The 72,089-nt window shown below is 44.3% G+C and overlaps 1 pseudogene; it reads right to left on the bottom strand.

Annotated features, from left to right (window-relative positions):
* Positions 1 to 18,940: 18,940 nt before the first annotated feature.
* Positions 18,941 to 26,163, bottom strand: LOC131378757 (solute carrier family 25 member 43-like; annotated as a pseudogene).
* Positions 26,164 to 72,089: the final 45,926 nt, after the last annotated feature.

A 72,089-nucleotide genomic window follows, 5' to 3' on the forward strand; every position in this document is an offset into this window, starting at 1 on the left:
TTTCTCACCCTAATCTAAAAGGGTATCTTCCATAATACCCCATTTCTTTTTTACTTAAGAAGACTCCCATATGGTTCTTTGCAGGCACTTACAAAAGCAAGACAATACAATCAACATAATTAATAATGATAAATAAAATAGACAATATTAAACTTAATTACTTAATTTCTATGAAATTAAAGCAAAACTAGAAATCAATTTAACAGAACTTAGGATTGGTAGAACTTCTAAGTTATTGAGATACATAAATTAGAAAATTAGCATTTAAAACCTTTGCTACTATAAAGTAAAATACAATATAGTGTAATTTCTTTGAAACTTAATGTGTTTAACAAAGATATACTTAAGCAAACTTAAGATTAATATTATTAAAATAAGCAATAACAAAATCGTCCATAGGTGTATACTGTGGAAGTATACCATCCATAAGTGATACCAAGTCTCTCATGCTTCGAAAACACTACCAGAACTTGATATCCATCTATAAGAAATACTAAGTCTTAAGACTTGGTATCTTAAGACTTGGTATTCATCCATAGGTGATAGCAAGTTTTCTAATGTCTTGAGGAACACTACCAAAACTTGTTATCCATCCATAAGTTTATATTCCTTTTCTAGGATTTTTTTCCTTTCTGTGGAATATTTATACTCGTCCATAAATAATACCAAATCTTCTCATGCCTTTAAAAATATTACCAAGGCTTGATATTCATCCATAGTGAGGTAACTTAAGGTAATAACGCTAAACAAAATAGTTATAACAGAAAATTAAAACTTCAACTCCACAAACTCACATAAAGATCTTGCAAACTTGTTCAGAAGGGAAAATTATCCAGACATTATTTAATTCTGCCTTAATTTTCCTATTCAGGCTTAGTTGGAAGCCAAGATGAAGGGAACCCTGATTGATAACCAATTCAAATGAAATGCTGTGTTTCTGCTGGGTATTTGGAGACAGGAGAAAACTACCAAGAGCTATCATAATTCTGTCAACAAAGCAGAAGTTACAGACAATGTTCAAGAGTTGCACTGTGCTGCAGCCAGCTTGGAGGATGAGAACCTCTCTGTATCCCTCTGTATAAGTGATACTCTGGGAATCAGTTTTAACCCCAATGGCACTGGAGACTTTGCTCAAACTGCAGTTCTCTACAGACCCACTGTTATGAGCAGGCTGTTCCAGGTAGAATATTTACTTTCAAGAAAATCTTTGCTGGGTGCCTTCCCAAGTTCACCTTTAGATACCTGTCTTTTTGTTTTGTAGTTTTCAAATGTGTTTCCTTGAATACATTAGAATGACGGGTAACTGTACAACAAATAAATCCTTACAAAAGTAAGCTCTATGCCTATTGTTCATTTTGCTATTTTGAATGTGTCCAAAAGGTGCAGCAGCCTGAGCCATGCCATTCCAGCACAGTCTGGAATGACTGGAATGCATGGCTCGGGCATGGTGCTGCTGCTCACCATGACCTGCCATAGGCAGTCAGCACAGTCTGGGCTGCAGCACTGCAGTCTCAGCTCCTGTTGAACATCACAAGGCTGCAGTTGTACAGAATTGCACTGTCACAACAGACACATACAAGAATATAAAATCCAAGCCTGTTTTAAACTACTGTAAATAAAAACTGCTACTAATGAGTTCAAATACATGGTTGGAAGATACTGATACAGTCAGTGATCATTAAAGAATACAGCTGCACATCTGAACTAGCCCATTGGGCAAAACAGTATTGGTGTTTGGAGTTGTGAAATGTGAAGAAAAAATTGCTTTGAATGTACTGACCACTAAGGACTTGGATAGACAATATTACACACCAGTTTTTTAAGTACGTTGTTTGGGTAATAGTACTTTGTGCCTCTTGCATGATGTAATAACAGTGCTTTCTAGCCCATGTCTTTGTTGCTCTATGTTGAATTAAATACCATGTTACAGATTTTAACTAAAATACCTCTCCTGAGATGCTCTTACTCTACCAAGTAAATGCATCATAAAATGCGAGCAATGAACAAGATGCTTCCATCTCCCACAATTATTATGGAAAACTTCTTATAATCAATAAAGGTTTTCCATCTGGCTTTATAACCCTGACTGGGTGTCCTAGGTTACAATGTAAGATGTGCCCAAAGTATTTATTCTATCACCATCTATATGAGCTGTTGAAACTAGGTTGGGCAGTGTTTCCCTTGCCCCCTCCCTCCAGACTATCTTCTGTTAATGGGACATCAATGTCTTGCTGCATGACTCATAGGTGACTCCCTCCAGGAGCTATCTCTGTTTAATGGGCAATCAAGGACCCATTGCAAGACGCATAGAATGAGATCATCCCATTGTGAGATGCTCCACCCAGGGGAAGGAGCCAAGCATTCCCACCTGGATATAATTTGAGATTTGGGACAGCACAGGTAGCCTTACCCTCTGGATTCCCAGAGGACAAGAGCTACCAGACCTTTCTGCGGATCACTGCTTCAACAAGACCACTTCATCTGGACTGCTACCACCACAGTTTCAGGTTGTATTCTGACTCTGTCAGTGATCTTTTGTACTATTGCATGTTTTGTTTTATTTTATTTTACCTTTTTTTTTTCTCTCCTATTAAATTGTTTTTTCTGACTTGGAGTCTCTCGCTGGTTTTGCTTTCAAGCCAGCACAGCATGCTTAATAGCCTTTTTGCCAATTAGCATATGAAGTGAGAAATGGGAGGTGACAGGGGTATGAATATGTATTTATATTTTGGGTATTCAACACTTTTGTAAATAAAAGGCTTTGTAATTACCTGTGAATTTCGCAGTGCGTATTAGGGAAATATCCTGTGTGCTGCCCAGCCGTAATAGACATACACTTTCTAACTTTAAACTGTTAGAGAGTTTTTGTCTGTCACAGTTGGGTATCGACACTAGATCAATACCCATATTTCTTTAATAAGTCAGCAGGAAGAGTTGGTCTCTTCTGATAAGGAAGTAATAAATTCTTTTTCTCTGAAAGATTTACGTTTTCCTGTGGCTGGTATATAAAAACTATTCCATACTATCAAAATATTAATACAACATTACTAATCAATACAACATAATACATATAGTAAATATCTTGTGTAGAGCCATATAATATGCACTTTTCACACATACTTAAATAATAGTATTCGTTTTGAAAGAGAGGCTTTTACTTTAAACAGGGTACCTCACAAAGGAAATGGCCGCTTAGTTTTCTTCACATTATTAACACATAGCATTTACATAACTTACAACAGATTTCACATTTGCAGAGCATCTTGTGTTCCAAAGAACAAAAAATCCAACAAAAACCCCAAAACACATTGCAGATTTATAGCCACCTGAGGCCAAACTAATTGAATTTGGAAAGAGGCTACATCCTGGGTGATGCATGGCAACAATCTACACTAGCCAAAAACAGTAAGTCTGTTTATTTGCAGGAGTGAAGCTGTGAGAGAGAGAGAGTGGGGACGGCAATGAGATCTCTGGAGTCCAGGGCAGCTGTTGAAACGTGGTTTATTGCATAGTTTGTTAGTACAAGAGCTTTGCTTCAGCTGCCAGCCACAGCTAAAAGCGTGCCCAAGCAAAGAGCACTCAGTTCTTGTAACAATACATTATATCTCTTTCTGTGTTGAATATTCTAGTTTACACTAACCAACCAGTACAAGACACAAATGCTACAGAATTTACCTACAGCCTATAGGAACTACTACATTACCATACTGTGCCACATTCCAAACCCTAAAAGCTAGTTTCTAGACTCCTTTTCCCTGCCACCTTGGCAAGGCCCCTCCCCCTTGGACCTTTGGCATCCTTTTGTCTGTTAGGGATATGCTCAATCAACAGGGCACTTGCCTTCACCTAACTCAATCACTGTCTTCTGGCTTGGCATCCTACATCTCAAAGCTTGCTTTCATTTCTATTTCACTCATAGGTTTCACGCTGTTAGAATCTTTTGCCAAGCAATCATATTTGTAAGGTTTTCTGTCACCCTGGTTTTTCTGAGTTTTTTAAAGCCTTTTGATTGTTCATAAGATGGAGTCAGACTTTTTAGCTACTGTACAATATTAGGAGCAGTTTCTACCTTTTCCCACACATGTAACATAAACAAATCCTTTGTTTTTCATTCCCTGTCCTTTGTTTGCATATTTCTAACCTGAAAACAATTGTAACTGACAGTTGGTCTAGCCATTTGGCTGGAAGGTGAAAACTCCAGAAGCCAATCCACAGCCAGACCCACAAATGTATAAAAAGTAAGAAATAAACAGGCAGAGGGGCTCTGGGCTTGGCTCAGCCTTGGGGCTCTCTCGGAGGAACACTGCCCTGCGAAATTTCTCGTCTCCGTGTGATTGCTTTGCGTATCCCGATCACAAGTGGTGACCCTGACGTGTGGGAGAAACGGTCTGGTGAGGTTTTCCTTTCCCTCTTTCCCTGTTGTGTGCCTGCCATGCAGGATGCTCTGGTATTGGAGCTTTGGGAGGACCTCTTGGAGCGGAAACACGCTGAGGTCTCTCGGGAGGGGCTTCAGCGTCTGCTCACATGGGGCAGATACCGTGGGCTCTTTCACATGCTGAATGCTGTGCTCAGTCGGCAGGTGTGGTTCCTCCTGGGGGAACGTCTGATGGATGCCCTTGAAATAGAATATGATGAGGAGATTGCAGACTTGTTGCTGCAGTGGAAGTTAGTTGAGTGGGCTGTGTTTAGGTCAACCCCCCCCAGCTCGCAGGCTGCCACCCCTGTTTCAAAGCACGATGGGGAGCTGGAGGGGGGCGGGGTCATTATATCAGACCCGGAAGTATTATCTGAGTCTGAGCTTGAGCTCCTTTGTGAGATGGACTCAGCCCCTCCCTCCCCAGTCGCTGCGCTGGGTGGTTTTTTCCCCTCAGGCTCCGGCGCTGATCTCTGAGCGGGGGGGCATGTCCTGACCCCGTCGGCGCTGCTCGGGCAGTGAGGGGGTGGGACCCCGCCGAGCCCAGGGCCGGTCCCGCCTGTCCCCGCACCATGGAGCCGCCGGAGCAGGGTGGGCCTGCCTCCCCTCCATGCCTTTCTGGCGTTGGTGGGGGGGGACGGCCCGGGGGTGCGGCCCCCACTGTCGTTTGACCAGGATTCGGTCACTGTGCACTGTCCGTACTGCCGCACGACCGTCACCTATCCGATGGAGTCGGGTGGAGCAGCGCTCCCCGCCCTGCCACCCGGGCCAGGCCCGGAGGGGGCTGTGTTGGCCGCTTCTGTCCCCGCGCCGCCTGCTGAGGGGGCGTGGGGCGGGGATGCTGCCGGAGGCAAGGTCCCGGTCAGTCCTTCGATGGATGCTGCCCCCATGGGCAGGCTGACGGCTCCGCCCCGCTCGGGGGTGGCGGTGCCTGCAGGCCTCTGCTCCCCCGCAGGGACTCTTCTCAGGGAGGTCCTGGACGCTCCGCTCCCCGCGTCAGCCCCGTGGGCTGCGGCTGGGGGCGGTGCTCGCGGGGTGGGGAGAGACTCTGGTACGGCCAGCTCTGATGGGCTGCCGGCGGGGGACGGTGCGACCCCTGGAGTGGCCGAGGTGCGGTCGCCGTCTCCGCCTCAATACAGCCCGAGCTCCCCAGCTGCACCGGGATGTGTGCCTGCCGCGGAGCCCTTTGACCCGTCTCTGGCAGCCGGTGCCGTGGCGCTGCTGGCGGGCTCCAGCCCCGCTGCGGATGCGGCGGGCCCGGCGCCAGCGGCTGGTCCGGCCCTGCTTCCGCTTCCCGCTGCGAGCGTTATGGCGGTGGCGGGCGCTGAGGTGTTTAAGTTTGGCGCGAACGGGGACACGGCCGGAATGCGGCCGGTCTTTGACAAGAGCAAGGGGCTCCGCGCCATTGGCTCTTTGTCCACAGCCTGGACGCTCCCCCCCATCAGGTGACCGTACGCCTGAATGACCGCGGGCGGTTCTGGGGGGAGGTAAAAGCTAAGGTTGAAGGACTGAGCGATGGTGCTGATGCTGGTGCTGGACCTGCGGTGTCTGGTGTTCAGCCGGTCCCCAGCCGAGTGCCTGCCTCTGACCCTGTGGGGTCCACAAGGCAGGATATGGCAGGTGCTGCTGCTTCATCTGAGGGTCTTCAGGCCTTCCCTGTCCTTCAGGGTGCTACTCATAACACCTATCAACCCTTGGCTTGGCAGGCCTTGACAGAACTGCGTGGTGCAGTCGGGAAGTATGGTCTGGGTTCAGCTGAGGTGATGCAGGTTCTCTGTTATTTTAATGCCAGTCTTTTGACGCCCTTTGACATTCGGAGCTTGGCTCAGGCCCTTTTCCCACTGGTTGAATATGACTTCTTTGAGCATAAATGGACTCAGTTGGCAGTCAGAGCAGTGGAACGGAATAGGACACTGGGTCCAGGGGATCCTAGGCGTATGGTTAATACCGATATGCTAATGGGAACAGGCAATTATACCAGGGCCGACGGGCAGGCTGGTTTTGACCCCTTGGTCCAGGAGCAGTGCCAGCAGACAGGCATGGCAGCCCTGGTTCAGACCTTGCAGCTGGCTACTCCACAGCAGCCCTATGCAACAATTGTCCAGGGAGTTGATGAGTCCTTCCTGTGCTTTGCAGGACGGCTGACTGCTGTGGTTGAAAAGCAGGTGAGTGATCCTGTGGCAAGGAAGCTCATGCTTCAGTCCCTTGCTCGAAGCAACTGCAATGCTGTTTGCAAGAGGATAATTGAGGCGCTTCCTGGGGAACCATCCATGTCAGAGATGGTTGAGGCCTGTGCGAGGGTAACCCCTTCCAGCCAACAGATGGTTGCCATGCCTACAGCTGTGCAGCCAGCTGTGGCTACGGTTGTCCAACCGATGGTGTCTACAGTGGTCCAGCCGGCCGTGCCTACAGCTGTGCAACCGGCTGTGGCTGCTGTTGTGCAGCCTGCCTGGAATGTTCCCCAGGGGGTGCACCAGCAGCAATGGGGTGCTCTGACCAGGAAGAAACAGGGCAGAAAGGCACAGAAGCCTACGGCTGTCTTGTTTCATTGTGCACGATGTGGAAGGCCGAACCACGCTGCGAATGCGTGTAAGGCAACAGTGCACATGACTGGTCATTTGTTGGGCAGTTCGGGAAACGCAACGCGGAGCGCGAAGGCGAGACGCGTGCCGACACAAATGTCTCTGCCTCAGCCCCAACCAATGGAGATCTGCTCAGCAGGCTTGCAGCCAGCACCCGCGGTTCAGAAGGTGTTGATGTCTGCACAGCCGAGTCTGTCGTGATTGATTCGGACAAAATACACAAGGTTCCCCTGGATGCCTTTGGTCCCTTGGGCAATGGCATGAGTGCTTTCCTGATGGGGAGGTCCAGTGCCACCATTCAGGGTATCATGGTGCACCTGGGACTGATTGATGTGGATTTTTCGGGACAGATTCACGCAATGGTCTCCACACCCACCCCCGCCCCCCCTCTGACTATCCCAAAAGGCACACGAATTGCTCAACTTGTTCCTTTTAAGTCTTCTGTTTCCAGAACCGAGGACCGGTCGGGAGGTGACGGTGGCTTCGGCTCTACTGGGCCGCCTCAAGTGTGCTGGACTGCTGTCCTGACCAAAGACCGTCCTGAGACGCTGTGTACCGTGTCCATGGCTGGTGCCATGCTGTTGGAGATTCACCTTCGTGGTCTCCTAGATACCGGGACCGACGTGAGCATTCCCTCCCTGGCTGCTTGGCCCCTGCAGTGGCCTTTGAGCCTGGCAAAGACATCCATCGCGGGCTTAGGAGGAGTGAAGCAATGCTACGTGAGCCAGAATCCTGTGGCCATTACGAACCCGGAGGGACAGACAGCCCTAATTTGGCCTCATGTTGCAGATATTGCTCAGAACCTCTGGGGGAGGGATGTTTTGGCCGCGTGGGGGGTGCGATTGGGAACGGATTTTTGATTGGGGCCACTGTGATGAAGGGCACAGAGTGTCTCACGCCTCCTTTACGGTGGCTGGTGGACAGACCCATCTGGGAGAACCAGTGGCCCCTCCCTCATGACAAACTAAACGCCCTTCGTGAACTTGTACAGGAGCAGTTGGATCAGGGGCATTTGGAACCATCTACCAGTCCCTGGAACACTCCTGTCTTTTGTATCAAAAATAAGTCTGGGAAATGGAGGTTGCTACAAGACCTCCGAAAGATCAATGCCGTGATGGAAGGCATGGGGACATTGCAGGCTGGTATGCCATCGCCTACCATGCTTCCTGCGGACTGGCTGGTCCTCATTGTGGATCTGAAGGATTGTTTTTTTACGATCCCTCTGCATCCCGATGACAGACCAAAATTTGCCTTCACGGTACCAACAATAAATAATGCCCGCACAGCGGTATCAATGGAAAGTTTTGCGTCAGGGAATGCGAAATTTCCCAGTGTTATGCCAATGGTATGTAGCCCGTGCCTTGTCTGGAGTTCACAAGCAGTTTCCTGATGCTCACATCTATCATTATATGGACGACATTTTGGTGGCTATGCCCACCCAGGATGAGCTGCTGAGTCTACAGCCTCAGTTGTTGAATGCTCTGCATTCACATGGACTGCAGGTGGCTCCAGAAAAGGTACAACAACAACCTCCCTGGAAATATTTGGGAGTCAAAATTCTGGAACGGACAATCCGTCACCAGGAGGTACAATTTGTGCAATCGGTGAAGACACTGAATGATGCTCAGAAGCTGGTAGGTGTTATCACTTGGTTACGTCCTTACTTGGGACTGACCACAGCACAGCTGTCTCCCTTGTTTGAATTGTTGAAAGGGAACACTTATTTAAAGTCACCTCGTGAATTGACCCCTGAGGCACGCAAAGTGCTGGAGGAGGTTCAGCAAGCTGTTTCGGCTTGCCAGGTATACCGCATTGAACCTTCCATTGATGTAACTGTGTTCATCACCACTCCTGATTTACATCCTACAGGTCTCATCGGCCAATGGAATGATGATTGGACTGATCCTCTGCACGTCTTGGAATGGGTCTTCCTGCCTCATCAGCCGCATAAGACGGCGACGGCGCTGTTTGAATTGATTGCGCGCTTGATAATCAAGTGCCGGCAACGCTGTTTGCAATTGATGGGTGCAGATCCCTCAAAGATCATACTCCCGCTTCAGAGGGAGGAATTTGATTGGAGCTATGCGAACAATGTTTCGCTGCAAAGTGCTCTCGAGGGTTTTTCAGGGCAGATCACTTATCATCTGCCTAGCCACAAGCTATTGCAAGTGGCAAAAAATACTCAATTTTCTCTACGACCCAAAAATAGCCAAGAGCCAGTGCAAGGACCCACCGTCTTCACTGATGGTTCGGGCAAAACAGGAAAAGCCATTGTTACCTGGCAGGATGGATCTGAGTGGCAGGTTTTGGAAAGCCATGAGGATGGGTCAGCCCAACTGGTTGAACTAAAGGCTGCTGTCATGGCATTTGAGAAATTTTCCCAGGAACCTTTCAATTTGATCACGGACTCCGCCTATGTTGCCGACATTGCACAGCGATTGGGTTGTTCAGTTTTGAAGGAGGTCAGTAACCCTGCCTTGTTTGATTTACTGAAGGCCCTGTGGTGTGCAATTCAGGCCAGAGTTCATCCATACTACATTCTGCATGTATGGAGTCACACTAACTTGCCAGGATTTGTAGCAGAATGTAATGCAAGGGCTGACAAGTTGGCTAACCCAGCGTGGGTAGCCCCTCAGCCTGACGTGCTCGCGCAGGCCGAGGCATCGCATGGGTTTTTCCACCAAAATGCGCATACGCTGCAGAAGCAGTTCCAACTGACGGCCACTGAGGCTCGTGAAATTGTCAAGTCGTGTGACGACTGTCACGCCCTTGGTGCGCCATTGCCGGCAGGGGTTAACCCCAGAGGCCTTAAAGCCTTGGAGCTTTGGCAGACCGATGTCACCCAGGTCACCGAGTTTGGCCGGCTCAAGTATGTGCATGTCACAGTGGACACGTTCTCCTCTGCGATATGGGCTTCTGCTCACACAGGAGAGAAAGCCCGTGATGTCATTGCCCACTGGAGGCAGGCCTTTGCTGTTCTTGGCATACCTTCTGCTGTGAAAACCGACAATGGTCCTGCTTATGTCTCGCCGGAGGTACGGCAGTTCCTACAGTCATGGGGTGTGTCACATAACTTTGGCATCCCTCATTCTCCGACGGGACAGGCGATTGTAGAATGCAATCACGGTACACTCAAGCGTGTTCTTCAAAAACAAAAATGGGGAATGCAGGGTGAAACCCCGCACAGTCGGTTGGCAAAGGCTTTGTACACCATCACTCACCTTACGGTGCCGCAGAACTCAAATAATCCTGTCATTTTGAACCATCATCTCTCGTTGCAGGCTTCGGACGGTGAGCAACAGCCTCGAGCGAAGGTACGGGTCCGAAATTTAGTCACCAAGCAATGGGAAGGAACCTATGACCTAATCGCTATGGGGCGAGGGTATGCGTGTGTGTCCACGGACACTGGGACACGCTGGCTACCTTCAAAGTGTGTCCATCCTGACCTGCGACCACAGAGGCAGAATTCAGCTGACAGGCAAGGTGGAAGCCGTGATCAACTTGAAAGTCACCAAGTGGATGAATCCTCGAGTGATCACTCTGATGATTCCTCCACAGACAGTGATTGAATTTGTATATATTCCCTTTGTAAATTTGTTCATTTTTCTTTTTCTGTGTTTTCTTTTTTTAAAGTTAAAAAGGTGAGATGTTACCCTGGTTTTTCTGAGCCTTTTGATTTTCTTAAATGGAGTCAGATCTTTTTAGTTATTGTACAATATTAAGAGCAGTTTTCTACCTTTCCCACAGATGTAACATAAACAAATCCTTTGTTTTTCATTCTCTGTCCTTTGTTTGCATATTTCTAACCTGAAAACAATTGTAACTGACAATTGGTCTGGCCACTGAGGCTGAGGGGTGGAAACCCCAAAAAGCCAATCTTCTGCTAGACCCACAAATGTATAAAAAGTAAAAAATAAACAAAGGGGCTCTCTTCTCTCCGCTCTCTTAGCTGGGAGCTGGTTCGGAAGGACCTCTGCCTTGCAAAATCTCTTGTCTGCGTGTGACTGCTTTGTGTGTCTCGGTGACAGTAACTGACAGTTGGTCTGGCCATTTGGCTGGAAGGTGAAAACTCCAGAAGCCAATCCACAGCCAGACCCACAAATGTATAAAAAGTAAGAAATAAACAGGCAGAGGGGCTCTGGGCTTGGCTCAGCCTTGGGGCTCTCTCGGAGGAACACTCTGCTGTTACCCTGGTTTTTCTGAGTTTTTTATAGCCTTTTGATTTTCATAAATGGAGTCAGATCTTTTTAGTTATTGTACAATATTAAAAGCGGTTCTACCTTTTTCCCACACATGTAACATAAACAAGTCCTTTGTTTTTCATTCTCTGTCCTTTGTTTGCATATTTCTAACCTGAAAACAATTGTAACTGACGGCTGGCCTGGCCAGTTGGCTTGAGAGGTGAAAACTCTAAAAGCCAATCTTCTGCTAGACTCACAAATGTATAAAAAGTAAGAAATAAACAGGCAAAGAGGCTCTCTCTCGGCTGGACTCAGCTTTTGAGCCGGATCGGAGGAACCTCTGCTCTGCGAAACCTCTTGTCTGCGTGTGGCTGCTTTGTGTGTCTCGGTGACACTCTGCCCTGAGAAGTTTCTCGTCTCCGTGTGATTGCTTTGCGTATCCCGATCACAGTTTTCCTGTTTCATCCTCTCCAACAGAAGCAAAGTCAAAGCCTTTGTGATATATGTTTTGAAATAAATTTGTGTTTCAAGTGTGTTATATGTTATAACATAAAAACTGTGTTACAAGCTAGGGTTTCCAAAAACTGTGGAGACATTTCTGGCTGCCGAAACTAATTTGCAACTGTAAGGATTCCAGACAATTGCAGGGCAAAGTCCTAATTTACAACAGAAAAGGACTGGCTGGACAGAAGATGCCTCATCCATCAAGTGAGGGTCTCCGGTGATCAACACATGATATAGATTGGTTCATTTGTGGCCGTCCCTGCATTCACCCAGCTTCTGTCGGAGTTGTCTTTTATTGTGGCTGTCCCAGATTGATTTTAAATGGCGAAATAAAAATACTTTATATTAAATTGGCTACGAATTCTCTATAACACCTTCATTTTGAAACAGAATGATCAGCACTGAACAATGCTTTCCCCACAGAGATGTCCTCACAGCTTGAGGATGCAGTGCAGTCAACACCAAAAATGAGCTGAATCCTGCACTTTACTAACAGTATGATTTATTTTATATTACAAAGGTTTGATGGCAAAGCTATACCTGAGTAGCATTTACTGGTCAAGGAGAGTTTAAGAAAGGTTTTAATCAAAGATATTAAAATATGGAGACAGGGCTGAGCTTCTGAAAACCATGCAAGGTTTGTTCATGCAAGCAGGTGAGGAATAATTGTGGAGTATCTATGAAGCTTTAAGGACATCTGTGCATTTTGCTTAAAAAACTATCAAGGTCACAGGTCAGTCTGGGACGGAGGCTGAGAAGTGCCACTCAAGGGTGTCTGAGCCCACCTCTGCACATCCTGAGCACAGAGGGAAGTGACAAACTTGGCTATTGGGTTTGCATTGACCATTTGCATGTTGGCATGTTTTCAGTTCCATACATAGCCTGGGATGGATGCCATTTTAATGATAATCTTATGTACAGCCTGTAACAGCTTTAAATTCATCTTCCCTTACTGAAATGTCACAGCTCAGTCCAATAGGCACTTATGAAGGTTATCATTGGCCAAAGGAAGATGTGGGAAAATAGAAACATTACCAGTCTTCCTTAGACCCAGCCATTCAAAGGAAATTTTCCCAGCTAAGGGTAAGAAAAAAAAAAATTGAAAAAGAAAAAATTGTTCTTGTATGCAAGTCTGCAAGGTAAAAAGGGCAGTACTTGAATATGGCTTAGAAACTGGATTTAACAAAGAAAACTATATTGTGAGGTAAGGAAGAAAAGCCAAGAATAACAGAATGATATAAAGATCAGTTTTTGTTCAGAAACTGATACATCATAAAAGTAAGTCAGGAAAACACTTAATATAGAACATAACACTCTCTTTCATTAATCCCCTTCTACAGGTGTACAACAAAAGCCATATTTCCATGCTGAAACACGCATACAGTACCTCTGAATTCTCTAACATGACAATCAGGAGCAAAGTGAAAAAAGGAAGACAAAGGAATAAAATTAGGATAAGCACATAGAGGACTCAATCAGTAAGACTCACTCATATTAATTAACATTTCTTTTAAGAAAAACATTCAGGTGTATATATGGTAAATACAGCATCTTTTTAAAAAAGTAAACTTGATAAAGCTAATTCTAACAGCAAAGGCAGAAGAAGCCATGGTTACAGAGTAAATCTGATATCATAAAGCATCACCAAAACACAATTCTTCCTCAAGAATTCTTCACTGACAGTCAGCTCCTACTCCCACATCTGTCAGTGTCAGAAGCAGCCAATGTCACAAGTGTAGGATTCAGATATGTAAAGTGAGAAAGGATGAAGCAAGATTATTACAATGGAGATCAAAAAAATAGCACCTATCCTTCCTCCCTCCTGTCACCCTAGTTTTTCTGAGTTTTTTAAAGCCTTTTGATTGTTCATAAAAATAGTCAGACCTTTTAGCTACTGTACAATATTAGGAGCAATTTCTACCTTTTTCCCACATATGTAACATAAACAAATCCTTTGTTTTTCATTCTCTGTCCTTTGTTTGCATATTTCTAACCTGAAAACAATTGTAACTGACAGTTGGTCTGGCCATTCGGCTAAGGGGTGATAACTCCAAAAGCCAATCCACTGCCAGACCCACAAATGTATAAAAAGTAAGAAATAAACAGGCAGAGGACTCTCCGCCTTGCTCTCGGCCTGGGCTCAGCCCTGAGCTCTCAGAAGAACTCTCTGCCCTGCAAAATTTCTCGTCTCTCGTGTGATTGCTTTGCGTATCACAGTCACACCCTCCCATAGCAGAATTAATTTCATAGTCTATGCAAACAATTCAAGCATTGTCCAGATGAGGAGATGAATGGAACTAACTCTTCTAAGACTGCCCAGCATATCAGGTAAAGATCTGAACTGGGTGTCCTGGTCTCATGTTTGTACTCCACCCCAGAATCAATGGAGATAGCCTTCTGTCCTAGTTTCTCAGTTTTTGAAGCTCCTGAGATTGTCTTACAACTCCCTGGCTCTCCATCACCAGCAGCTTCACTGGAAGAAAAAATCTTCTTTAGCAACATACTCCCTCTATCTGTCAGACTGGTGGAACAAAAGGGAGGGAAAAGGAATCTGATACTGACTTCCACAGTGTGCTGGGTTCTTCTTCATACACCATAAACCCAGCATTCACTGCTTAAAAAAAGCTCAGCAGGTCTCCATGTACACTGCAGAGCACACACGAGGCCCAGAGGTAGCTGAAGGCTTTGGTAGCCCCCTCTTTCTATCAGCCAGAAAGCTGAATCACTAAATAGAGGCTGCTCAGAATAAGATGTCTGAGAAAAACTGTGATCAGAAGTCTCTGCTTCGCCATTTTTTACAGAACTCTGAAATGTCTTGAAGTTTTTTCTTTATTCTCCGCCTTTCTAGGTCCATCCCTGCTCTCTCTCTCTCTCTCTCTCTCTCTCTGAGCCCCGGCTCCGTTTTTGCCTCGGCTAGCTTGAGAGAGAAACCACAGTTGGAAGGAATTTTTCCCCAGGCCCTTAAAGATCCCAGAGCAGCTGGAACCTTTTCCTTTAGAGAGAGCAGGCCCCCATCGATGGCAAAAGGAAAGAGTCTGCACTTGATTCAGGGGGAACTAGGGCTTTATTCTGTGGTCCTGCCCCCGCAGGGTCAGGAGCTCAGTCCCAGTCCCCGTCTCCCAAGCCAAGAGAGAGATCCACGTGCTTTCCTGGCTTTTATCCGGGGGGAAGGGGCTAGAGGCAGGGACAAGCCACTACCCAATCAGGGATAAGGTGGGAGTGGAACAGAGTTGGGTTACATTCCGGTGTGGGAGAATGGGTGGGGAAAAGGAGCAGGGACAAACCTCGTGATGATACATTTTCCAGGGGAACAGGGAGGTACAGAAGAAACCATTACAAAACCCAATATAAAAATGAAATACAATATAAACCCAAATAATGCACAACAACACATCACTTTGCATGATACCTTTCCTGGTACTGTACTAGGCATTTCTCTCTTCTGACCAGCAACCCTACAAACTGCACAGACCAGCAAGCACAAAGCAGAGCTGATCCCTGCAAAGCTGGGCCATACCTTGGTACTAACTGGAAAACCCCAACTTCTTAGATAACCTTGCAGGAGTTCCAGTGTGCTCTTGGTATCAATGTGGGTTGCAATTTTCAACAGGTCTCTTTTCTGGACAACTCTACATGAATTAAGTAATTTTCAGTATCCAACAAATTACAGGATTTTGCACCTAGGCAGCTCGTTGTTTTGAAATACCTTTGCCTTCTCCCATGACTTCAGAATAAATCACTGAACAGGTGTTTCTTTAAGCTCAGAAAATCACTATTCACTGTTGCAATGCACTTATGAGGAAGAAACCCTCTCTGTTGATGAGCCTTTTGTTTTCATGCAAAGTATTTTTAGCCTCTCCACGTCCTACATATTTAGGCAATAAATCCAGTTCCCGTATTGCTGGAAGCGCTGATCAGATGATTAAGCCTCCTTTGGTGGAAGAGCACGGTCTAGTGGCAGGAAAATGAAACACGGGCCTGTACCACTTCTTCACATGCCTTTCACGACACAGCCTGACACAAAACAGTTACAACCAAAACCTACTTTTGAACTGATCACAAAAGCTGAATGTTCAAGTAACTGTTGCATTGACAGAAAGTATTAAAAGGGAAATGTCGCTATTGTATTAGGGACGGCTAAATAACAACACATAGACTCTAGGTCTTCTCAGAAGGCGAGAGCCTTGTTTATTAAAAATCACATCTTTTTATAGATGGTTCCAAGAGAGCAGGACTGTTGCTATATTCTGTTAGCCTTCTGATGTTTACATTCCTGTAGTCGAGTCTTCTCATGCTTGTAACATAAACAAAGAGTTGTTTTTCGCATTCCTCTCTGATGAGGGACAACTGATTGACTTCTAGCCTGGCCAGTGGGATGGAGAGGTGGTAACCTTGTTCTCCAGTCCCTGGCCATTGTCCAGAATCTATATAAGTGAGGTAATCAAAATAAAGCTCTCTTCTTTGTTCTGGACGACTTAAGTGTGAGTATCATTTTCTCTTTGTGTCCTCTAGCGATACAGGACATGATTGGTCCTCAAACCAACACCCCTCACCATCATTGGCCAATTAGGAAAAACACCTTTTCATAAACATCTTGCAAGTAAACAAGTGGGAAAACAGCAGGTGCAAGGATTGTTTTAAATTCCTTCTCACAGCTACTCAGGCCAGTGTGGGAGTTATGTGACTTTCTTTCTCATAGGCTTTGCTGCTCCTCTCTGACCTGGCTGTCAGCATCCACAGGGAAACAGCACAGTAAATGCCTTTATTTTCTTTTATTCTTCAGCACAACAGTATTGCTGTGAGCCTAAGGATTTAAAGTAAAAGAAGGCTTGTAAGGAGTATTTGCTTTTCTTAGACCCACTGGTACAGCTGGATAAAATGATCAAGTTTTAGTGCTCAGAATCTCTTTCTTGTCTGAAATATTTTATAAGATACTTGATGAAAGCGCTCCATTTAAACCTTGACTTCTGGACACATAAGCTACATGAAATGGTCTGATAAAAGCCCTTACTCCTGCTGAGGTTCTCTGCTACAAGATGGAGAGGAGGCAGTGAAGGCTTCTGTGACACAGCATCTGAGCCCTGAAAAGGGGAACTCAGAGCAGGAGAGGGAAATTCACAGTTTCACTGACCTTTTGCTACCTTGTGTTAGGAAAATTAATCCACGAACACCAGAGGTTTATGTCCAAAAAGGAGACAGAGGAGTCCTTTTACTTTATTCGAATAAAGGGAGAGGCCATGGGGCATTTCCCCTGGGGTCTCTCAGTTTTTCAGAGGACACAGCCTCCTTTTTATCCTAATTTCCCGGCTGCATTTCCCTCTCTCTTTCCCCATTGGCTGAGGTACTTGAGAGGTACAGACTTCCTGAAATGCCTAAGACCTAAGATTCCCCTTTTAATGTATAATCCCCTTAATTTTTAATTCTTATGGGATTTATGGGGTTTTCCCCATTTTTGCTTTCATCTTTCAATATTCAATTTCATTTACAAACAAACCTACAGTTTGTTTGTAAAGGCAAGTATCTTCTTTTCCATTCATCAATCAGTAGAATCCTTCCCATTGTTTCTCTTATCTCTCAGTGCTAGTTTTATCTACCAGAAGACCCAGGGCTTGTTTGTAAAGACAAATCTTGTCATTCCTCTCACTTGTGACTTGCCAACCTGGCTACCACTTGATGAAGGGGGCAAGGACCTATATAAGGCTGCCACAATAAGTGACTGTTTTTCTAATAACATCACAAAAGCTTCCCTTTGTGATAAATAAATACTATATCTGCATTCCCAGGAACTAGGCTGAAAACCCAAACTCATCTGCCCCTGCCAGAGAATAGCCATATGATGAAACCTATTCACTGTCTCTCTACTGATGAATTTCTAATGAAAAGTCAACATCAGCAAGTGAATTATGTCAGTGAGATGGAAACTGTGGGATAGTGGTTGTTTTGTGGGGTTTGGGTCTTTTTTAGATCATTATTGTTAAAGTTCGGGAGAAAGGATCAGGAAGATATAGTAACTCTCATTTTGCTGATGCTCCAGGAAAACAGGAGCACCTGCAGCTGGTAAGTCACTTGTTAACCAGAGGAGAGAGAAATAAGAACAAGGACAGTTATGATCCTTCAGATTTAATACTGAGAAAGTTTGTTTTGTGGTGAGGCATAAAGGGCAGACACACAGATTCTGAAAATTACATGGATCTCATTCATCCTACCTACTGAAACGTTAATTTTGAGGAACTAAGGATTTTTAGGAAAGTTAAGATAATAAGTTGCTGAAATAGCTGAAGTAGATAGGTAATCTTTGTTCACAGAAGCCGGATTTTAGATAAGCTACCCCGGATCTTGTAACTCATTTCTTGTCAGGTTTATGTTTATGTAGTTGTGCTTGTAATGAAAAACAAACTGTGGTAAATAGGACATAAGATAGCTGCAGATTTCCTGCTTAAAGGACCCAATGAACACAGGAAACTGTAAGTTCTACCAAGGAATCATTTGTCATGAATGCATTGAAAAGGTAGAAAGGTCAGGACGAGGAAGACTCATCTTACTTCCTCATTTTGAGTGACCCCTCCCCAAAATAGACCCCCGACTCATTTTAGGAAACAAAGTACGCATGCTTAATAGCCTTTTTGCCAATTAGCATACGAAGCGAGGAATGGGAGGTGACAGGGGTATGAATATGTATTTGTATTTTGGGTATTCAACACTTTTGTAAATAAAAGGCTTTGTAATTACCTGTGAATTTCGCAGTGCGAATTAGGGAAATATCCCGCGTGCTGCCCAGCCGTAATAAACATACACTTTCTAACTTTAAACTGTTAGAGAGTTTTTGTCTGTCACAGTTGGGTATCGATACTAGATCAATACCCATATTTCTTTAATAAGTCACTACCACCAAGGGGACTGAATTTCTTCAGCTGGCAAACTTTCAGCCTGTATTTCACTGAAGGTTTGCCAATTCTGAATTTTGAGAATTTGATGAAACTGCTATGAAAAAGGAAAAAAATAAAGCTACAGAGATGGAGTCTGAGAGCATACACATATCCCATGATAGTACTTGAACTCACATTAAAGGTATAACACCCCATTTGTAGCAATGATTTCCAGACTTTAAAAATAAAATAACAAACAAACAAAACCCCACAAGCAAGCAAAAAATCCCCAAACAAAACAAAACCAAAGTCTCTGTAGCCTACTGGTAAGAGAAATAAAGTGGCACCCATGATCACCTGTTTAGTCTTGTCCCAAGCTCTTGCACCAAGCACCTACGACAAAGTACTGGTAACATGAATGTTCTGTACCTGCATCTTCCTCTTGACAGTCTCAAAGGGGAAAGAAAGTGTCTGTGTGTCTTGGTTTGAAAGACAGGTATCTGCTAGGGAGGGGCGGGGCCTCTCTAGGATTGGGGAATTCCAATCCCTTCTCTCCAAGTTATTATAATTTAGAAGATTAAAGAGGCTTTTTAGGCAGAGCTATGGGGAAAGGAATAACAGTTCTTTACTAGTGTGGTATATGTCCTAAAGTTAATTCATCTTTAAAAGATATAAAATGTAATGCAATCTTTATAAGGATAAGTTTCTGTTTTAATCCCGTATGTTAAGAGTTAACTCAGAGAAAAACAGCTCGGAAAAGGCACAGGAATTTCTCTTGCCTGAAAGACATGGGAGGGACACGAAAGAAAAATTATTGGAATTACCAGAAAGGGAGACCCAAAAATGCCTCTGCCGGGAAACGTTAGAAGGAGAACAATGACGACGGAAAAAGGAGATGAGAGCCCGGAGACCCAGATGATTACATCAGATTGATATCTAGACCGTCTCCTCCTGAAATTAACATTTCCACACCACACCTGGCCACAGCCATTAACGGCGTTGTCCTTCCCCTCCGCCCTATTCAAACTCTTAGAACTGGAACATGAATGTTTAATGAAGATGCCTCGGAGGAAGAACCGTCGAAATCCTGAGTTTCTCTCAGCGATCCAGTGTATAAAAGGAGGCTGCTGCAAGTCAGAAATGTGAACTTGGGGGATAACAGACTGGCAGAGTGTGTTATCGTTGTTCACCCGGCGCTGACCCCGGGCTCGACGCTGTCCTTTTAATTGTGGCTGTCCGAGACTGTCATTTTGTCTCTCAATAAAATTCCAAATTTTGATTTATCAAATTTGGTCTATCGTATTTATAACACTAGTAAGTATAACAAGGCAAACAAAAAACAACAAATACAGCATTGATAATAAACAGAACCAGGAACCTCAAGGGGCTTTGTTTCACAAAGCCCAGGGCAGTCTGATCTCTTGGGACTCTGAGAGCACCAAGCTGGAACAGTGGAAACTCCTGGGCTGGTGGCTGGAATGGTGGGGGTCCCCAGCAGGCAGGGGCGGGATGTCCCAGCAGGCAAGGGGCATGTCCCAGCAAAGTGAGCAGTGCTGAAGAAGCCGCGACGGCTGGACAGGGCTGGCCCAGCTCCAGCAGGGCAGGCAAAAGGGGCTCTGAATTCCTGGGCACGTGAGCAGATAATGGATGATGGAAGAATTCACTGGACTTTTCTGTTGACAGTGGACTCTTCCCGCAGCAAGCAGCAGCCTGACCATCCTTTCCGATGCTGAGAGCAGGAAGACCCTGCTCAGCCCCAGCCCTGTCCTTTTCCCTCCCCCAAACTTATGTGATCTTCCCCCTCCCTCGGCCACATCTTTTGTGTTACTCAAGTACCCTCTAAGTACCAGCCCTTTGTTTCCTAGTAACTTATGGGGAAAAATTCTTTAAGACAAAAAGGAACAAACCTAACCCCCAACTGTGCCACAGCAGCTGCTACACAGCCATTTTTGAAGTTCTGAACAGGAGTGAAACAAACTACGGGTTCTTGCCAGATTTTGTCCAGACTGATGTAAACAAAGAATGAGCCTGCAGAAAATGGGACAGCACCTAGAAAGGAAACCATACAGGATTATATCAACACACTGTACACTTAGAGAAGAGAGCTGCCCATCACATAACTAGAAAGATGGGAGGAGCCATTGCCAATTTATACTTCACATTCCACAAACCTAATCCAGATTTTGGAGAACTTTACTCTTTAGTCCCTGGTTTACTACCAAACACCCATATTGTATCATCTAGATATGCTGCTGGGGCATACATTTACCTATCAGAATGTGCACGTTGTCAAAATTATTAACTGCTATAGTCTCATGACAGGTCAGGTGTTTCTCCAGGTTCTCTCTTGTGACAAGCTCTTTCCCAGTCCAACCTTAACACCTGCACAGGTAACCAGAGCTATGTCTTCAGTCAGGCTGATGAGGGATACTTCTGGCCTCTTGCTTGTTTCATGCTTGTGGTGGTTTCAGGCAGATTTTGGGAGAAACCCTCCCACGGGGCCCCCCCTCCCCTCCCCCAACCGGTTCGGGAAAAGACTTCCTCAGAGAAAAGTGGAAAAAACCTGTTTATTAAACAGGCAAAGCACTCCCAGCACAATACCCGATGACAAGAGCTTCGTGCCGCTTATGGAGGAATAACAAACTTAAAGAAAGTCTCCTCTTGAAGATAGTCACTGTGCTCCACCGCTCCGTCTCCGCTGGTGTTGGGAGAAAAGGAGATGTGCAGGGCTGGTCTTGGTGGGGTGGGTCCCCTGTGGAGGCCCCCGGTGCTTCCCCCAGGTCCTTAGTCCAGAGAGGTTGGAACAGTTCTGAGGAGAGGGCAAAAAAGAAAAAAAGGGAGGAAAAAAAAGGGAAAAAAAGAAAAAAAAAAAAGCAAAAAAAGCTTCAGCTATTCTACAGCGTCTAACTACGCTAGCACTAAACTAACTAACTGCCGGGGAAAAAAAAACAACAGAGCTTCTTTCGTCTTGCAGTGTTCCAACTCCCCTGCTTCAAGGTCACTCCGAGGAGCAGAGTTTTCCTGGGAAAAAACAAATGGCGCTTCCCTCCCCTTTGCACCCAATAGACGATTGGGGGATACACAGTCATCCCAGGACAATGTTCTCATTAGTTTTATAGTGGGATTATACATTTATTATTATTGTTGTTGTTACGCATTTTATTTAATGTCATGTTGTGAAAAAGTGGACTCAGTTAAATGGCATTTTTAAAGGCTATGGAGAGTAAATAAATAATTAAAATTAATTTCAAGTAAAGAGAGAACATAATTAATCTTCACTTTTCACACCTATTATACACTACAGCTCACACTGGTTTCACTGAACAGCTCAGGAGACACATTCAACAGGAATTACAAGCACTCTGTGTGTGTGTATAAATGTTTTTTAAGAGTTTAATGGTGAAAATTGTGCATCCAAGCACAGTTAGATCATCTATAAAAGAAGGAAAAGAGTATTTTGCTGAACACTTAACCATATATAAAATGCTACACACTTGGTCCTAATTTGAAATAATAAAGCTGCAGCAAAGGTTATCAGTATTGCAATGCCTTGCAAATCTCCACATCTACAAGAAAACATTGCTATTTGCTTTTGAAATCAAGTGAGCAAGTAAACACACTACACAGCTGCAACAAAAAACAGTCAGTGAGGTGATTTCACCCCAGTATTGTTTTACCTAATATTGCTGGTGAAAAACCATGGTAGAATGCAGAGTCCTTCTTGATAATAAATCTTGTAAAAAGCATGAAAAATTCCTTCGTAAGATGGTTCCATGTTTTAATCACATCAGTGGGGTATGTCACAATGGTGGCAACCGTGCCAGCCAGGCTTCCTGCCATGATGGCTCTCCAGTGGGAGATATGGTCCAGCTCATCCATGAAAGGGTAACAAGTCTAAAGCAAGCACATAAAATAAGTACTATTAATGACACTATGAAGAAAACACATGAAAAATTAGGGCAGATGATCCTTGATGCAAATGTTCTTCTGTCCACATGCCACTTCAGCAGCAGGAACTGAAATTTTAACGTGTGATTCATCCACGATCTTATACGTAACACCACACGAGCATCCATCTACAGGATGAAAATCTTTCTTTTATATTTCCATATGTCACCTTGGTTTTTCTGAGTTTTTTAAAGCCTTTTGATTGTTTATAAAATGGAGTCAAACTTTTAGCTACTGTACAATATTAGGAGCAGTTTCTGCTCTTTCTCACACGTAATATAAACAAATCCTTTGTATGAAAACCACCTGAATCTCGGAACTAAAAACCGAGAACTGGCATCCCTGGGTGGGCCCCTGGAAAGGGGCACCGAAAGGGTCACAGTGAACCCTCTGCAGTGAACATCGCAAGCTCTCAGAAGATCAAAAGCCAAACAGTCAGCTCCGCGGAAGAACATTTCTGGCCACAGCAGCTCATCTCAAATTCGTCCCAGACCAACAGATCTCCAAGGGCCCTGGAATCCGTCACCCTGAAACCTGCCGGACAGTGATCAGGACACCTCTGAGGCGAATTCGACAACAGCTGCACACAAGCCTTTGTGCTTTGGTAAGAACAGTTGGATCTAGGTCATGGGGGGGAACCACTTCACAGGAACAAATCTCTATTTTAGCAGCCCTAAAGGGGATGATTCAAACACACGGTGTGGCTCTCAAGGAGAAAGAGCTTCAGGCGTTGATGCTCTGGGTCCGTTGTAATTACCCTCACTGTGAGACCCGTGTCCTATTTGAGCCAGGGTTTTGGCAGGAAGCAAATAGGGAGTTGTATGATAGAGCCACAAAGAAGGACAAAATAGCTGCAAAGCTGTTGTCCGCAGGTAGAATTATGTTAGAAGCTATATCGGAGAATACCAGTGCAAGTCCCAGGATTGGGCAGCTGCCAAGCGGCAGGGGGGAGGATAGTAGCGCTTTATCTGTCGGCCAGTCAGAGGGAGGAGACAGACAGCTGCTTTCCCCAGGTTTAATACCTCCTCCGGGAGATGGAGGAGGGGGAAGCTCTCAGCTCTCCCAGGGTTCGTCACAAAGTTCATCAAAAACCCCGAAAGCTGATCAAATGCTAGTCCCAGGAAAGACGAAACTTCTAATCCATCCTAGCGATCAAGAGGAACTGGACATGCTTTATTTTGAAGCAGTTCTGGAGGACACATTACACTCGTCCCAAGAGGGGGGGGGAGACAGGTCTGACACAAAGTCCACCTCGGAGCCCCTTCACCCCCTCACAGTCACCACGCAGCAGCACCCCACCGCTCCTTTCACTTTCCGCGCTGGAACAGGGTGCGCGGGGGGAGGGGGGAGCAAGGGGAGCGCCGGGAGAACAACAGGTCCCGATCGAGTCGGTAGCGGAGGGTGGGACTGCGGAGCATGCGTGCGGGGACGATCCTAACCTATCTCGCCGGGGCGCGGAACGCAGCGCAGCGCGGTCGGGAAGCACGGAGGGCGGGGAGGGGGCGGATCGCGAGGGAGAACAGCTCGCAGGCGGCGGGACTGAGGCATTGGGGGAGCCGGGATCCGTGTCGGCAGCTCGGCGCACGCCAATGACGCAAGCTACGGGAAGCAACACAGTTCAAAATACAACCGCGTCACGGGGCGCAGGGGGGGAGCCGAAACGAGAAACGCCAAGCAGAGTACTACAAACCCCAGAAACATCAGCGGAGGGTCCAGGCGCAGGCACGGCAGAGGCGGGACAAGGCCCGAAATGCGATCCTGCTCTGGGCAGGGCAAATTCTGATGATGAGGGAGAAGGGACGGCCTCTGGGCGTGAGCGGGGAGGGGACACTCCGTCAGGCGCCGCCGGGCCGGAACAGGCAGGGGCGGGACAGGCGGAGGCGGAACAGGCAGGGACGGGGCGTGGCCAAGGCGGAGAGTGTCTCCAGGGTGCCACCCCCCACGCGGCAAACGTCACGGAGCTTGACTCCGCCCACCAGCGGCTCGCCGGTCGCGGGATCGCCTGCGCGTGGTGATTCAAACACAGCTGCTGCATTTCTGCAGATGGGCGCGCGTCCAAAACTATCTCAGATTTTATAAATGTACCCAGAAATTGAAAGCCTTTTGAGAACTCGACATACTCCATCAAAGGCAGGGAAAGAAATAACAAATCCAAATAGTACTGCGAGCCAGCAGATGCCAGCTGTCGACGTGTCATCGTCACCTAGGGACGGGACTGCGAAACCACAACAAGCACGACGAGCGTCAGGCACACCGAGTGGAGCACCTTTCAGCAGCGAGACAGCCACGTTACATCGCTTTTTTCCAGTTTCATATAAAAAATCAACTTCTTCAGAACAGCAGTTCAAACAAAAACCAAGAGAACCTTTGCCGATGGTGAGGGACGATGAAGCTGCAGAAAAAGATGAAGACATGTCAATCAATGATGACGACATCATCCGCATCACTGCTTCGGAGGGCATTCCTATCCGGAAAGCAAAAGCATTTGAGTTTTCACGTCAAGCATCATCATTTTTGTTATCTAAGGACTTTATGAAGCAGTTTTTCCGGCAATTCAGTGAAGCAGCTTCAGAATTCCAACACGACCCAATGTCTTCTTTCTCTCGAATTTTTCTTCCGAGGAAAGGTGTTGCAGAGAAATCGGGTGATGCCCAGCAATCCCTGGTTCATGTTCTTCAAGAAAAGGAAAAGGAAACAAAACAGGATGAGGTAAAGCCTCAAAAACAGGTAGATCCTGTAAAGGATGAAGCAGCAGTGAAGCTGCAAACACAGCAATCAATTCCAGTGTCGGACAAGACACAGGTTCCTGGTGCACGGGAATTTCTTGCAACAGACTGGACTGAAATAAGAAAACATGCATTGAAAGGGAAGACGCTTCAGATGTGAAAACTGATCAAATTTGCTTAACAACTCCTGCATGATAGGGTAAAATGTCTGACTTGTGATTTTGTTATTTTCTTTGATACAGACAACATAAATACTTGAGAGTGTATAAATTAATTAAACAAATTGGTTGCAAAGAACAGATGTGACAGCCACACCTGCAGGTTACACTGTAACTTCATTTCTAAATGAACCTAAGCAAAAGAATTTTAACAGACTATCGACTCTTCATCATGTGAAGAATACCTATGATTTTATAAGCAATTGCTGGCATATCACCAGGCCCTAACAATCGCTACGTGCTGAATAAATTAGGTAAATAAAATTATAAGCATGGGTCCGCGTCTTTGGGGAGAAGGGGTGCACACCCAGCTGACCACCCGGCAGAGACATTAGACTAAACTCAGCACTCTCCATCCTCTCCCCTCCGCTGTTACGAAGGCCGGCGCGGGAGCGCAGGTCCCTGGAGCCCCTCGGCGCCCCCCGGAGCCCCCGCGCGGGCCGGTCGCTTACCGGCGGGAGGGGGCGAGCTGCAGGGCGCTGTAGGGGCAGAGGTGCAGGCAGGCCCTGAGGTTCCCCTTCCAGAGGGCCCGCACGCCCTCGGTGCAGCACAGGCTGTGCCCGGTGCCGCGCAGTCTCCGCCGGCAGTGCCCGGTGCCCACCTGCGCCAGCACCGTCAGCAGCTCCAGCAGCGCCATCAGGCTGAGGCTCAGCGCGCCCGCCAGCCCGGTGCAGCCCAGGCGCTGCAGGGCGGTGACCCGGCCGTCCCGGCGCAGGGTGGCCATGGCCCCGTCAGCCCCACCGGAGCGGAGCGCACGGAGCGGCCCGGCCCGGCGGGGCGCGGCCACAACGGGGGCAGCGCCGCCCGCCTCGGCCACCTGGGGGCGCTGTGGCCCAGGGCTCCGCACGCCCCGGGCGCGCGCTGTGGAGGCGGAAGGAAAACCCGGAGCGTATGTCCAGAGCGGAGCGGCCCTGCCCGCGGGTGAGCCCGGATTGTGCCCCTACCCGTTTGCACCTGAATTAATGGATTATTACATTATTTCCATTTATGTAGCCGGAAAAAAAGCGCCCTCGAAATAGTGACCCAGCTGCACTCAGGGCACACCCCTTTCTCCTTACAATTAAACGTATCTCCACAGGGAGTGAATACAGCAACGTACAGTTACACAAAAACACCACGTTCTGCTCCTGAAGCACTCTGTGTTGATGCTAGAACTGAGTTGTTGTGGAGGATGAAGCTAGAAAGCCTTATAAATATGACTGCTTGGATTCTGAGAATGTGAAACCTCTAGGTGGGATAGAATTGAAAGCAAGTTTTGATGTTTGAGATGTCCTAGCTACTGGATGTCTGGGAAGACAGTTATATGGCCAGCCAAAGGTCAAATGCAATGTTCTGTCTCAACCCCCGACATATGGTCCATCCCACATCTGTAACCCTTCCCTGAAGTATCAGGCATCTGTAACCCCATTGGCCCAAGTCCTGTTCCAGCCCACCTTGAAGCCCCCTGATAAGGGGTCCCCAGGGGGCTGGACTCTCTCTTTGCCTGGCACTCTTCCCCGAGGACTTTCCTCTCTTGGAATTTCCTCTCCCTACATCTCCCTTCCCCCACTCCCTAGGCCTTGCCACAAGTTGCATCTGGCAACTCAAAGCAAGGCCTCCCTCACATCCTTTACAATAAACCTCATCTTCTAAAACCCAACTTCAGAGATCTCTCGTCTACATTCATCCACACCGTCCTGGAGTCTGCAGCGAAGCGATATCTACACTGAGTAACTGAGTTAACATCATTAATAAGACTTACGAGGTCAATTAGTTCAGGTTTTCTTGACGTGCTGCCAGAGAAAAGAAAAAAAGGCACAGGGAGGGGAGAGACGAAAGTGGAAAGGAGATACAAGTTGAGACCAGAATCTGTCGAGTGAGGAGATAACAGCCAGTATGGAGGTAGTAGCACAGATTCGCTCCAAAACAGGATGTTCTGTTTCTTGTAATAAAAAACACCAAACAAAAAAATCAACCTCCTACCCCCCAAAAAACCCCCCCCCAAAAAAAAAACAAAAAAACCCCAACCCAACAAAAAAACTCCATTCAAACTGAAAGCTATATTCAGTATCTTCTTATAGTGCATCCAACAGAACAGTATCAGATTGCTCTTAGTCTGTCTTTGGCAAGAATGCTCTGTTGCTGATCCAATGGACTATTCATAGATCAAAAAAAGACCTAAAAGGCATCTCTCTAGAACTGCAGTAACTCAGCTACTTATGGTGGTCTATTTTCTTGGTGAGAAGAAAGCATTTAACCATCAAGGAAGAGAAAAACAACAATAAATGGTTATAACTTGCTATACATTAACAGTGCTTGGAAACAGATTTCAAACCTTACTTCAAGACTTCAAAGAAAAGGGTGATATTTCTTCCAGGGTTTTTCTTTTGTTGCTCATCTGCACAAGACAAACCTCAACTTAAGATTCTTACTGAGCACTGGTATTTTCCATAGTCTTCCCATTTCCATTACTCATTTTGGGGCCAGTTTTTACATACTTGTTCTGGCTGATAAAAAGAATCACCAGATGACCTCAGCCTCCTGCAACAATCCTTGGAGAATGTGGTTGGTGTGTCTCTGTTGTTATTTCTTCTCCTTTGTAAAGGGACCTGCCAAAATAAAACCAGACATACATTAAAAAATTGGATATGTTCAAGGTCAGGTTGGATAGATGAGACGTTAATTTTGAGGAAGTAAGGATTTTTAGGAAAGTTAAGATAATAGGTTGCTGAATTAGCTGAAGTAGATAGGTAATCTTTGTTCGCAGTTAACAGAAGCCGGATCTTAGATAAGCTACCCCGGATCTTGTAACTCATTTCTTGTCAGGTTTATGTTTATGTAGTTGTCCTTGTAATGAAAAACAAAATGTGGTAAATAGGACATAAGATAGCTGCAGATTTCCTGCTTAAAGGACCCATTGAACACAGGAAACTGTAAGTTCTACCAAGGAATCATTTGTCACGAATGCATTGAAAAGGTAGAAAGGTCAGGACGAGGAAGACTCATCTTACTTCCTCATTTTAGGTGACCCCTCCCCAAAATAGACCCCCGACTCATTTTAAGAAACAAAGTACGCATGCTTAATAGCCTTTTTGCCAATTAGCATATGAAGCGAGGAATGGGAGGTGACAGGGGTATGAATATGCATTTGTATTTTGGATATTCAACACTTTTGTAAATAAAAGACTTTGTAATTACCTGTGAATTTCGCAGTGCGAATTAGGGAAATATCCCGCGTGCTGCCCGGCCGTAATAAACATACACTTTCTAACTTTAAACTGTTAGAGAGTTTTTGTCCATCACAGTTGGGTATCGATACTAGATCAATACCCATATTTCTTTAATAAATCATAGAGCTTCAAGCAACCTGATCTAGTGGAAAGTGTCTGTGCCCATGTGTTGGGGGTTTTCCTGTGGAATTTTTCCCCCCCATAAGTTGCTAGGAGACTAAATACTGATAGTTAAAGGGTGCTTAACCCGTACAAAAGGTGTGGATCACTTAGTTTAGGGGGAGGAAAAGGCTCCCGGGAGCTGAGGGTGGGGGTTCTTTTCGGCTCTCAGTTTTCCGGGGAGGACAGTCGGGCGACAGGTAGCTGCGTGGATTCCACGGTTAACAGAGGGGTTCGGTCCTGAGAATTCTATCTGTTGGAGCACCCAGGAATTTGGAGTTTTTCGCCTGCCCTGCTGGATTTTGGGTCAGCCCGGGTTCAGCCGCCGTGGCTTCTCAGCACTGCTCACTTTGCCTGCCAGGACACACCCCCCGCCTGCTGGGGATGCCCCACCGTTTCCAGCCATCAGCGCCGGAGTTTCCACCGTTTCGGTTTGGTGCTCTTGGGTGTCCCAAGAGATCAGACTGCCCGGGACTTGTGAGACAAAGCCCCTCGGGGTTCTTGGTTCTGTATTATTATTATTATAATTGCTGTTGTTGTTTGTCTGTCCTGTTATATTTACTAGTAAAGGACTGTTATTCCTTTCCCCATAGCTCTGACTGAAAAGTTTTTTTTAATTTTCCAAATTATAATAACACAGAGGGAAGGGGTTGGAATTCCCCATTCCTAGAGAGGCCTGCTTCTCCCTAGCAGATACCTGTCTTTTCAAACCGAGACACCATGACAGGAGGGTTGGAACTAGATGATCTTTAAAGTAGTTTCCTTCCTTCCTTCCTTCCTTCCTTCCTTCCTTCCTTCCTTCCTTCCTTCCTTCCTTCCTTCCTTCCTTCCTTCCTTCCTTCCTTCCTTCCTTCCTTCCTTCCTTCCTTCCTTCCTTCCTTCCTTCCTTCCTTCCTTCCTTCCTTCCTTCCTTCCTTCCTTCCTTCCTTCCTTCCTTCCTTCCTTCCTTCTTCCCTCCCTCCCTCCCTCCCTCCCTCCCTCCCTCCCTCCCTCCCTCCCTCCCTCTCCTTCTTTCCCTCTAAGCAAAATCACCCAATTACATACAAAGTATTTCTGAAATAGACTTGTAGTTTAAACCTATCACCATGCAGAATGATTAGAAAGTCTAGACAGGGAAGTTAGACACACTGAAAAAAGAAAACACCACCAGCTACTTTCTAATATTATCTTAAAGACAGGCAAGCTTAACAAATTTTCTGTACAGCCAGCTAGGGGATGGCAGCATTCAACCTATTATTCACTTGTTCCTCGCTAGAAAGCGGCTGTGTAGGTGAACTGCCTCTCAATCACTAACTGATCACATTAGTATCTAAGGAAAGGATATTTCAGCACTGCACGACTTAGTTTCCTGAGTCAAACGTGCAATGACAGCAAACTGCAGTAAGCAAGTTGTATCATTGTTATTTACAAAACAAAACTGTGAGTTTTCTTACTGTCCCTTGGAACAGGTTTCAGTTTTCTATTTCAAAATTAAGTACAACTCTGATATTTGAGTTTTCCTAAAGACTGTACTGTGGTGGTGTGAGAATTGTTTTATTAAGTTATTAAGTTATTTTTGTAAGATTTTTAAGTTATTTTATAATGGTTTAGTTCACTGTATACCCCTGTGTTCTGCATTGGTTTTCCCTTCTGCATCGGTTGTTTTGTCTATTGTAAAACCAGACGTTTTCTGTCATTCATCCCTTCCCTGCACCTGTCGCTGTCAATCCCCACCCCCCCCCCCCCCCCCCCCCCCCCCCTCGTGGTCGCCTGCCTGTCACTCAGAGACCCTTCCCTGGCTTCTAGAGAACTCCGGGAAGGGTGCCGAGTGATAGGCTGGGGCCCGGGAGACCCCCTCCCCTCATTTTGTGGTTGGTCCCCAGTTCCATGGTTCACACCCCCGGTTAACCCCCCCAATCCCTGTGACTGGCTGACCGGTTGTCGCCACCCCTGTTTCCACCCACCCTTAAAACCTGCCGCACGCCTGGCCTCGGGGTCTCTTCTGGGCGGTGGGTCAGAGAGTGCTGAGCCCCATGCTGCCTCTCCCCCTGAATAAAATCCTGTTTAACTGAGCCCAGAGGAGTCCGCCTTTTGATTGGCTGCCGTGGGTTGCATTTGCCATCTGCTGACCGTCGCTGAGAGGGGAACCAAGACCCCACAGGGAGGAGGTGGCTCGCCCGGCTTGCCACCCCGACCTCATACGTTGCCGCGGTGCACGAGACTGAGCTAGCCCGTGGCCGCGCTCATCAGCGCGAGGAACAGCACCGTGACACTGTACAACCTAGAGATAGAGGACCTATACCTATATTCTCAGTCAGGAAAGTTATCTCAGCTTTTAAATTACTTAAGCAGTATGTACCATTCAGATGTAATTCCTGGAATGACATTACCAAGCCATAAGCAGAAACACAGCCAAGAGTATTCCTTTTACACATTTAAACAAGCTTCGTGTTGAGTTTTTTCCAACCATCTTCCTCCCCAGCCGAATCCTGAAGCTTCCAGAGAAGTTTGTCTATCTGCCCTGGTTGCCAGGCTTTAAAGGAAGCTCATTTGGTTGTGATGTCACTGTGCATTCCTTGACTCCTGTCCTAGGTTACAATGTAAGATGTGCCCAAAGTACGTATTCTATCACCATCTACATGAGCTGTTGAAACTAGGTTGGGCAGTGTTTCCCTTGCCCCCTCCCTCCAGACTATCTTCTGTTAATGGGCCATCAATGCCTTCCTGTATGACTCATAAGTAACTCCCTCCAGGAGCTCTGTTTAATGGGCAAAGACCCATTGCATGACTTATAGAATGATATTAGCCCATTGTGAGATGCTCTGCCCAGGGGGAGGAGCCAAGCATTCCCACCTGGATATAATCTGGGATTTGGGACAGCACAGGTAGCCTTACCCACTGGATTCCCAGAGGACAAGAGCTACCAGACCTTTCTATGGGATCACTGCTTCAACAAGACCACTTCATCTGGACTGCTACCACCACCACCACCACCGGGTATCAGGTTGCATTCTGACTCTGTCAGTGATCTTTTGTACTATTGCATTTATTTTATTTTACCTTTTTTTCCTCCTATTAAATTGTCTTTCTGACTTGGAGTGTCTCGCTGGTTTTCCTTTCAAGCCAGCACATATTTTTTGGAGCCCAATGTGGGGCACGAGGTACTGAGAAAAGTCAGAATTACAATTTTGTATTGAGAAAAAAACCCCACCTGTTCTCTATGATGCTCAATATGTTTACATATGTCTTATACCTAGCTCTCTACATTTTTCCACACATGGGGCAGTATCTGCTGGTCTTAATGCTCATGTGTAGACCAGGGTATGGTACCAAAATTGCTTTACTGGTCTATTATGTCTATTGTATGATAACCTCTGAGGCAATGAGCATAATTCGGAATATATACTCAATTTTGTTTGCTTGTTCCAGTCCAACATACTACATCTGGGGCCTCAACAATCGCACCGAGCCCCTATGGAGAGAGGTAAAGAATGATTTTTTCCAGCCTTTCAGGCCTGGCACAGCAGTTTTCGAAAGTATTGAGTTCTCTCTGGGTGCGAAGGACAGCATAATATTGTTGTTAGTTCTGCTTTGTCTTCTCTGCATGGCCTGCACCATGCTTAGAAATCAAACACTGCATGGTGTGGTGCAGAGTCTTCTTAAGGAAGAGGAAAAAAGAAACAAATGCAAAGCAACAGCATCCGTGTCTACACAAACTGTTACAGAGGAGAAAAGAACCAAAAGTGAAGCAACAACGTCCTCATCTAAACAGGCTGTCGAAGAGGAGAAAGAAACCAAAGGTGCCATCAGCATCTCCCCACAAACCATGACTGAAACAGAACAACCCAAACCGGTAGCAGTTGCCCCCATTCAGAAGAAGAAATCAAAGAGCAAATCAGTCCGCATAGTGACTGATGAAGATGTGGCAAGACCTTCACACCCAGCAGAAGAGACAAAGCCAGAGATCATCACTCACTCTCTATCCTTGGGTGAACTATGTGACCTGCGGAGGGAATTCACCTGCCAGACAAACTAGTCCATCCTAAACTGGCTGCTCCACATCTGGGATGCTGCAGCCAATGACACCATTCTGGATGGAAGTGAGGCCAGGCAACTGGGATCACTGTCCCAGGATGTGGTCATTGACCAGGGGATCGGGAGAACCCAAGAAACTCTCAGCCTCTGGCGGCGACTGCTAACAAGTGTGAGTGACAGATACCTTTGTAAAGAAAACCTCCAGGTGCACCAAGGAAAATAGAGCACAGTAGAACAATGTATTGTCTTGGTTTGAAAAGACAGGTGTCTGCTAAGGAGAGGCAGGCCTCTCCAGGAAATGAGGAATTCAAATCCTTCTCTCCGTGTTATTATAATTTGGAAGATTAAAAAAAACTTTTCAGTCAGAGCTATGGGGAAAAGGAATAACAGTCCTTTACTAGTAAATATAACAGGACAGACAAAAAAAACCCCAACAGCAATTATAACAATAGTAAAACAGAACCAAGAACCCCGAGGGCAAACGGTGGAAGCTCCGGCACTGATGGCTGGAAGCCGGGCGCGGTGGACTGTCCTCCGCAGGCAGGGCGTGTCCTCGGCAGGCAGAGTTGACAGTGCCGGAGAAGCCGCAGCGGCTGGACTCGGGCTGACCCAAAATCCAGCAGGACAGCGAAGAAAACTCCGAATTCCTGGGTGCTCCAACAGATGGTAGAATTCCCAGGGCCAGACTCCTCCATTACCCGTGGACTCCAGGCAGCCAGCAGTGGCCCGATTGGTGCTCCCCCGGAAGAAGAGAGCCGCGAGACCCCCCACCTTCAGTTCTCTCCGGGAGCTTTTTCTCCCTCCCCCAAACTAAGTTATCAGTTCTTTTGTCCAGGTTAAGCACTCAACATTTAGTCTCCTAGCAACTTGGGAGGGGGAAAAATTCTACAGTAAACTTAACCCTCAACAGGTATCCAATGCCTGAGACTCGTGTTTTTCTCCCAAGATTCAGGTGGTTTTAGAGTCCTTTGTTTTCTGAAAAGCCCTGAGCCAGATGCAAGAAAGAGACGGAGTCTTCAGGTTCTGATTTTTCAAGGCTGCGCGCTTTGTTTATTATTTTTATCTTACAATTCTTTCTGTGCCCAGCTAAGATCTGTGCAGCTGCTTGGGCATCTGACAACTCCCCCCCGCACTGGGCTGTCGCTGCCTCTTATACTAATTGTTACGTATTCTTTATTCATAGTTATTTGCCAATACCTACTACCTATACTAAACAGGTCATCTCTACTCTGACCCAAACTCTTTAAACTACTTTGTGCCACCGTCATCACAGAAAATGGAGTGAATGAAGAAGAAAGAAGAAGCAAGAGACAATGCCCAAAATCCTCCATCTTGCTCCCATTCACTTCCATACTAAAGAACCCAAAACTACGATTTTTCACCCTGTGATAAGCTAAACTACTCTCTTTCACACTCTTGTGGCCTGTAATTCATCTTGCAATGTAGGAAGCCTCTCCCATGGACTGGGATCAAAGCCAGTGTCTTCCTGGGCTCTTTGCCAGGGTCCCAGACACCCCTGTCCAGGTCCCAGACACCTCTGCCCAGGTCTCTGACCCTCCAGGGCAACGAAAGGAATGCCCTGGACTCCGACACCTGAGGGAATTGGCTGTGCTGGAGATCATTTTCTCAGAAGATGAGAGATTTCCTAAAAGCCCAGATGATGTCCAGTGCACATCGCAGATGTGGTTGAGATTTGCACGGTTTGGACCAGAGATGTATTCCCGTTACCTGGCAACGCTGCAATGGAGGGAAGGTGAGGACAAGGTGGGCGTCTTGGTCAATAAACTAAGAATTTATGAGGACACTGTCACCGCCCCATTTCGTACCCATGTCTCATTCATGGAAACAAGGCTGGCTGAGCAAGTCCAGAGTTTGATTGAAGAGGGCCATCAGAAACTGAAAAAAGAACTTAAGGAAGAAATTTACCACATCTCGCCAGAACCAACAAGAGTCTCTGCCATTAGGAGCAGGTACCCACCAGCCAGGGAGAGAGGATACACTCCACGGGGTAACCTCTGGTCTTTTCTTTGGGAGCATGGAGAAGACATGAGGAATTGGGATGGAAAACCCACCTCCTCCTTAGCAGCCCGGGTACGTGAACTGAAGAGAGAGACACCTACCACAAAGAGCTCATCTAGAGCCAACACTGCTCCAGTCTCTCAGGCACAGAACTCCAGACGGTATAGGAAGGATGATATGACTGATCCTCTTGAAGGGACCTCAGGAACATATTTACAGGAAGAGAGCAACGTGTACCATGACCAGGAATAGGGGGGCCCTGCCTCTAGCCAGGTAGAGGAAAGGGACAATCGGATCTATTGGACTGTGTGGATCTGATGGCCTGGCACATCTGATCCACAAAAATATACGGCTTTGGTTGACACTGGTGCCCAATGTACCCTGATGCCATCAAGGTATGTAGGAACAGAATCCATTTCTATTTCTGGAGTGACAGGAGGGTCCCAGCAGCTGACTGTATTGGAGACCTGTCATGGGTTAGTACAGTTTAGTTTTTTAGTTATAGAAGAATGTAGAATAATTCTTCAGGTCAGGACGTGGGAATTGCTTTAGAAAGGACAGGGACCTATCAGAGGGTTAGTTGGAATATTGGCATCTGTTCTGACCACTGAAAATTGTTGGCTACGCCTTTGGGAAGTACCATATAAAACCTCTTGATTTCCTGTAGGTGGGTCTTTTTCTTCTTTCCTTTGGCCAGAGAGAGACAGGTAACATCGAGCTGGGCCTGCTGCTCCCCCCTTTTCGGGAGGAGCTGGCCTGAGGCCTGGCCAGATTCTATTGTCTCCCGGGTTGGGGCGGGGGGGGGGGGGGGGAAGCAGAGGTTGCTGCTTTACAATAACTACTTTCTCTAAACTTCCCTGGAGCAGGGAGAGATCTCTGCTGGGCCGCTGATAAGAGCTATGGGCACCATTTAGGCTGAGGCAACCCCGATTTACACCGAGGGGTGGGCCGAAAAGGCATTTATAATCCTGCCTGGGGGTTTTTTTGTGATTCCGGTCTGCCCAGGTGCTCTGATCACTGATGATTCTGCATGAGTTCTTCCTCCCTCAACAGCGCGGCCTTGAACATCTAATACGATGAGCTACAGAAGGAGAGACAAAGACTCTGGGCAGATTTAACCCTTTCCTGGCAACATGAAGCTTCCAGAGCCTGGCCCTTCTCTAAGAGAGTAAGAAAGGACAGAGTGAACATAAAGAAAAAAAAAAAAACAGCATGAAGTCAGTAGAGCAAGAGTGAAAAGACTATTGGGACAGAGGGTTGAAGAGTTGGTTGTTCCATTCTTACTTGAGCCATGGAAATTAACTTTATATTTAGATCATTCCTTTAAATCATGGGAAAGATAAGCATTTGGGGAGATGATTGTTTAGATTTGTGTGTGGATTTGAGCAAAGGTGTTTGTGATAGACTAAGTAATATTAATCCTATAAGATGCTTGAACCGAGATAAAGATGAGAAGCTCTCTGTGCCAGTAAAGAAGTGAGAAGATATCTCTGTACCTTGAGGTGAAAAATCCTTTGCTTTGGAGTTATTCATCTTTAAAAAGTGACACCCCAGTATGCAAAAGTCTAAGACCCATGACCCATAAGCAGCTTAGGGACCTGCTGATGGGAGGAGTCACAAAGGCTGGTTTCTCCAGGCGGTTGTTTTTGTGACAGTTTAAAACCCACAAGAGAACTGTTCTAAGTTGTCAATGGGATCCAAGACTCTGAGAGACTCTTCCCCTAAAGAATTGATGAAAGACTATTGTCAGATGGTGAAACTGACTGAAAATTACAAGTTTTGTCTCTTTATGTTGTTTTGCAAGAAAGTTAACACTTCGTAAGGGGAGGGAAGAGTGTTTTTGAAGTTTCATTCTGTTTTAGTTTTTTTCCAACTTTCTTTTTTTCTATTCTTTTAGTGTGTGTTAATAAAACTATTTGTTCATTTTTAAGGTTGAGCCTGCTTTGTTTTTCTCCTAGTCTCTCTCCCACAGAAAAAGAGCGAGTACTAAGACCAGAATTTAGTGAACGTGAAACCACTACATTTATTGGTGTTTCCACCTGGGTTCAAAATTAAAACTATAACAAGACCGAAGTGAGTTTAACCAGGAGCGGATGGCAAAAACACCCCATCGTGACTGGCCCAGAGGCCCCATGCATCCTCAGCATAGACTATCTCAGAAATGGATATTTCAAAGACCTAAAAGGATATCGTTGGGCTTTTGGGATAGCTGCTGTAGAGACAGAAGACATCAGACAACTGAATACCTTGCCTGGTCTCTCAGACGACTCCTCTGCTGTGGGACTGCTGTGAGGTGAAGAACAACAGGTGCCAATCGCCACAACAACAGTGCACCGTCGGCAATACTGCACCGACAGAGACTCTGTGATTCCTATCCATGAGATGATTTGCAAACTGGAGAGCCAAGGGGTGGTCAGCAAGGCTCGTTCACCTTTCAACAGCCCTATATGGCCAGGGCATAAGTCCAGTGGAGAATGGAGACTGATGGTGGATTACCGTGCTCTGAATGAATTCACGCCACCACTAAGTGCTGCCATGCCAGACATGTTGGAGCTTCAGTACAAGCTGGAGTCCAAGGCAGCAAAGTGGTACATGACCATTGATATTGCCAATGCCTTCTTCTCCATTCCTTTGGCAGCAGAATGTAGGCCCCAGTTTGCTTTCACCTAGAAGGGCATGCAGTACACCTGGAACCGACTGCCCCCAGGGGTGGAAGCACAGTCCCACCATCTGCCACAGAGTGATTCAGACTGCACTGGAAAAGGGTGAGGCTCCTGAACATCTACAGTACATCGATGACATCATCGTATGGGGGAACACAGCAGGGGAAGTCTTCAAGAAAGGAGAGAAGATTATCCAGATTCTGCTGAAAGCTGGTTTTGCCATTAAGCAAAGTAAGGTCAAGGGACCTGCCTGAGCAATCCAGTTCCTGGGAGTAAAGTGGCAAGATGGACGGCGTCAGATTCCCACTGAGGTCATCAATAAGATCACTGCAATGTCCCCACCGACCAGCAAGAAGGAGACACAAGCTTTCCTAGGTGCCATAGGCTTTTGGAGAATGCACATTCCCGAGTACAGCCAGATTGTGAGCCCTCTCTACCTGGTCACCCGCAAGAAGAATGATTTCCACTGGGGCCCTGAACAGCAGCAAGCCTTTGCCCAGATCAAGCAGGAGATCGCTCATGCAGTAGCCTTTGGCCCAGTCAGGACTGGACTAGATGTGAAGAACATGCTCTACTCTGCAGCTGGGAGCCACGGTCTGTCCTGGAGCCTTTAACAGAAGGTGCCTAAGGAGACTTGAGGCCGACTACTGAGATACTGGAGCTGAAGCTACAGAGGGTCTGAAGCCAACTACACTCCCACAGAAAAGGAAATCTTGGCTGCCTAGGAAGGAGTTCAATCTGCCTCAGAAGTAATTGGCACTGAAACCCAGCTGCTTTTGGCAGTCCGACTACCTGTGCTGGGGTGGATGTTCAAGGGAAAGGTTCCTTCCACGCATCACATGTAGTTTCCCCCACGAGATTAGACAGCCGCCGATGGCAAAGGAAGAGTCTGCCTCTCTGGCACCGAGTTGGATATTACAGCTTTTATTCTTAAGTCCTGTGGTTTGCTGGAGACCTTTCCCGGTGACTCGCTGATGCCAGAGAGCACTGGCCCCTCCCCCGCCATGGTTTTTTCCCCCAGGGGGCAGGGCCCATAGGCAAGACCCAGAGGCACCACCCAATCAGTGATAAGTGGGAGGGAACAGGATTAGGTTACATCTCAGTGAGGAGGATGGGCACTGCTGGGCAAGGACAGATAGAAAAGAACATTACAAATCCGATGAAATATAAACTCAATTAATGCATTACAACATTTCCCCTTTTCTTATTAAATTAAGAAAGAGGAAGGCTCGGTTCATGGGAGATGCTCAAAGTTTGGACCTTGAGTACCTTTAAAGTTGCAAGAGAAAAATGACCTTTAGTGTAAACTGTTTAGAAAGACACTGTCAAGGAATAATGATAATTAGAAGGAGAAGGTTCGGCACTTTCTCCTCCTCCAGGCAGCACTGGCCACTTGTGGGCCCTCTGCAGGGGGTTTTGCAGTTTTGGGGATGAAAGGTTTCACCCACTCAGCTGGCACCCACTTGAGATCTGGGGGAGTGGGAACATAGGCATACCCACGACCCCAGGTGACCTGATCATGAGGACTTTTTGTTTCTTTGGTCGCTGGATCCTTTATTATCATATCTGGTGACTTTTGCTGAAAGGCAGAACTAGTTAAAGCAGGATTATTTAGTTTAACATTTACATTTTCTAGTTTCTTTGAAAAATTCCCTTTGGAATTTTGAGACCTCCCACCCCCATTGTCCCGAAAGTCCAGAAATGGCTTCTTTAAAGGGCATTGAGATGCCCAATGTCCAGCTTGATCGCACAGGAGACACGTTGTTCCTCTCTTGGGCGGTGGCCATGGTACACGAAGCACGGTGTCTGCAGCAGCTTTTTGTGGTGGCTTGACTCTGGAATTGTGGTTTTGATGAGCCTTTATGAAGGGAATCTTCCTGGCACACACTTGGAGCATGTCATGTAAAGCTGGAGCTGGTTCTGTGGACAGGCTGAGGATAGCTGCCTTGCACTGTTCGTTTGCATCGGCCAGAGCCATCCAGGACCTGTTCTTGGGCTCCATTCTTAACCTGTAACTCGATAGCACTGGTTAAACGCTCCACAAATGTTACTAAAGGTTCTGATGGAAGCTGCTTTTATTTACTATAAGGTTGGAAAGACCCACCGGGCTGGATTGCTAATTGAATTGGCAGATTCTTATTACCAACAGCTGTTTCAGGATTTTGCCAAAGCTCCGGAAGTAAATCTTTTTGGAGGTCAAAGGGAACTGTAGTATTTCTTGCTAAATTTGCTTTTAAACAGTTGCAAAAGTATTCTCTTTCATATTTGAATTTGGCCTGAGCTTTGCATAAACCCTGAATCACTTGTTGGGGGAAGGGGTCCCAATTACTGTGGGCAGCACTCCTTCTTTTTGATTGTTGATATGTGAAAGGGGTGGCAGAAAAGTCAGGATCATTCCCTGCTTCCAGGTTCCCGGCTCCCCCCTGCCCCCTCCGGGGCATGGGAACCGGGACTGTGGGCGGGGAAACCGTGGGAACCAGGGGCAGGGAGGGGCTGGAGGCTTGAGTCATACGGGGAGGAGTTGGAGGGCGGAGGTTTGAGGGTAGGGGACAGAGTCAGAAGAGAGGGCAGTGCCAGGGGTGGCACCAAAGGGAAGGAGGGGTCAGACAAAGGAGAGACTCCTCATGGCTTGGGAGCATATGGCTTTGGCCATTTTGGACAAAGGAATCCCCTCCATCTTGTGACACACACACCCCCCACCTGGGGACCACCAAGATGGAAGGTTTGAGCACTCGGACTGCCTGCAAAGGTACAAGCTAGGGAAAATTCACAAAGAACTGGCCTTTTTTCCTTTTTATTTTGCTTTTGCAATGCAAACTTAATTTTTAAGCTATAAAAAGCAAAATTTGCATCTTCTTTATTGTTAGAGGAGCCAGATTCATCTATTTTTTTTGTTATAGCCTCCCAGAATTCTGGGGAGCTTATTTGCTCTAATGATAAGTGTGGAAACTGAGAAAATAACCACAGAGTTAATTTTTTCAGCTGTTTCTTTAAATAATGGGTCTCGTCATTATTCAAGGTATATAAAATGTAATAATAGACTCTTTTGTGAGGAACAGACAGCCTAACACCCATTTTTGGCTCAGATTTTGAGTTTCTGTGTCCTCTCTATTGTGACTGAGAAATTGAAAGGAAAAAAAAAGAGAAAAAAAACCCTTGCTGGAGAGAAAAAAAGCCAAAAGGGGAAACAGTTTCCTTTTCCACCCCCCAAGGCTGATAAAAGCACTTTGAAGGTGTTTACTCTGAAAGCAAAACCTTCCCCGATAGAGGAAAAAACCCTTTTCTCTGAGGAATCCCACCTCTGAAAAAGATTTTCCCTTAGAAAACCGAAAGTAATACTCACCAAAATTCCAGCATTCCTTTCCTTTCTTTCCCAGCTACTCGTTTTGCCTGAGACTGACCCTTCTTGGTGCAAAAAGAGCTTCTAGTCTCAGTCTCCAGGATTAGTTTTCCATGAACACGTGGTTCCTCTCTGGAGCTGCTTGCCGGTTGTTAGGGCTTCTTTGCAGCACTCCGATGGGATTTTTGAGTCCAAGGGAGAAAACTGCAGCCCTGCCCATGGAATCCTGTGTTTCGGAGACTCCACAGTGAACACCAAGCCTGATGGGTCTGTCTCTGTGTGGGTGGGCTACATTTCGTGACTCACGTACCTGCGTGAGATTCCTCGGCCATGTGCTCCCCGAGTGGTTCTTCCAGCTTTTTGGGAACCTTTTGTGGCTTCAAGTCCCACGTTAAGGCACCAGTTGTAGTTTCCCCCACGAGATTAGACGGCCACCGATGGCAAAGGAAGAGTCTGGCTCTCTGGCACCAGGTTGGGTATTACAGCTTTTATTCTTAAGTCCTGTGGTTTGCTGGAGACCTTTCCCGGTGACTCGCTGATGCCAGAGAGCACTGGCCCCTCCCCCACTGTGGCTTTTTCCCCCAGGGGGCAGGGCCCATAGGCAAGACCCAGAGGCACCACCCAATCAGTGATAAGTGGGAGGGAACAGGATTAGGTTACATCTCAGTGAGGAGGATGGGCACTGCTGGGCAAGGACAGATAGAAAAGAACATTACAAATCCGATGAAATATAAACCCAATTAATGCATTACAACAATCACGCCACCAATAACACATGGAGCAAATGAATTGCCCTCATTACACAACGCGCCCGTATTGGAAACCCGAATCGCCCTGGGATTCTAGAAATTTTAACAAACTGACGCGAAAGTGAGACTTTTAGATTGTCTTCTGAAGAAGAAGAGGAGCAAGTGACACGTGCCGAGGAAGCCCCACTGTGTAACAAGCTACCGAAGACTGAAAGACAATATGCCCTCTTCACTGATGGTTCCTGCCGAATTGTAGGCGCTAACCAGAAATGGAAGGCTGCAGTATGGAGCCCTACACGACAAGCTGCACAAGCTACCAAGGGACAAGGTGGATCAAGTCAGGTTGCAGAACTTAAAGCCATCCAGCTGGCTTTGGATATTGCTGAACAAGAGAAGTGGCCAAGGCTCTATCTCTACACTGACTTGTGGATGGTAGCTAATGCTCTGTGGGGATGGCTGAATTGCTGGAAAAAGGCCAATTGGCAGCGCAGAGGGAAACCCATCTGGGCTGCTGAGATTTGGCAGGACATCGCTGCCTGAGTAGAGAAGCTGACCGTGAAGGGCTAATGAAGAGCATCACAACAACGAGCAGGTGGACAAAGCTGCCAAAGTGAAAGTATCACAGGTGGATCTAGACTGGCAGCACAAGGGAGAAGTAGTCCTAGCTCATTGGGCCCATGATGCATCTGGTCATCAGGGGAGAGATGCAACATACCGATGGGCCCGTGACCGAGGGGTGGACCTTACTATAGACAACATCTCACAGGTCATCCACAACTGTGAGACCTGCGCTGCAATCAAACAGGCCAAGCGGGTGAACCCTTTGTGGTACGGTGGACAATGGTTGAAGTACAGGTATGGGGAAGCCTGGCAGATTGACTACATCACCCTTCCCCAAACCCGCCAAGGCAAGCGCTAAGTGCTGACTATGGTGGAAACCACCACTGGATGGTTGGAGACCTACCCTGTGCCCCATGCTACTGCCCGGAATACCATCTTAGGCCTAGAAAAGCAGGTCCTGTGGAGACCTGGCACCCCGGAGAGAATTGAGTCAGACAATGGGACCCATTTCAAGAACAGCCTTATAAACACCTGGGCTAGAGAACATGGCATTGAATGGATCTATCACATCCCTTATAATGTACCATCTGTCAGTAAAGTTGAACAGTGCAATGGACTACTTAAGACTATCCTGAAGGTGCTTGGTGGGGGGACCTTCAAAAATTGGGAAGTGAATTTACCAAAGGCCACCAGGATGGTCAACACCCGAGGCACCATCAATCGAGCTGGTCCTGCCCAGTCTGAACACCTGCACACAGTGGATGGAGATAAAGTCCCTGTGGTACATATGAAAGGTATTTTAGGAAAGACTGTTTGGATTAATCCCACCTCAGGCAAAGGCAAACCCATCTGTGGGATTGTTTTTGCTCAAGGACCTGGTTCTACTTGGTGGGTAATGCAGAAAGATGGGAAAACCCATTGCGTACTACAAGGAGACCTAATTTTAAGTGAGAATTGTGTGTAGGGTTTCATTCTGTATGTGGGTATATGTGTATGTATTAGTATGTGTATATCTATCATCTATCTGTAAGAGTATTATTTTGGGTATGATGTAGATAGTAATAGAAGAAGGGATAGATTATGTCCTAGGTTATAATGTAAGATGTGCCCAAAGTATGCATTCTATCACCATCTACATGAGCTGTTGAAACTAGGTTGGGCAGTGTTTCCCTTGCCCCCTCCCTCCAGACTATCTTCTGTTAATGGGCCATCAATGCCTTCCTGTATGACTCATAAGTAACTCCCTCCAGGAGCTCTGTTTAATGGGCAATCAAAGACCCATTGCAAGACTGATAAAATTATATCAGCCCATTGTGAGATGCTCTGCCCAGGGGGAGGAGCCAAGCATTCCCACCTGGATATAATCTGGGATTTGGGACAGCATAGATAGCCTTACCCACTGGATTCCCAGAGGACAAGAGCTACCAGACCTTTCTATGGGATCACTGCTTCAACAAGACCACTTCATCTGGACTGCTACCACCACCACCACCACCGGGTATCAGGTTGTATTCTGACTCTGTCAGTGATCTTTTGTACTATTGCATTTATTTTATTTTACCTTTTTTTCCTCCTATTAAATTGTTTTTTCTGACTTGGAGTGTCTCACTGGTTTTCCTTTCAAGCCAGCACATTCTTAGAAAACTATTTTTAAACAGTCATTTATGTGAACACTGTTCCTTGAATTTTCTGGAGGTTTTTGTGATGTGTCATGTTGATTATTTGGTAGAGATACTTCCTACAGGGCAAAGTTTCCAAAAAGTGGTGATAGGCTGTTTGTTGTGGTTTAACCCCAGCTGGTAATTAAGTCCTACAGCAGCTGGTCACTCCCTCCCCCTCTCCCCAGTGGGATGGGAGGAGAATCACAAAGGTAAAAGTGGGAAAACATGAGGGTTGAGATCAAGACAGTTTCATAGGTAAAGCAAAGGCCACATACACAAGGAAAGCAAAACAAGAAATTCATTCCCCACTTCCCCAGGACAGGCAGGTGCTCACCATCCCCAGGACAGCAGGGCTTCACCCCACGTAGCAGTGATTTGGGCAAACACCATCACTCTAAATGCCCCCCTTCCTCCTTCTTCTCTAGCTTCTTTGCTGAGCATGAGGCCATATGATCTGGGATATTCTTTGGGTCAGCTGGAGTCAGCTGTCCTGGCTGTCTCCTCCCATTTCCTTGTTCACCCCCAGCCTCCTCACTGGTGGGGTGTGTGAGGAGCAAAAAAGGCCTTGGCTCTGGGTAAGCCTTGCTCAGTGGTAGCCCCTGAATTACTCTTGTAATACCTCATAAATGGGACCCTCATGCTAATCTGTATGGGAGATTTGTTAATTTAAGAATTGGATCCAAATTATTGCTCTCTAGTTGTGTCCTTGAGGACAAACAATCACGTGATGCTGTTGTCTTGGCAGTGCTTACGAAAAAACCTCAAGAATACAAACTGTTTGAAGAGACAACTTTCTAACTGTGGGGATCAGTTGGGTGTGTGTAATTTATGGTTTTCTAAAAACATGTTATTTAAGCAAATGAGATTCCTTGTTAGACACATGTGATTCTTGATGACTGTTTGCTTATTATTAGCACTTCAAAGAGTTACATCCAATTCCCCAGGATGCAAAATGTAAAAGAAGTGTCATCTAAACTGACCCATATTGATAATTATCTTTAAAAAGACATGGTGATGAAAAGAAGTTCAAGAGAGAAAAAGGTAAGCTAAGCGCGAGAGGAGAGAAGAGAGGCAGATAGATGGAGATGAGGAACATCCCCCAAAGCAGCAGAAGGTACCGGCTGAAGAACAGCAGTGGCCAGAGAATATGCCTGAATGGGAAGAAAGGAAATCCCTGCTAGCTCAGAGAAGAGTGGAGTCTGTCAGACTGCTTACAGTGCTGTTAAATCATGTGAAAGTAAGACTATATTAAAGCATATTTTAAAGTTTTAAGGATATTTATTAGAGCTTGAATAATTCACTAGACATTTGATATCTTGATGCTATTCAGATGACTGCTTTGGGGCTGACTGAACACTGAGAAGGCCTGAGGCCCATGCCTTGTGACAATCTGCTCTCAGTCTTGCCCTGAGAGCAAACGTAGTGCATTTTCACCCAGAAACTTTGCCTTAAGTGCTTTTTCAAAACCTTGTCTTTACTGAGTAAAAAATAGGGCTGGAAAGGTTGTATTAGCACTTATTAGACTTGATCCAGTGTTGCAAGCAAGGAATTTTGGAGTGGGGACATAAGTGATACTCTGTCTGCTTGTTTTGGTTTCAGGTCTACAAGTGACTGAATTAAACTGGCACAGATTATGCCAGCTGCATTTCTAATTGCCTCTTCTTTTTTTTTCTTGGCCAGAACTCAATATCAGGCTTATTTCAGTTTGATTCAGATAATGTCTTGAGAAAGTCAGCAGAGAAGTGATAAAAATTTGAGTGTTTTGCACACAGATTAATATTTGCAGGTTTAGTTTACTGCTTTGGGCAAAAGAGGTTTCAAATGAAAATAGGGGTTTTAATTTCTAATACGGCTTTGTCTCCTCTATTTGCAGAGAAAAATTTGCTTGCAGCTTTTAACAAGTGTGTATTTTTCCCAGTCCTTAATGTAAAAGATTTCTAAAGGATTGTAATTTACTATGAGCTGAAGTTAGAAGCTACCCTTGCCATTCTGCATGAATTTTATGACCCCATTACATTTGACATTTGCCTTCTTAATTATGAACGTGGTGTGTTAAATAAATTTCTGTTTTCTTGGTTTCACAGTTGGCAAGTCAAAAAGTGGATCCTTCACTGGATGTAAAGAAGGATGATTCATTTTCTGAAACAGCGTTTAAAGACATACAGCAGGAGCTGATTAACTCCCTTTATCATATGCACAAAGAGCTAAAATGTGAGGAGTTTAAGTGCCCGTTGACCCCAAAAAGGTAGTGGTTTATGTTGTGAGGAAGGAGATGTGAGTAACTTCCATGCGCCTACTTGTCACATAGTCAGGACAAATTTAAATGATACCTCTCCAGCCCCAAGCTCTGACGGATTGCCTGGCAGAGATGCGTGCAACTCCTTTGCCAAAGGCTGTGGGCCTTTGCTGATCACAGTGAACCAGGACAGCAGGGTCGTTGAACCTCTCTGTGGAAGGCACCACCCAGCACTGGATGTAGTTCACACACAGTGTCTGAGGAAGATGATTGCAAAAAGCAGAAGGTTTATGAGACTGATGAATTAATCCATTATTCACTAAACTACTACCAGACACCACACTAAGCACGTGTTTGCTTAGAGCCAAAAACCACGGCAAACAAGTCCTGGTGGAAGCGAGTGGTGTGATGATGGTAGTGGATTTGACATCAGCTTGAGTAACAAACATGGTCAGCACTTCAGAGAAGTGAATCCTGTACAAAACCTCCACAAGAGAAATTATAGTAGTGATAGTAATTATAGGTTGGTGATCACTCTTGCGGAACTCGAGTCAACAGAAAAAGTGTTAGAAAGCAAGGTCCATGGGGGCAAGCTTGCAAAAAAGCTGCAAGCACAGAGGAATGACTTACTGTTGATAACTTAACACATGCTGGACTGAATCATTCTTTGGAGTGCACTACTGTTACTCATAATAAGGAATTCAAACAAGATGGTAGAGATGAAGGCAATGTACCATATGGAACATGTAGATCTGCTTGCAGATTAAAGGATTTGTTTGTAGAGATCAATGATTCTGAGTACTTTAGAGAGGCATGTGGCAGCTCAGTGAAAAGAGCAGAAAGAAGGTATGAAGAAATTTACAGCAGTTGTAATAAAGGGTGCTTGTCTGCAAGAGCTGGGGAAAGAAAATTACTGGTTTACCATAAGAATGTAGCTCTGGAAGGTCAAGAGAAGGAAATTAGCCAATGTAACTCCTGTTCTAATTCTGTCCACGAGGGCTTGGCAAGGCAGTGTGAATATAAACTTAAAAAGCTGTGCAAGAGGTCTAGTAGTAAATTAAGATATGAAGGAAAGAAAAGTGAGAGACAATCTAGGGAAAAGGAGAAAAATGCTCATAAAATGAAGAAAAAGCAAAAAAAGCTTTCTTCTAATCTTTTATCTGATGAATATGGCTTTTCAGAGATGGACAGTTGCATGCAGCTGGAGTCGCTCAGAAAGATACAGAGAAAATGTAAGAAAATGTTGCACAAAAAAGTGAAATTCAAGACACATCACACCTCTATGGCAGCACCAGATGTTACCCCTCATGATGGCTCACCCCTTCAGGAGACCCTCCAGAGAACAGGTGAGAGAGAGGGACACCACAGCTAAGGGGACTGAATTTGACAGGTCTGTGGCAGGTGAGGTTGCTATAGTTCTTACAGTGATTAATGGTTTTTGGTTCTAAAAAGTATAGGCATGGCATAAAAAAAAAACAGTGCAACCTCTCTGCAATCAAGGGTTTGTTCAGTTCATCTCTGAAACACACAGCTGCAGCTCAAGAGTAATATTTGTCTACTTAATTGCATAGCACAGTATCTGTCCTGGCCATTAGCAGATGGGTGGTTATACTGTTAACAACATGCATGGTAACAACATGCTTTAGACAATTAAAGCATTGATAGACAATTCAATGTGTGGCACAGCTGTGTGGGAAATACTGTGTCAGGTGAGTAAATTTTTCCATAGCTAAAATACATCTGATGTTCATACAGGATTGGTACTGGCTGTTCTTACAGCCTTTTTTTACAATTTACTGTGCTTCCAGTTGGTTGGTGGATACCCTTACAGCCATTTCCCTTTCCCTTCCTGTCCACCTGACAAACTCATTTCAAGAAACTTTTTCTTATCTACAGGAGATGAGTGGAAATTAATGTTGAGAAGAGAGATGGATGCTGATGTCAGAGGATGCCCTCTATTTCCTCTTGAGATAATTCAGACAAACCCCTTCTCAGATACTTTCTGTGGAGCAGAGCCCAGGAGAGGATGCTGAACAGCTACTGTATTATAGCTCTGAAGTTTTTATAAAGAAGTGGGAGAAAGCCCTTCGATCATTAAAAGGTATATGAACTATTGAGGGTTTTTTTTTGGTTGTTTTTGTTTTTGTTTTTTTGTTTTTTTTTTTTTTTTTTCCCTTAGGTAATTCCTTTGGTTAGAATATCTAACTGGTGTAGTGAGCCACAAAAGCAGAATCTGTATTTGCCTTTTGGATAACAGGACCAAAACTTTCCTCAGAGCCAGAACAAACTTTCATGGACTAATGGCTAAAGAACTTGAAAGGACAGACTGAGATCTTGGAACATTACATTTTGATTGAATGCAGGGAATCATGTAAATTACAGTATTTACTAATAATGAGTCATTGGAAAAAAACCTATTTGTCAATCCTAGAGTGAGCATATGAAGTGCTTCCTCTATCAGATTGTTATAATGATGGAACTGGAAGCTGTGGAGGACATTTATACTCAATTTTGAGAAATAATAGATTTCCAAAGAAAAAAGTCCCATCTTCTGTAAAACCCACACTAGAAGAATCATTGTTTTCTATTCACAATTCTGGAGGTGTTTCTGAAAACTTGCTGGCCTTTGGGACGAAGGATTTCACTGAACTTGTGCTCAATGTAGTGCTTCCAGGAATCTGAATGGTTGTCTAAGCAAAGCTCTGAGTGCTAGATAATGAAAGGGCAGTGCATGTTGGCCTGCTGACAGTCCCCATGTAAATGCAGATTGACAGTTCACAAGATTTTGAAGGCACATATAGTGAGGTAGCTGTTTAGTATGAGTTTGCTTACAAATGCTTTCCAGAGGAATTGTGAAATGTTGTCAGAATTGTAGAGCGCTGGACTCTAGGATGGTTTGGATGGATGGAGACGAGAGATCTCTGAAGTCAGGTCTTAGAAGATGTGGTTTATTATAAAGGGTGTGGGGCCTTGCTTGGAGTTGCCAGGCACAACTCGTGGCAGGCCCCAGGGAGTGGGGGCAGGGAGAGGTAGGGAGAGAGGACACGGGCAGAGGATGCTAGGAGAGGGTTCCAAGAGGAAGGTCCAAGAGAGGAAATTCCAAGAAAGCGTCTGGTCCCTCAGGCACACCTTATCAGGGAGCTTCAAGGTGGGCTGGAACAAGACTTGGGCCAATGGGGTTACAGATACATGATATTTCAGGGGAGGGTTACAGGTGTGGAATGAACCATACATTGGGGGGTGAGACAGAACATTCCATTTGACCTTTGGACCTATCTGTAGGTAAAGGGCATTGTTTAATCAGAAGGGGGGATTGCCTTCAACTGGCTGTACTATTGTTTTCAGTAACTAAGGTTTGGTATCTCAAAGCTTGTTCTCATCTCAGTCTCGCTTATAGTTTCTGTATTTTCTAAATCTTTTGCCAGGCAATCATATTTATAAGACTTTCCTATTTCATCTTCCCCAACACAGAATTGTGCTGCATGTAAAAATGTGAAAATGCAGTCTAGGAGCTTGAGTTATATCCATATTTATTCATCTGGCTATATCTATGTTGGGGTTTGAGTCTCCTGTAGAATTTTTTCCCCCCTCCCAAGTTGCTAGGAGACTAAGTGCTGAGTGCTTAACGTGGACAAAAGAACTGATAACTTAGTTTTGGGGGAGGGAAAAAAAAGCTCCCGGAGAGAGCGGAGGGTGGGGGGATCTCGCGGCTTTTCTCTTCTTCTTCCGGGGGGGAGCACCGATCGGGCCACGGCTGCTGGAGTCCACAGTTAACGAAGGAGTCTAGTCCTGGGAATTCTACCATCTGTTGGAGTATCCAGGAATTCGGAGTTTCTTCGCTGTCCTGCTAGATTTTGGGTGAGACCGGGTCCCGCCGCTGCGGCTTCTCCGGCACTGCCACCTCTGCCTGCCGAGGACACCCCCTGCCTGCGGAGGACAGTCCACCGCGCCCGGCTTCCAGCCATCAGCGCCGGAGCTTCCACCGTTTGCCCTCGGGGTTCTTAGTTCTGTTCTACTATTGTTATAATTGCTGTTGGTTTTTTGTCTGTCCTGTTATATTTACTAGTAAAGGACTGTTATTCCTTTTCCCCATAGCTCTGACTGAAAAGTTTTATTTTTAATCTTCCAAATTATAATAACACGGAGGGAAGGATTCAAATTCCTCATTTCCTAGAGGGGCCTGCCTCTCCTTAGCAGACACCTGTCTTTTCAAAACCAAGACAATCTAGAAGACAGCCACAATTGCTTTTGGACAAAGTCCCTTAGCAAGATACTGAGTTTGAAGTTCAATACACTGATTACTGCAGCTTTCATTTTATGCTTTATTTATTACATGTCAGTAAATGAAGTTAATGTGAAAATGTTGCCTTCATTACATAAGATCTTACCTATGCTTGTAACTTCTGCTCTAATAAATAGTAATAAAAAAGAATAATTGTAATTGTTCATGGTAAATAGGTTTTCCCCTGTCTTCAATACTGGCGATTCCTACAGGCTTCTAACCCAGGTTTTATCTTTCTGTTCAGATGTTGAGTGCCTTTTTAGGATCATGAGTGACAAATGGTTGCTACTCAAAGTACTGTTAATCTATTATTTTTATCTAAAAAGATGTTATTTTCTTGTCAGAAATATTTTCTGACTATATTTGAGAACATTTATGCCCCTCTTAAGTCTCCCCTTTAGTATTTTATACAGTTATGATGAAGGGGGACTATTGTATTTGTTGACCGTGTAAAATGTTTTCAGTTGCACTGATGTGACATACCAAGGGTGTTTTTTCTTGATGCAATATTTGCAGATTAAAGATAACAAAACTTTCCCCTCTGTCAATCTATAGACAGTTTTCTGTCCATGAGTACTTATTTCCCATGAGACGGGCCTTTTGGTGACAGGTGAGGAAGTATTTCTTTTTGTTAAGCTGGGGGAGAAGGAACTAAAGATTTCCTTCAGTGTAAATTTCCAGTGCTTTATCAACATGCTGTCACAATAACCAATAGAAAAGAAATACTCAATTTCTGTAATTGCTTCATGCATTCACCTGTATTAACTGAAAGTGATAAAGGATTTGCAATATCTCCCAAGTCCTCATTCCATGTAAAACATTGTTATTAATAAAATATGCATTCACTTTAAAATGAGACATCATTGTAATGTTCATACCGGAAGATAACTTGTGTTTCCTATTTGACATTATTTAGAACCTGATTTCAGGTGTTTAAATAATAATTTTACTTTTCACAAAATCATAGAATGGTTTGGATTGGGACCTTAAAAACCATCTTGTTCCAACCCCCATGCCAAGGGCATGGGGACCTTCCACCTGCTCCAAGTAGTGCCCAACCTGGTCTTGAACACTTCCAGGGATGGGGCATCCAGTTTCTTCTGGCAACCTCTGCCACAGCCTCACCATGCTCACAGGGAAGAATTTCTTTTTCCTGTCAGCACATTTAATATGAGCCCCACCTTTTCATACACTGGGCTGTTTAATATAATTTTATTATACTGAAGGCTAATCTTTAAAGATTCATGTAACAGCTTACTTTTAAACTTTTAAAATGCATGGCTTTGTAGATTGGATTTTAGTTGTTATAAATGTCACATCCCATATATGAAAGTTACAGAATGTTTTGGCAATTAAAACATTTATTAGATTAAAAGATGCATTAAAAGCAGCATTTATATAGTTCAGCAATGGAAATGTAGAACATTTCTGGCATAATTTCACACCTTTCAGTTTGAACCTGACATGTGCTATTGTGCTCAGCTGCTGTTTCAAGAGGCTGGGTGCTTTTTATGGAAACACTGTTTACTCTAACATGTATGAAGTTGGGCCCTGAGACTGCAGATCTTGCCATCAAATCTAATCTAATTTTCTGTACAGAACTACTGAAAATGCCTCCTCATAGAGTCGGTATGAAGAGAAGTTGGCTGAACAATGCTTTGTTACTGAAAATACAGGACCTGTGGGTTGTACCTTTGAAATGGGGCAGAAAAAGATTATAGTTGTTAGAGTGGTATGTATTTTTAATTGACGCTGAGATGTGTGGGGAATAGTTTTATTAAAGACATGCATGAACACTAGAGAGCTTGGTCTTTTATTATTTTTTGAGATTTTATATATGCATGGTATTGTATAATTTGCTTTGTACATATTTATTTTTTGGTTCTGCTTGTTTTTGCTTTGTATGGTAATTAACGTTACACTTTTTTGGGCATGTTTAGTTTGTTGTGGTGGTCCTTGGGGGTCTCCAGGAGATGAAGGAAATGGAGTCTTTTTTAGTGAACTTTTCACTTTTATTTTTTGTGTGTGTGTGTGTGTGCGCTTTGGGTTTTTTGGCACTTTTTTAAGGCGTGAACTTATTTTTTGCTGGCTAAGAGTCTGTGGCTATTTTTAATTTACATTTTTAGCTTTGTTATCCTGTTGTGTTTAGTTTAGTCTTTTTTATTATTACGAGAGGCTCTAGATGCTTGTAGTGCTTTAAAATATGCAAAGGGTAATAGACATAGCATTTGATATTTACTAAATGCTTTTAAAAAGCAGTTTAAAATATGTTTTAAAGCACTATTTAAAATATATTTTAAAATACAGTATATGTTTTTAAGTTTACTATAAAAGATTAGCTAAAAGTTTTAAATTTCTGTTTTATTCTTTTTTTATAGATTTAGTAATTTTTTTTGCTATTGCTGGGGCTTCTGTTTAGCCTTAATTAACTATTTTGTTAACTTAAAAACATATTATTTTATGTGCTTTTGATAATGAGGTTAAAATTGTTACTTCTTTTAACATTTTTTAGTTTTATGTAAGTATTATAATAGATATTAAATGTATACTGACTATTATTAGTAAAATAATGATGTATTATTAGTAAAATAATGATGGGGTGCTATAAGATGTTTAAGACTGCTGTTGGTGACTATTTAAAGAGAGTATCTTACTAGTTGTGGGTTGTGTTTTGTTTTACTTTTTGCAGGACTTTACTTATTTTTTTGTGTTATGTTGGACAGTTACTAAAGTTTATTGTTTGCTTTCTTGAATTTTTTCATAATTTTAATTAATTTTTTATGTTTTATTAATTGTTTTACTAGGATTAGGTTTATTCTGATAAGCGTGGGTAACAATTGATGATAGGTTGTATAATTAGACTTGATTAATTGGTGGAATATAATTGGCGCTGAATATGAAAAGTTATACTTGACAATTTTAATAAAATTGTAGAGATAGAAATTAGAATGATTTTTAGCAGGTAAGGATATATTGTTTTTGTTTATTTTTATAAATGTAGAAGAGGTTTTTAAGTATATATAACTATGGCTAATGTATATAATTATAGTTTTTTGGTTAGTGCTTGGGTGGATCTTAAAATGGTAGAGGCTTTGTTTAGTGTCAAGACGTCTTGGGCATTAATTGTGCTACTCTTACATATAAATCTCTGTTGGTTTTGAGTAATGTAAGATTTTAAATGTATAGTTTGCTACTTTTTGTTTACTATCCGAGCTTACAATTTATGTTTAATGGGCTAGAGTATTAGGTTTTTATGGTTTAATTTTAATGGCATTATGAGGTGAATTACATAGGTTGTGGCATTATGTATAGTAAGCACAAAGGTAGTGGCTGTGTTGGCGGTGAGATTATAGGTAAAATTTATTAAGGTTCACTAGGACTGGAATTTTTTTAAAAAAATGTAGCGTTATTTTAAATAGTCTTTTGAATTTTATATGGCAGGATACTTTTACTTTTTTATGATTAAGGTAGGGGTTGATTGTGATTTATTAAAGAAATATGGGTATTGATCTAGTATTGATACCCAACTGTGATGGACAAAAACTCTCTAACAGTTTAAAGTTAGAAAGTGTATGTTTATTACGGCCAGGCAGCACACGGGATATTTCCCTCATTCGCACTGCGAAATTCACAGGTAATTACAAAGTCTTTTATTTACAAAAGTGTTGAATATCCAAAATAGAAATGCATATTCATACCCCTGTCACCTCCCATTCCTCGCTTCGTATGCTAATTGGCAAAAAGGCTATTAAGCATGCGTACTTTGTTTCTTAAAATGAGTCGGGGGTCTATTTTGGGGAGGGGTCACCTAAAATGAGGAAGTAAGATGAGTCTTCCTCGTCCTGACCTTTCTACCTTTTCAATGCATTCGTGACAAATGACTCCTTGGTAGAACTTACAGTTTCCTGTGTTCAATGGGTCCTTTAAGCAGGAAATCTGCAGCTATCTTATGTCCTATTTACCACATTTTGTTTTTCATTACAAGGACAACTACATAAACATAAACCTGACAAGAAATGAGTTACAAGATCCGGGGTAGCTTATCTAAGATCCGGCTTCTGTTAACTGCGAACAAAGATTACCTATCTACTTCAGCTAATTCAGCAACTTATTATCTTAACTTTCCTAAAAAAGTCCTTAGTTCCTCAAAATTAACGTCTCAATTGCATCTAAAATTGTGTTTGCATATCCCTGAAAGCTAGAGATACATTATTTTGAGTTACGTTAAGTGCTTTTATTATTAGTTTATGGTTTTGGTTTCTAGTATTTTCTTATTTTTGTAATACTTTTGAAACTTGCTATTGACTAGGTTTTAATGCTAATAGAGATTATTGCAGGGGCTATTTTAGTTTTGTTAAATTATTTGTTGCAGTGGTTATCTTATTTATTGATATTTCTGAATTGTTTTTATTTAGGACTCTCAGTCTTGTTTTTAGTATTTTAGTTAGATTTTTTTGCATCTTGCTTTTAAGGTATGCTTGTTTTTGTAACTGTGTGGTCTAGCTTTTAAAAGATGATTTTAGGAACGGAGATTAGGATGGCTGGACTTCTGAGATATTAATTTGCATTAGCAAATTGATATGTTTAAGGGACTACTTTGGATTAAACCGCAGTCGTTGCTGGTTTGAGTTTTTAATTATGTATGGATTAGTTTTATAAATTTTAGGCTTAAGTGGTGTAACTTGGTTTTGGGCTTGAGTACTGGTGTAGGTTGTAACGGGCTTGGTTTTGGTATTTATTTTAAATTTGAATGAAAGCTTCATAGTATTATGGATCTAAAGACAAATTACTTTTACAGTTTGTGTTAATGTGAAATTATGCTAACAGTCTAATTTATTAGAATAATTACAAATTTTTTGGTACTTGTTAGTAGGAGATGTTGAGATACTGATTTGAACTGCTTTTTTATGGATAGTTGAAACATGGAGTTAGAAACTAGAGGATATTAATCAGAAATTAGAAGGTAATGAATAAGAATAGGCATTTAGATGATGTGTATTGCTTAATATTTGCTGCGTCTTTTACTGTATTAGTTGCTTGAGAAGGAAAAAGACAGGACTACGTGCAAGAACAGCAAGAAGGAATGCAAGGATGCCTGATAAGTGGAAGGATGCTGTTGAGGATTAAGTTTTCCTGTAGAATTTTTCCCCCCATGAGTTGCTAGGAGACTAAATACTGATAGTTAAAGGGTGCTCAACCCGGACAAAGGAAGTTGATCACTTAGTTTTGGGGGAGGGAAAAGGCTCCCGAGAGCTGAGGGTGGGGGGACTCATTGGCTCTCAGTTTTCCGGGGAGGACAGTCAGTTGGGCGACTGGTAGCTGCCTGGAGTCCACGGTTAACAGAGGAGTCTGGTCCTGGGACTTCTATCATCTGTTGGAGCGCCCAGGAATTCGGAGTTTCTTCGCTGTCCTGCTGGATTTTGGGTCAGCCCGGGTCCAGCCGCTGCGGGTTCTCCGGCACTGCCCACTTCGCCTGCCAGGGCACCCCCCTGCCTGCCGAGGACAAATCCACCGCTTCCAGCCATCAGCGCCGGAGTTTCCACCGTTTGCCCCTCGGGGTTCTTGGTTCTGTTTTACTATTATTATAATTGCTGTTGTTGTTTGTCTGTCCTGTTATATTTACTAGTAAAGGACTGTTATTCCTTTTCCCCATAGCTCTGACTGAAAAGTTTTTCTTAATCTTCCAAATTATAATAACACGGAGGGAAGGATTTGAATCCCTCATTCCTAGAGAGGCCTGCCTCTCCCTAGCAGACATCTGTCTTTTCAAACCGGGACAGATGCTTACCAAGAATAGGACACAATACGCAAAACTGCCAAGGTTGCTGAGATAATGAGGCTCCTGGGGCCCCTGGAACCAGATGAAAATGGCCTCATGGCTTGGACTGTGGCCAAAGGATCAGTAAGCATGCACAAGGGAATGGGGTGAGGTCAGCTCTGATGAAGACCACTTTACTTCATCCTTTGGGACCCCCGAGACTCCAAGACGACTACCAGAGACAATTGCGCAGGTGCAAAGGACTGATAAGACGATTAGCATACGAAGCGGGGAGGAGTGGAGCCAGGGAATGAATATGTATAGGTGTATTGCAAAACTTGATGCATATGTAACATTCTAGAGGATAAAAGATGTGTGGGCAAGTGGGCACGCATGCCTTTGGAGGAAATATCCTCCGTGCGCCCAGCTGCCAAATGAACTACATACCTACTTTAAAACTCATTTTGTCTTTGAATTCTAAAGTCTTCCACGTATCAGTTTTGGCACCCCAGATGTGACCTTCTCTGTCCAGCTGCAGGACTGATTGAGCAGCAGACTCCCTAAGGCACGCCCCAGGATTTTCCCTGGAAAGGGAATTCCGCTTCTCAGTTGCTCACTGTGGGGACAGACAACGACCTCCTTGAGCACAGAGAAATGGTATGTATTTCTTTTAAAAGGGCCCCAAAGGGACACTGATAAGCTGCCCAGAGATGTCTGAGCACACAGATAAAGTCCTGGTGGGTTTTGGGCTTGCAAGCGACCGTTGGCCAAATGTGTGGCTAGTGGTAGGGACCGCTGACCGAAGGAAAGGCAGCGGGGAAGGGTTTGCTGACTGTGGATTGGCCGCTAGCGGTTCTAGGGGTGAATCGAGCGAATTCCTGTTTTATTGCTGCTATTTTGGTTGTGTGTGAGTTTTAAAAGTTCGAATGTGTGCTGTGTTTGGTTGTGTTGAGAGCTTGCGTGAGGTGATGGTGGTTTTGAGAGCTGTGGTGTATTTTTGAAGTAATACTGCCGTCTTGTGTCAAAAGTCATAATTGCAGCAAACCGCAGTCTGGATATTGCTTTTACCGTGTGCACCGGGAAGGAGTGGGGGTTGCAAGCGAACCATTTGTGTTTTTACCTTGCATAGTCTCTGTTACCGTGAGCAGACAGTCCCGTCTGCAGAACTCGTGGGCACCGGCAAAGAGTGGGGGTTGTGAGGAAATTCTTTGGACTCTGTGTTTTACTTTTACCATGTGCTATCTTTAGAACTCTTCAGTGCTGCTTGCCAGGAGGACCTTTGGGTTTTTGCACTTTGCTTCGGTGAAGTGTTATCTATAGGAATTGCTTGTTGTGGGTGTTGATTTTAGGTTAGTGCTGTTCGTTTTAATGCTTTTGCTGTGAGTGTTGTTGGGGCTCGACCCTTGGGAGTTCGTAACCCCTGAAAGTAATTGGATGATAAGGGAAAATGGATGGATTTAATTTAGAGGGATTATATAGGACCTTAGCAGGAAAAGTGGTAGTGATAGACTGGCAACAGCTTGCACCAAAAGAGCTGACTATTCAGACGAACAGAAGTGGAATCCTCTGTCTCTGCAGGCAAGGGCGACATCTAGTGTGCGTGTTGGCTAAATGCAGGTCCTGCGGAGAGTGTTGGTATTGTTCCTTTGGAAGAAGACATAGTGCTTGTGTTTAGTGTGGGTTGCGGGGTCAGGGGACACTGAACCAGAAATTTTAGAGTAGTTTTTGAGGAAGATCACAGTCTCGGAGATTTGGAGTATAAAGGAAAAGGTTGGGATTTATAATTTCTTAATTAAATGGTTTATTTTCTTTACTTGGCTACTTTTCTGAGGGTGGTATGGAGTGTGGAGTTCTTAATCAATGTCTAGGTGACAATTAATTTGTTGCACTACTTTTGGAATGAAGTGCGGTCTTTTGTTTGAGGATATTGTGGCTGGAATTTTAAAGCATGGTATTTTTTGTAACAATACTTTAGTTACTTCTTGGGCTTTTGTAGTCTGTGGGGAAGGCTTTTGGCTATCTTGAAAAAGTATCTGTTAATACTAATAAATACTTGTACACTGTTTTTGGCAATTTTGTAAAATTAATTTGTTATTGTTTTCTAGGCTCTTGGCTTTTTTAAATTTTACTTAGTTTTGGTTTAGGAATATTCTTGGGATTGGTCTGGATGCAAATATTGCTGAGCTACTTGAGTGATAGTGGAGTATAAATTTCTGGCTACTGTTCTTTTAATTAGGTAGTTATATAGGGCATCTACTATTTAATGTGCTTTTTGATTTTTTTTTCCTAATGACAATAACAGAGGAGAAGGCATGATTATCTTATTGTCTTTAGTAATTGCTTACTTTTTTTGGTTATATATTTTTTTATTTTTTAATCAAATTTTATATTTTTTTTGTCATATATTGGGTGATTTTTAAGGGGAATTTGTTTGTCTGGAATTAGAGCTTTTTCTGTTGTTACTTTACCTTTTGCTGCTTTTTTTGCTTTTTTATTTGCTAGTTTATTTCTTTTTTCTAATTTTGACCTAACTTTTTTATGGGCTTTGATATACACAATTGCTACTTTTTTTGGTAATTGGACTGCTTTTAATAGCCATAATGTTTTTGCTGAGTGTTTGATGGGGGTTTTTTGTGAGTTTAGTAGTCTCTTTTTTTTTAAATGGCTTTGTGTGCATGCACTACCTTGAAAGCATACTTAGAGTCTGTATAAATGTTTATTTTCTTCTTTTTTGCTATTTTTAGAGTACGGGTTAATGCAATTATCTTAGCTTTTTGCACAGAGGTGTTTGCTGGTAGGGGTCTGGATTTGATTATTTTTTTGTAGGTAGTGACTGCATATTTAGCGTGTTGTTTTTTACTGACTACTTAGCTGCTTTTATCAGTAAACCAGGTTTCTGCATCTGTAAGAGGGGTATTTTTCAGGTCTGGGCAGCTGGAGTAGGTGGCTTTGATAGTTTTTATGCAATCATGTTCCACCGGCTCCCTTTAGTTCTTGCGAAGGAAAGAAGCTGGATTGACGATGTTAGTTACAACTATTTTTACATTGTCTTGCTCTACTATAATGGTTTAGTATCTTAGGAACCTTTGTGGGGAGAGCTAGTGTCTACTTTTGACTTCTAGCACTGCAGACACTGTGTGGGACACTAGTACAGTTATTTTCTGGCATAATGTGAGTTTGTGTGCTTCTTGGATGTTTAATACAACTGCTGTGATGGCCTTGAGGCACCTAGGCTATTTTTTAGTTGTTGCATTTAGTTGCTTTGGAAAATAATTAACTGCATTTTGATATGGGCTTAGGTTCTGGGCTAATATTTTTAGAGTAATCTTTTGTTTTTTATGGGAAAACAGAAAGAATGGTTTACTTACATCTGGAAGCTCTAAGGCTGGAGCTGATACAAGAGCTTTTTTTAGTTGTTTGTAGGCCTTGTTGGCTTTTTTTGTCTACTGAAGGTTTTTATTCTTATTCGCAATGAGTGCACATAGAGGTTTAATGAGTAGTCTATTGTAGATCTATAATCTACATTATCTTGTTGTAATAGACTATGAACACGAAGAAAAGTTCCAATAGGAATTTATTACATTGCAGCAAGCAAAGCAAAGGCAAATACAGCGCTGGACGGCAGGGGGAGTCTCGCTCTACCAACTGCCGTGAATTGGCAGGTTTTTCAGTCTTGCTTTTATCTTGCTTCTTTCCTCCGATGATGTATGTGTGACGTGTTGCTGGGAGGGTCTCTTTCTGTCCCTCGGTGGTCGCAGAGATGAAGGCTGTAGTTGTAAGCTGGAATTCCTGAAATGTAAAGCTGATTAAGCAAGTAGAGAGAGAGAAAAGAAATTGGGCAAGGGTATGTTTGCCTATAAGCTTAGATAGTAACATAGTAACTTCCTGTTATCTTGAGTTATTTGATCTCCAGTGAACAAAAGATAGTTAATGTTTATCACAATTCCCCCATTTCTCTTGTTCTTACTTATTTTTGTTCACTGTATCTTTGCAGTTCTTGTCTAGCTAACTCTAAAGTTTCTAAATTTTCTTCTTCAGGTATCTGATCATACTTAGTCCTAAGAAGCATAAGGTGTGCCACTTCCAGCCGGCTTTTCACTATAGTAATCAGTTTATTAAATATACATGGTCTAAAGGTAAGCCCGAGTGCCACCAGAATTACTGGCCCCGCAATAGTAGAAAGCAGTGTGGTTAACCAAGAGGAGTGGTTGAACCAATTTTCATACCAATTTTGATGTGCTTCATTTTCTTTTTTCCGCTGTTCTATCTGCTTCCTTAGTTCATTCATAGTATTGATTACTACTCCTGTGTGATCTGCATACGAACAGCATTCCTCTTTTAGCGCTACACAAAGGCCCCCTTGTTGTAAAAACAGCAGATCTAAACCCCTTCAATTTTGTAATACTACTTCTGACAGTGATCTCACTGATGTTACTAACCCATCAATTGCTTTTTCTATTTTACTTAAATCTTCATCTACAGAGATTCTTAGTGCTCTAAATTCTTTCTGTTGGTTGACTAATGAGGTTATCCCTGTTCCAGTCCTACTCCTCCTACAGTTAGAAGAGTTGCTATAGTCAGGGCGGTGAAAAGTTCTCTTCTCATGAGGTGATGTTCTGGGGTTGTGTGCTGTTCAAGGACATAATCTTTTGGATGATAAGTAATTTTCGGTATAATAGTTACTTGAATACAATAGTCATGGGTGTGATTGAAAATTTTTAAAGATAAACAAGGAGTAATTCCTATACTCTGGCAAACCCATCGAGTATTGGGAGCTGGGAGCAACCAATCTGCTTTTTGTTTTTGCTTTGGGTTTTTCACAGTGATGTTACACAAATGTTCTCTATTAGGGGGAACAGTACCCACACACTGTTCCTGTCCGGTTACCTGAGAGAGCGTTACTCCTTGAGTACTTTCTTTAGTCTTTTTCCAAAGGCATTCTTTTGGATTAGTCCCATTTATTCTTCTTGCTTTAGCCGTTACCCCAATGGCTTCATAAAAAGGAGGTCGGATGTTATAGCAAAGCCAGCATTCTCTTGTTAAATCAGGGTTTGTTCTATTTAGAATGCCATAACTAGCTTGCATTATTTTCCACAGAGTACTATATTTAGAGACTTCTTCAGGGGCATCAGCCTGAGGCACTGTTAATTCTCCCGATCCACTGCTATTTGTAGTGTTTGTCCTGCTCTGCCTTACTACAAGTACTGGGTTTGGTCCTACACCCCCCCCCCCCCCCATCTCTGGCGAATTCTTTATTTGGATTATATTCCCCCTATCTCTCCCGGGTTCCCAATGTCTAACTCCCCAATTTTTACCTAATAGCCATTCTTGTTTCTCTGGTTGGGTGACATTGAGATAAACAAACGAGCAGTCCCCTATATAGGTCATTTCTCCTGAAGGACCCCTCCATGGCTTTGTGCATCCTGCTGGTCCAAAGTCTGCTTGCAAATATTTATCATGCCCTCCCCTGGGTGTCCAGTCAGAGGCGATTGTTTCACAGCCCCAATATCCACAAAAATATTCCCCAGGATAATTACAATATCCTTTACCGTGATTTGAGCTTGGGCACATGTAAAATCCCGTTAGGTTCAGTACTTTTCCACAATGATCTATGTTGGTCAGATCACACAATCCTACTCTGAAACTGGGTGCTCCTACAGTAGTTACAGTTTGCAAAATCTCATTGTCATCTCATCGCCATAGTGACAATTTAAAGGGTTGGTGTGGTAGATTGTCTAAGGCATTAATCCCTCTTAAGTATAACATCAGCAAAAGAAAAGTAATCGGCTGGGTCACGTGGTGAGCATCATTGGGGGCATAGGAATGGGAGTATATCTGAGGATTGTTCCATTTTATAGACTGCAACCTGTCTCTCTGCCCAGGGTCCTTGCTCTTATTCCCATTCCTGAGGCAATTCCTCAAATATTGTTTTGTTGTCCCACCCCTGGGGTTTCTTTCCTCCACAGCTTTTTACCCCTCTGCCTTTCCCGTCGACTCGGTTGCCTCGAGCCACGGGGGGTACCATCTTCTCGGCAGCAGGGATATTCTTCAGGAGGTCCCCGGGGGCGACTCTGTTGCCTCTTGACATAGGAATCCCAGTTCCGATACTTAACCGGGGGTGTATCACACCGGATTCCCTTTAGGCGTGTGCAGCAGGTGCAGTCAACAATTTCAGCTATGAACGGGATGGGTTCATTAGGGTGATAACAATAATATTTTGGTTCAATCCCTAATGCAAAAATCCTCCACCACTCTTCTGATTCTTCTACTAATCCCTCATATTTAACTTTAAATTCTAGAATCCAATCAGTTATGTTCCGCTGCAGTACCCAACAGGGGCTGCAAATTCCTCTAGGAGGGGTTCCTCGCCTACAATGACTCCACCACCTGTCCCCGCAGATTTTACAAATATAACAAACAAAAGGATAACAATTGCACTCTGGGTCTCTACACCTTATCAGAGTTACAAATTAATCTTTCCTCCGTGTAGTGTGGTTCTGGTGCATATTCTACACGGTGTCCATTCATTGATGATCTCTCCTCTGGATCCATAACTTCGGGTCTCCGGGATTGCTTGTCACCTGCCACTCAGGAGTTGGTTTGCTCACTGGCCCTTTAATTCTGCTAGCATGGGTCCATCCCTTCTCTGCTGTTCTGACTGCAGTATCTGTAGTAAGCAATACAAGGTAAGGGCCTTCCCATTGTGGGGCCAAGGTTGCTTCTTTCCAGGACTTTATCATTACCCAATCTCCTGGTTGCACCTGGTGCAGTTTCAAATCTAGTGGGGGTCTCTGAGCTAACCTTCCCTTTTTCCATAGATTTTCCCTATATTTCATTAGGCTGGTAATGTATACATTCATATTTTGATCCCTCAACTTTGGATGATCTTGTGGTTCCTCTATATTGTAGGGCATTCCATACAACATTTCAAATGGAGATATTCCCATATCCGATCTAGGTTGTGTCCGGATATTTAGCAATGCTAATGGTAGGCATTTTACCCATGACAGTTTGGTCTCAATCACGAGTTTGGTCAATTGTTTTTTAATTTCCCCATTCATTCTTTCTACTCTTCCCGAACTTTGGGGGTGCCAGGGGGTGTGATAATCCCATTGTATTCCCATTATCGCCATGGTTTCCTTAATTATTTTGGATGTAAAGTGAGGGCCTCTGTCCGAGTCAATGGTTTCCGTGACCCCATATCTGGGAATAATCTGCTCTAATAGGGTCTTGATCACTGTTTGTGCCGTTGCCCTTGCCGTAGGGAATGCCTCTACATAATGGGTTAGGTGATCCACTATTACCAATAGATATTTATACCTCCCAGTCTTTGGTAACTCAGTAAAGTCTAGTTGGATGTTAGCAAATGGCCGGTATGCTGTAGGTTGTCCCCCCATTAAGGTTTTTCTTAAATTGGCCCTATTTACCTTTAGGCAGGTAACGCACCCCCTCACTACCTGCTTTGCCAAGTCATCTGCCCCAATACACATATGTTTGGTGGCGAATTGATCTACCAATGCTTGTGCCCCCCAATGTGTTTTGCTATGTATTCTCCTCATAATATCCATAGCTATGGATTTAGGCAGTACAGTTCTATTATCCTCTGGAAGTCGCCATTCCCTTTCTGGGTCTTCTCTCAACCCCATTCTTTTCATCTTTTCTTTTTCCTGCATAGTAAAACTATATATCTTTTGCAAATTCCCTCTGCTAGTCTCACGCTCTTTTCTTTCAGCCTTCGGATCTTTCTGGGGGGTTGATTGTGACGTCTGCAAAGCAGCCCTTCTTGCTTCCTGATCTGCTGCATTATTTCCCCTGCTTTTAAAATCCAATCCCTTTTGATGCCCTTTCAGGTGAACAACAGCAATTTTCCTAGGTCCCCTCAAGGCCTTCGGCAGTTTCCTGATTAGATCCTGGTGAACCAGGTTTTTTCCCTGGGAGTTTATCAACCCCCGTTCTTCCCATATTTTCCCAAAAGTGTGTATAATCCCATAGGCATATTTTGAGTCAGTATAGATGGTACCTGATTTATCCTTCAACAACTGCAATGCCCGCAGTACAGCATAAAGTTCACAGGCCTGCGCCGACCAAGATCCACTTAGAGGGCCTGATTCGATAACTGCAAGTCCTTCTCCCCCAACTATTGCATAGCCAGAGACCCTTTTTCCATTAATTACTCGCGATGAGCCATCTACAAACAACCTATCCCCCTCTTCTAATTCTTCTTCATCCAAGTCTGGTCTTATTTTGGTTTCTTCTTCTATGGTAGATAAGCACTCATGGGCCAATCCATCCTCACTTGGCCTTCCATATAAGAATTGGGCCGGATTTTGTAAGGCTGTAACCTCCAGGGTTAATTTTGGGGAGTCTAATAGGATTCCCTCATACTTCAAGAGTCGGGCATCCGTTATCCATTTTTCTGCCTTTTGTTGCAAAATTCCCCGGATATTATGAGGGGATAATACTCTCAGTTCCCCGTTGAAAGTGATTTTATTAGCCTCCTCCACAAGCAGGGCGCAGGCTACTAGAGCTTGCAAACATGTAGGCCAACCCCTGCTTACAGGGTCTAACAGCTTAGATAAGTACCCAACAGGTTTCTTTTTCCCAGCCCATTCCTGGGTCAGTACTCCATAAGCCGTCCCACTATCTGTGTTTACAAATAGATAAAAGGGTCTCTTCAGATCGGGTAGGCTCAACACAGGGGCATTGACCAAATCATGCCGCAGAGCTTTCAGATGCTTGTCATCTTTCTCATCCCATTTCACTAGCCCTCCTTGGCTCAATTTCTCATATAAAAACTTAACCTTGGTGCTATAGTTCTCAATCCACTGTCGGCAATACCCCATGAGACCTAACAACTGCCTAATTTGCTTCTTGCTCTTTGGAGGCGGTATGGATAGTATCCCCTTTACTCTTTCAGGGTCTATTTTCTTCTCCCCCTTCCTTAGGTAATGCCCAAGATACTTTACTTCTTCTTCCACGAATTGTAGTTTTGCCTTAGATACTTTGAGCCCCTTAGCACTCAGGAAGTTGAGTAATCTAATGCTTTCTGCCCGTACTTTGTCCTCTGCTTCCCCAGCAATCAGGAGGTCATCTACATATTGGATAAGGGTCACTCCTTCCCCAGTCTGATATTCTTGCAAAATCTGTTCTAAAGCTTGTCCAAACAGATTAGGAGATTCCGTAAACCCCTGGGGGAGCACGGTCCACCTTAGCTGCTGTCTCCTATGAGTGACTGGGTCTTCCCATTCAAATGCAAAGTAATCCCTACTCTTCTCGTCTAGAGGACATGCCCAGAATGCATCTTTAAGGTCAATTACACTATAATATTGTTTTTCGGGACCAAGTCTGCTTAGCAGGGTGTAAGGGTTGGCTACCACCGGAAAACGAGCTACTGTCCTTTTGTTTATTTCTCTTAGGTCATGCACTAACCGGTATGATTCATCTGCCTTTTTTATTGGCAAAATGGGGGTATTAAAAGGAGACATGCAAGATTCTAAGAGTCCTTTGCTTAGTAGCCTCTCAATCTCAGGCTTCAACCCATTCTTTCCCTCTGGGGAGATGGGGTACTGTTTAACCCTTATCGGTGTCTCTGGATCTTTAATGATTACCGAGAAGGGGGGTATATTCAACCTTCCTACACTATCAGGAGTGTACCATACTTCTGAGTTAATTTTTTCCTCATCCTCTACCCTCAAGGGACAGAGTTTTATTTTGATTTCCTCATTTACTACTTCTATATTAATACCCATTTCTATAATTAAGTCTCTCCCTAACAAATTATAATCTGCTTCTGGTACCAGCAGAAGATTCCCTATTCCCATTTTGGACCTCGATTCCACCAGTACATTCTTAATAACAGGGACTTCAAAGGGCTCCCCCTTCGCCCCTACCACTTGAGCAGTTTCCTTTGATATCTTACATCCCTCCGGTAGTACCTGGACTGTCGATCGCTCAGCTCCAGTATCTACTAAAACTCAAATTCCTGCTGCTGAGGACCTATTTTTAATTTTATCAAGGGCTCCTGATGTTTCTGTGTCCCCAGCAAATGAAGCCCCTGACTCCTTCAGTCCTCTTTGAAGACTCTCTCATCCCTCAGCCGCTTCCTGCAGTTTCTCCGAAAGTGTCCTTTATTTCCACAGTAGAAACATACGCCTCCATCCTTTTTCTCTACCCGGGGAACCCCTCCCCCATTTCTCTGGGCCACTTGACTTGTTTTGGGAGGGGCATCAATTCTCCTAGTTTCCCTTACTGCTGCCACCATCATTCTTACTTGTCTCTTGTGACTCTCTTCATCTCTTCTCACATATACCTTCTGTGCTTCCCTCAATAGCTCATCCAGGTCTCTATCTTGCCAATTATGTAATTTTTCTAACTTCTTTCTGATATCTTCCCACGATTTAGCCACAAATTGTGTTTTTAGTAGTGCTTGCCCTAACGGTGTCTCAGGATCTAAGCCCGAGTACATCTGCAGGTTTTTTTCTCAAGCGTTCTAGCCAATCCGTAGGTGTCTCCTCCTTTTTCTGTCTCTCATTAAATGCTTTGTTGATGTTCTGCCCCCTAGGCACCGCTTCCCGGATCCCCTGTACTCTTATCCCCCTCAGATCCTGCATATTGATTCTGTGATCCTGCTGCTGATGATTCCAATTGGGATCCTGCAAAGGCCACTTGGTGTCTGCTAAAGGTCCTTGTGCATGTTGTGAATCCCATATCCGCATCCCTGCTCGTCTAATCATATTTCTTTCCTCGGCCGTGAAGAGAATATTCAATATGGCTTGCAACTCGCCCTAAGTATAAATACTGGGTCCCAAAAATTGGTCCAGTCTCTCAGCCACCCCCAAAGGATCTTCCAGGAGGCTCCCCATCTCCCTCTTAAATTCCCGAACATCCCCAGAACTCAAAGGTACTGAAACAAACCCTATCGCTGGGTGAGGTCTCTGGCCCCCCCCCACAGGCATTTCTCTTAGGGGATATAGGTTATGCTGTCTAGCCCGACCTCGGGTTATGGGTCCCTGCACTTCCTCGGGGGGCTCGGGATTACTTCCTGCTTCCTGAGGCTCCATTGGAGGTGCATCCGGAATCTGGGGGTTCTGAGGGGGTATGTAAGGAGGTGGGATTAGTAAGGCTTCTTCCTCTTTACTCCTGTCTTTCTTTCGTCCTCCCTCTTTGAGGGGAAACAGGAGCACTTCACCCCCAGGTCTTGTAACCCATACATTAGCATATTCACTTTCTTCCTGACTAAAAGGAATTTTAGTGTTTACCCACAAGTTGAGTTTTTGCCTCACCCAATCTTCTGATGATCCAAAAATAGGCCAAAAAATATTCCGGGAAATCTCCTTTCCACCCCATACTACCACACAATAATGGATCATTTTAGCTTTATCTTTACCCCCTGTGTTAGGGTAATGTTTCCAATTGTCTAATATGAACCCCAGTGGGCTATCTCTAGGCACCAGGGGGAGTTTTATGGGAGTAGAGGGCCTGCTGTTCCCCTGTCCCATCTTCTGGAGTGCCCCCACAAAAGTGTGGTGCAGAAGTCACTCGCTTCCCCTTGTTCGTGGCTCACGCCCTCTCGGACAATGAGAACCGCACTACTGAGGGCCCGCAATCGCTTGGAGAATCCGAGCTGCCGGTTCTCCTCTCACACACACACACACTCGCAGCACTCCAGGATATCCGACCCAGACCGAACGGATTCTTCCACACAGATACTCACGCGTCTTGCGTCTTCGTCCGGACCTTTGTGCACAAAGTTTATAGGGTCTGCCGGCTTCCTTTGCCTAATGCTTTGAATTTAGGTTCGTCGGTCCAACCGAGACAGGAATCGGGTCTACCAGGGCCGCCGACTGATCGGCGGGGCGCCCCCCAGGCAGAACCAAAAGTCCTATCTTGCAGGTGGATCCGAGTCACAGCACCAAATTGTAATAGACTATGAACACGAAGAAAAGTTCCAATAGGAATTTATTACATTGCAGCAAGCAAAGCAAAGGCAAATACAGCGCTGGACGGCAGGGGGAGTCTCGCTCCACCAACTGCCGTGAATTGGCAGGTTTTTCAGTCTTGCTTTTATCTTGCTTCTTTCCTCCGATGATGTATGTGTGACGTGTTGCTGGGAGGGTCTCTTTCTGTCCCTCGGTGGTCGCAGAGATGAAGGCTGTAGTTGTCCTCTTCCTTATATGGTAACTAAGCTGGAATTCCTGAAACTTAAAGCTGATTAAGCAAGTAGAGAGAGAGAAAAGAAATTGGGCAAGGGTATGTTTGCCTATAAGCTTAGATAGTAACATAGTAACTTCCTGTTATCTTGAGTTATTTGATCTCCAGTTGATTTATTAAAGAAATACGGGTATTGATCTAGTATCGATACCCAACTATGACGGACAAAAACTCTCTAACAATTTAGAGTTAGAAAGTGTATGTTTATTACGGCCGGGCAGCACGCGGGATAGTTCCCTAATTCGCACTGCGAAATTCACAGGTAATTACAAAGTCTTTTATTCACAAAAGTGTTGAATATCCAAAATACAAATGCATATTCATACCCCTGTCACCTCCCATTCCTCGCTTCGTATGCTAATTGGCAAAAAGGCTATTAAGCATGCGTACTTTGTTTCTTAAAATGAGTCGGGGGTCTATTTTGGGGAGGGGTCACCTAAAATGAGGAAGTAAGATGAGTCTTCCTCGTCCTGACCTTTCTACCTTTTCAATGCATTCGTGACAAATGATTCCTTGGTAGAACTTACAGTTTCCTGTGTTCAACGGATCCTTTAAGCAGGAAATCTGCAGCTATCTTATGTCTTATTTACCACATTCTGTTTTTCATGACAAGGACAACTACATAAACATAAACCTGACAAGAAATGAGTTACAAGATCCGGGGTAGCTTATCTAAGATCCGGCTTCTGTTAACTGCGAACAAAGATTACCTATCTACTTCAGCTAGTTCAGCAACTTATTATCTTAACTTTCCAAAAAAATCCTTAGTTCCTCAAAATTAACGTCTCATTCCCCACTTCTTCTTTGAAATGAGTAAATTCTTTTACTCAGTATACAGAGTCTTCCTCATTTATCCAAGCTGTACAGCTAGTGTCTCTCAAGACCAAGCCATATGCCTTTGACAGTGATGTTAAAGCTGCCACTCGTCGTAGCATCCTCCAGTTCCAAACAAGTATTACAATGGATAACACTAAACTTATGCTGACCAAAATAAGCAACACAACTATAGGGTGGATTAAGGTATTCAATATTCCGGTTGCTGTTGGTGACCACCCAAAAAGCACATCCCACCAATGATGAGACAAATGTTCCTCAAGCCTTTTAAAAACCCCTTTGATGGTCTCTGTATCATGGTGTATGGTAATTAATGTCTTTTTCCCTTCATTTCTAATTTCTTTTAAGATTTCTCTCAATTCATGATGCTTCAGCAATTGAGCAACTAAAGTCAAATTCATTCCTAGGGGCACAGGCAGTATCTTCTGCACAGTGGCTAGGTTGGCCTTTATATATTGATGTGATATTACGGGTACTCGATAGGAAAAATCACATCCCTTAATTCTAACAAAATTGCAAACACACAAATTGAATTGAGTCTCATTCACAATTTGGTTGTCTATCCTTATGATGGGGCATGCTGTCCTAAGACAGACACAACCTTGTCCTATATACACAAGTGAAGTTGTCTGTTTGCCTGGATGTGTTTCAAAGTGACAAATACTTTGGTCTGTGTCTAAACAAGTGTCTTTGTCACCCTCTAATGTCCCTTCACATATGTATCCTAATTGTCTCCTCACAGTACAGGGCTCTAGATTAATAGTTTGCCACTTTCCTTTAATTTCTCGTGCCCACATTCTGTGTTCAGAAGGGTACAATACAGTTCCCTCATGGTTTAATCCTAAGGGGACTATTGGGTGTATTAAGTCCACTGAGGCATCGTGTATAGTTTTCTTCCCTCCCACTAGCTTGCATTTGTGACTTTTAGTATCTTGTTTAAAGCCTTACGAGAGTAAGGATCATAGGCTCTTCCTTGGCACTGGTATATCCCAGTCACATTATACCTTTGTGGTATTGCATTGACTCCTGTTATGGTTAAGGTAATTACTACAATAGTTACAACTTTCCACATAATGTCCAAAATAACTCTTAGTCCATTTATTCGTTGTTCCAAGTGAGCTTCAGCTTCAGTTCGTTATCGCCTGGTGTGGCTTTCCAAATTCCTTCTGGGGCTTTCTTCACTCGGGAGTGATGGATCCAGGCCTTCTGTTCTTGGATCTTGATTGCAGTGAAGGTAGTGAGGAGCACCTGGAATGGTCCTTCCCACTGTGGTTCTAAGGTTTTTTCTGCAAAAGACTTAACATACACATAATCCCCAGGTTGTACATCATGTACTGGCCCATCTAGTTCTCTGTTTTGAGTTCTAGCCACATACTTCTCAATTTCTCTAAGTTGTTTATTTAGGGCCACCATATATCCATGTAGGGTTTCTTCCCCTACTTGAATGGATGCTGTTCCCTCTTGAACTGCATATGGCCTTCCATACAATATTTCAAAAGGGCTTAGTTTCTCTTTTGCTCTTGGTTTTGTCCGAATTCGCAACAAGGCCAATGGGAGAGCCTGAGGCCAGGACAAATTTGCTTCTTGCCCCAGTCTTACAATTTGTTGTTTAATCAAATGATTCATCTTTTCCACCTGGCCGCTAGATTGAGGGTGGTATGGGGTGTGCAATTCCCAGTCTATTCCCAGGTGGTGACTTATTTGCTGCACAATTTTCGAAATAAAGTGTGGTCCCCTATCTGAGGATATGGTGGCTGGAACTCCAAATTGTGGTATTATTTCTTGCAACAGCGCTTTGGTCACCTCTCGGGCCTTAGCTGTCCTGGCAGGAAAGGCTTCTGGCCATCCTGAAAAGGTATCAGTTAACACCAATAGGTAACGATACCCTCCCTTCCTGGGCAGTTCTGTAAAATCAATTTGCCATTGTTGCCCAGGTCCACAACCTTTCCCAATTTGTCCCACTTTAGGCTTTGGGGTATTTTTAGGGTTAGTTCGGAGGCAAAGACTACACTGACGAGTTACTTGTATCACTGTGCCCTGCAATTTCCTGGCCATGATTCTTTCTTTCAAATGGTTATACAGGGCATCTATTCCCCAGTGTGTTTTCTCATGTTCCCTCTGTACTAATGACCACAACAAATAGGAGGGTACTACAAGTTTCCCTTCTTCTGTTACAGCCCATCCCTCCTGATTATAACTTGCCTTTTCTACCTTGATAAGTTTCTTATCTTTCTTATTGTACACTGGCTTACCTTCAATAGAAACTTTTCCATCTGGAATCAATGCTGCCTCAACAGCCTTATCGGGTACCTCACCTTTTGCTGCTTCTTTTGCCTCTCTGTCCGCCAGCATATTCCCTTCTTCCAATTCAGAGCTCACTTTTTGGTGTGCCTTGATGTGCATTACGGCTACTCTCTCAGGTAGTTGTATGGCATCTAATAGCCTCAGTATCTCTTGTGCGTGTTTAATACTCTTGCCTTGTGAATTCAGCAGTCCTCTTTCCTTCCAGATGGCTCCGTGAGCATGAACCACTCCGAATGCATACCTTGAGTCCGTGTAGATGTTGATCTCTTTTCCTTTTGCCAGCTCTAGGGCTCGGATTAAGGCAATTATTTCAGCCTTCTGTGCAGATGTATTAGTTGGTAATGGCCCAGACTCTATTACCTCTCTGCTTGTGGTAACTGCATACCCAGCGTGCCTTCTTCCACTGACGACATAGCTGCTTCCATCAGTAAACCAGGTGTCAGCATCCTCAAGCAGGGTGTCCTTCAGATCTGGGCGGCTCGAGTATGTGGCTTCAATGGTCTCCAGGCAATTATGGATCACTGGTTCTCCTGTACTCCCGCTGAGGAAGGAAGCTGGGTTCACAATGTTAGTTACCACAATTTCAACATCATCTTGTTCTACCAGTATGGCTTGGTACTTCAGAAATCTCTGTGGGGAGAGCCAATGTCC

The sequence above is a fragment of the Hirundo rustica genome, chromosome W, assembly GCF_015227805.2.
Source record: "Hirundo rustica isolate bHirRus1 chromosome W, bHirRus1.pri.v3, whole genome shotgun sequence".
NCBI classification, from domain to species: Eukaryota; Metazoa; Chordata; class Aves; order Passeriformes; family Hirundinidae; genus Hirundo; species Hirundo rustica.